General features: G+C 35.4%; 1 protein-coding gene across 1 annotated transcript; it reads left to right on the top strand.

Moving 5' to 3' along the window:
• The first annotated feature begins 45968 nt into the window (after positions 1–45968).
• Positions 45969–50533, top strand: LOC131155614 (UV-B-induced protein At3g17800, chloroplastic). Its single transcript, XM_058108862.1, has 2 exons — positions 45969–46557; positions 49473–50533. The coding sequence occupies exons 1-2, from the start codon at positions 46157–46159 to the stop codon at positions 50272–50274; spliced, it is 1203 nt and encodes a 400-aa protein (XP_057964845.1). The 5' UTR covers positions 45969–46156; the 3' UTR covers positions 50275–50533.
• Positions 50534–72089: the final 21556 nt, after the last annotated feature.

Below are 72089 nucleotides of genomic sequence, written 5' to 3'. Positions count from 1 at the left end.
AAGAAATTCTTCAGGCGACTGAATGTTGAGTTCGGTCTACTGAAGTTACCAAATCTTGGATTTTCCTTTTTAGTTCAAAAAATCTACTTTGCTCTCTTTCTTGGCTCTTTAATAAAACTATTTTCCAAGGTTTTAAAATATTTCTAAGTCCATAAATATTCCCTAATGACGTTCATCAGATGCATGAGTCCTAAGGTCATTTTAGGGTATGTTGAGCCTCAAATTAAATCATATGAATATGTAAGTACATTAGTTCTAAGTACCCATTCCCATGACGTTCTCGAACTTGTCGCTTGCATCTTCATTCTTGTACTCTTTGAGTTCCATGGATTGTGCCAAGATATGTATGCTTTAATCTTCATGGCTTCCATGACTTTTTATCCTTTCGTGCATGCTTAATATAGTTCCTATTCACAATCTCAATGCACAGATCAAATACCAAGTGTTTTGTCATTATCAAAACCGGATTGGACTCATAGAGTCAACAATTTATTTATTTTTTATTTTTTTAAATTAATAATTGAGTTTAGTATAAGAATAATTTTTCTATTCGTTCTTAGAAAATAGTTTATTTATAGCAATATATTTATAAGAAAAATGTTTCGATGATGGAAATTGTTATTTTAATTATTTTTTAAAAAACAAATCCATCAACAAAAGTAACCCCCATTTTTTTCTTTTCATTTTCCCAAACTTCAAACCTTAAGTAGCTAGTACAAGTAGCCTACCCACATCTTTCCTTCCCTCCCCCCCCCCCCCAAGGAACCCCCCTCCCCAGAAGAAAAAAAACAATAGCAAAACAAAATTTAAGAAAATATGGAACCTAGAAGCAACTATTAGCTAGATGATGGACAACTACTGATTGGACGCTGATTGCTAAATGGTTGAATGCTTGAATCGCTAATTTTCTAAACTGCCTTCTACCTAGTGCCTCTACTCCTTGCCAACCCCTATGGGTCATTCTCATGAGATGAGAATGAGAATATGAGAGAGATAAAAAATAAATAAATAAATAAAACCCTAATTCCCAAAAGCCAAAGTACCACTACTAGCCTACCAAAAGTAAATAACTAATGGGTCAGGTGTGTTAAGAAAAAATGGAAATGGAGCATTGATGATTAGATTTGATGAGCCTTGATGAGGGTGAGCTACAGATAAGGATGAGTTGTGAAGGAGCTAGCTTTGTTGCACTAGAATGAGAATGCATCCATCCCATTTAATCCTAATAAATTCCTTCATTTGCTATTCATTCCATGTATCTATATAATGAGAAGTGTGTGCATGAATGAGCAATGAGTGATAGAGTATGAGAGCAATTGTATTAAAGGTGAGAGAAAGGAAGGTGTGATAAAGGTGAAAAGAGTTAAGTTGAGTGGTGTCTCCTCCTCTTATATTTTCTCCCAAGTTATAGTAAATTGGGTTTGCTCCGTGAACGTAGGTCAAATAAGACGGAACCACGTTATATCTGGTGTTCTTATTTTGTGTGTTTATTTTTGCTTATGTGTGATTATTGTTCCTAGATCCCTAACAATTGGTATCAGATCCAGATTGGAGCAAAGTTACCAGATCGGAGCAAAATTGCCAAATTGAAGCCCCTACTTAATATCTCAAAACTGAGTTTTGAGGCCACATCGTGTTCCTATCAACGAGACAAAGCCAACGGTGCAAACCAGAGCTTGAATGGAGGTTTCAGGAACCCGCACATACCCACACATGCTACAAGAAGTGTGCAACACCTTCACGAACCCCCACGCACCGACCGCCCATGGTCATCACACGCCTTCTACAGAACCAACATCAGAATGCGTCAATAAGTTGCATCAGCAGTGTTGAGTCAGCAGCCTCGTCAGTGCTGTGTCAAAGCCACGTTAGCAGACATGTGTTAGTCACCACATCACCATGCCACATCACCATTTGGCTCCATTACCACATCAGCAACAAAGCCCCACCTACCACGTCAACAGCCAATTAACAGTGTTAGTAACAGTGTCAACTAACGGCGTCAGGCATATTCCATTAAAGAGGATAATATTTTGTTAAGTTAGATGGAACCCATACATCTAAATGGACTATTTCAAGTCTCTCTTTCTTTGGGGTACTAGTGTAGGTCTAAAAACTAACCCTCTTCTATTTCCTAAGTATGCAATCCTTGTACATATCAATCTCTACTGACCAAAGATCACTCAACTTTCCCTTTAAGTGCATCACTTTGAGTCCCTTCTCACTTATGTGATAGAGTCATTGATGTCAAATTTTGCTATCATCTTTTCTTGTAGCAACTAAAATAGACATGCAGGCATTAGAAGTCACATAAAGTGTTCTACTTTTCTTACCTCGTGCAATCGCCAGTGCACCCTTAGAAATCTTCCATTCATTATCAATGAATATTGTGGTGTATCCCTCATCTGCCAATTGTCCAACTGAGATCAAGTTCTTTCTCAAGTCTAGAATATATTTAACATCCTTTAGCTTCCATACGGACCCATTCATATTGATCTTCACAATTCCCTTGTCGGCTATGTCGCAAGGTTGATCATTTTCAAGGTATACCTTACCAAAGTCACCTGGTGTATACTCCTCTAGGCAATCTCTATTACAAGTGGCATAAAATGAGCCTCTAGATTCTAAGACCCAAGACTCCTTACTCTCCGAAGAGCATATTAACATATCACCTTTTTTTCTGAAATGACATTTGCTTCTATCTTCCCCTCATATTCTTTTCTTGGATCTTTGCACTAGTTTCTAAAATGACCAATCATTCCATAGTTCTAGCACTTAATGTTCTTTGTGCCCTGGGAACCTCTGGAATTTCTAGATTTAGACCTCTTGGACCTAGATCTTTCGTGATTTTTTGATCGTCCATGCCTGCTTATTTTCCATGAATCTCTCCCTCGGCTTTCCACGTTCAAGGTTGAACTTGAAGTAAAAGCACTGTTTGACTACATCCTAATCTCTTCCGTCAAAATCATGGTGATGACTTTATCATACTTCAACTTTGATTTTCCTGTGGAGCTACTAATTTTAGTAACAATACCTTTCCAACTCTCTGGCAACTGACTAAGAATCAGTAAGGCACAGATTTCACTATCAAACGTGATTTCAACGGAGGCAAGTTGATCCAACGGATCATTGAAATTGTTTATATGTCTACTAAAACTTTCACCTGCGGACATGTTCATGGTAAAAAACTTCTAAATTAAGTGTAATTGGCGCCTGATGGCTGCTCGTTCATGTTGGAGAGTGCATCCATAAGAGACTTGGTGGTTGTCAAGTGCTTAATGTTGAAGGAAACGGACTTTACCAGCGTCATCCTAATAGCTCCGAGATCTTCCTAATCAAGCAATTCCCACTCCTCCTTCTTCATGGAATCTAGCTTTCCCTTCAATGGTAAGTGCAACTCTTTACCAAACAAGTAGTCCTCAATCTACATCTTCCAAAAACTGAAATTGGTATTGTTAAACATCTCAATCTTCGAGCTCTTTTCATTTGACATCTTGATTCACCTATATAGAGATGGAATTAGCTCAAACGAATAGCATGATTGGATTTGGAATGGCCGAAAACCTTAAAAATGGTTCAAGTCATTTAAAAAACTACTTGAAATGCCTCTGAAAATTTTACTTTTTGAAATATAAATCTAATGTCTTTGATGCTTTCAAGATTTGGAAAGCATTGGTTGAAAATTAAATTGGTTTAAAAATCAAGAAGCTAAGAACCAATAACAATGGTGAGTATGAAGACACCAGGTTCAAGAAATTCTACTATGAGCATGCTATCAGGATGGAAAAACTATGACTAGTACACCTCAGCACAATGGCGTAGCCAAGCAAATGAACCAATCATTGAGTGAAAAAGCCAGAAGCATGCGTATGCAGTCAGGCTTACCAAAGCAATTCTAGGCAAAAGCAGTCAACACAACAGCATACTTGATTAACTGGAGTATATCAATATCGTTGGACCACAGTCTACCAGAAGAAGTATGGAACGGAAAAAAGGTGAGACTTTCACATTTGAAAGTTTTTGGTTGTGTAGCATATATGCATGTTAGTGATCATGTTAGAAAAAAACTTGATCCAAAGTCCCGGAAATGCACCTCCATCGGTTACAATGAAGATGAGAATGGGTATCACATTTGGGATGATGAAAACAAGAAGGCAATCAAAAGTAGAGATGTGATCTTTAATGAAAAGGTGGTGTACAAGGAAAAATACACAACGAAATCCACAGAGCCAATTCAGAATGAAACAACTTATGTAGACTTGAATGACGTTCTAGAAGGTGTCGGGACACGACAGTGAAACACCAAGAATCCTTAACTAGAGGAGACACAATAGCAAAACGCCGCAAATCCTCAAATAGAAGAACCTATGGAGCGGGTCGTCGCACCACCTTCTCCTTCTCCAGCTTCAGAGCTTAGGAGATCTTCTTGGCTGCATGTACCAAATAAGAGGTATATGAATTATTTGCTTCTTACAGATGGAGGAGAACCCTAATGCTATAACAAAGCATGTCAGGTAGGAGATTCAAGCAAGTGGTAGCTTGCATCGATGGACGAGATGAAGTCCCTCACCTCCAACAAAACGTGGGAACTAACTAAGTTGCCCAAAGGTAAGAAGACTCTTCACAACAAGTGGGTGTATAGGATCAAAGAGGAGCATGATGGATCCAGAAGGTACAAAGTCTGATTGGTAGTCAAAGGCTTTGATCAAAAGGAAGGAATTGACTACACTGACATCTCCGCATTAGTTGTAAAGTTAACAACCATCAGATCAGTCATGAGCATTGTTGCCTTGGAGGACCTACATCTCGTGCAGTTGAATGTGAAGATGACATTTATTCATGGTGATCTTGATAAGGAGATTTACATACAACAACCAGAAGGTTTCTCAGGAAAAGGTAAAGAGGATCTTGTGTGCAGATTGAAGAAGAGTTTGTATAGTCTCAAACAAGCTCCCAGGCAATGGTACAGAAAATTTGGCAGCTTTATGTGTAGGAAAGATTTTCAGAAGTGCAATGCCGACTACTATTTCTACTTCAATAGGTATCAGTCTTACTATATCATTCTATTGCTATATGTCGATGACATGTTAGTTACAAGACTAGATATAGAAGAGATTAGGAAATTGAAGCAATAAATGTTAGAGGAGTTTGACATAAAGGACTTGGGTTTAGCCAAGCAGATACTTAGAATGCAGATCTCCAGAGATAAGCAACGGGGAAATGTTTTGGCTTCATGGTTTGTTGATAGAGCTCGAAATAAAGCAGGAGGGAAATGTTTTGTACAGCGATAGTCAAAGTCCAATACATCTTGAAAAGAACTCTACATTTCATTTTAGAACCAAACACATTGGACTATGTTATCACTTCATCAAATCTTTGTTAGAGGATGGAGTGTTGACACTTGAAAAACTCCAGGTAGCAGGAATCCAATAGATATGTTAACAAAGGTGATGACTAAAAAAAAGATGAATTTATGCTCAACTTCAGCTGGTCTTCATGCTTGAAGACAAATTTAAGCACATCATTTATCTATATACTAGTTGAGATGGTGTCTCCATCTCCAAGTGGGAGATTGTTAAGCAAAAATGGAAATGGAGAATTGATTATAAGACTTGATGAGCCTTAATAAGGGTGAGCTGCAGATAAGGATGAGTTGCAAAGGAGCCAGCTTTGTTGTGTTGGAATGAGAATGCCGCATCTAATCCATCCCATTTAATCCTAATAAATTCCTTCATGTACTATCCATTCCATGTATCTATATAATGAGAAGTGTGTGCATGAATAAGTAGTGAGTGAGAGAGTGTGTTGAAGGTGAGAGAAAGGAAGGTGTGAGAAAGGTGAAAAGAGTTTAGTTGAGCAGTATCTCCTCCTCTTGTACTTTCTCTCAAGTTATAATAAATTGGGTGTGCTCCATGGACGTAGGTCAGCTTAGAACGAACCACGTTATATCTGGTGTTCTTATTTTGTGTGTTTATTTTTGCTTGTGTGTGATTATTGTTCCTAGATCCCTAACAGGGTACCTGCTATGTGGTGCGGGCTGTGGTTGTCAACTGCCAAAAGGTAAAGAGGAAGGCCCTAACCCATTTATTAAATGGGTCACATTTGAGTTAACCCATTTATAAACTCCTACTAAACCCAAACCCGATTTAAACGGGTGGGCAATAGGTCACCTAATGGGTTTTGACCCATTTTGCCACCCTTAGCATTAGCCTGGGCTACTTATAGGTTAAGATAATACATGTGGTATCTCACAACTCACTTAATTTTTCAGATGGACTCATTGAAGTATGTCTTCAAAAAAATTAACGTTATCAGGAAGAATAGCTTGATGGAGCATTTTGCTATTAGAATACAACTTTTTTTACAAATCTGCTAAGGCAATCAAGGGGTAAAATATAGTTAATCACTTGGCTAATCATACAATAGAAGAAAAAGGAACATCGAACCCAAGTTTCCCAGATGAAGATGTCTCAGTTATGGAAGAAGATGTACTTTGATGAAGGAGCAAATACATATGGATATGTAGTAGGGCAGTGTTGGTATCACCGTCAAGGAGAATAATTTCCTATTGCAACAAAGATAACTTTTCCTTGTACCAACAATGTTCCCAAATATGAGGCTTGCATAGCAGGACTTAATGTTGCATAAGAAATAAGAATTTGAGATTTGCAAGTATATGAATATTTAGATCTTATAATACGTCAAGTTGTGGGGAAATAGAAAACCAAAGACCAGAAGTTGATTACTTATCAGTAATATATGGAGAAGCTTGTACAATTGTTCATATTCACATTCGTTAAACACGTACCCAGATAAAAAAAAAAAATAGGTTTGTTGATGCATACAAATTTGCTTCTATGATAAATATTATAGAGGAAGAAATAATCCAACCATTATGTGTGGATGCATAAAATGATCTTGCTCACTATATGGCTATTGAAGAGATAAATATAAAGCCATTGTACTATAATATTAAGCAATACTCACAGAATCACCAATATCTGACACATGCATCTGAAAACGACAATCAAGCAATTTGAAGGCTATCAATGGGATATGATCTTAGTGGATACCTTTTATGCAATAGAGGGTCAAACATGATATTGTTACGATGTGTGGATGCAAAGGAAGCAAATCATATCATAGAATAAGCTCATGGACGGTTATGTTCAACACACCCACATGGGCACATGCTAGCAAAGAGAATTTTGAAAGCTGGTTATTATTGGACTATAGTGGAAATCGATTGCATAGACTTTGTCAAAAGATCTTATAATTGTCAAGTCTATATAAACAAATTAAAGGAACCACCTATTTCATTACACTCCATGGTAACCCTTTGATCATTCTTAATGTGAGGAATGGATGCAGTCAGACAAATTTCACCCAAAGCTTCAAATGGCCATTGTTTCATCCTTATGGATATTGGTTACTTTACAAAATAGGTTGAATCTGATTCTTATGCAAGCATAAGAAAGGTGGTAGTCAAATTCATAAAGAAAAAAATTGTTGGCTTTTTGAGTTCGATCTCTATTTTGATGCTGACAAAAACACGTGTTACTTATGTGTGTAAATATAGTGTCTGAACAGGTTATAATTCAACACACGCATAAGCTAAGGTGGAATACAGGAGGAACTTCAAGTTTATCATCATTTTGGCGTATTCTATGGAGTCAATGAGCAAAGGAGAAGAAGAAGACATGTTTTGTGTTGTAATTGCATTTGATTTTAATTTGGTTTGTAATAACTACATTCATCCTGCATGATATGAATGTAAACTCAGACATAACCATAGATAGACCTTAGGGCGGTCGACTGACGCCAGGTGTTTTAGGCTAAATTAAAATTCCTAGACCTTCAATTGACCCTAGGTCCCTGCACATAATTTTTCTAAAAATCAGAACAAAATCTTAAGTGTGAAAGGGCTTCGGGCGACCAAACTGTGTGTGTTGAAAATGCCTTGATCAACTGAATGGTTGACTGGTCAACAAGTTTGACATAGTTCAGGCAATCGAAACAAATTGAACTAAGCATCTCGGGCGACCAAACCTTTGAGCGGTCACTTTTCACCATCCCGGGGCGCCCAAACTTCACATTCAAATCCACCTCGAGCAACCGAACATGTAAGTTCGATAAACCAGACTTTAGATCGGGTGACAAAACCACAGTCTTTTGAAATCGACTTTGGTTCAGCTACCCAAACATATTTTTAGGCACCCAAACCTCAAAAACTCGTTTTTTCTCTTGTGTCTATTCGGGCGACCGAACTTTAGGTCAGGGGCCCGAAACTCTCTAGTTGCTCATTTCTAACTGGGGTAATTAAGGTTAAAAATTAATTAAACTTTTTTAATAATTTCCAACGTGTCCCGAACGGTCAAACCCTGAGTCTATATATACCCCTTTCATAACTTAAATTAGTAACTTTGATTAGCCAATTTTCTCTCTAATTTTTATCCTAATCAAAGTTCCCCCAAAACATGTTTTTATTGCAAAATCTTTTATGGGGTAAATTTTATACTCTCCTAACACTCTTTGTTACCTTTTGAAAATCATTTGAAAGAGTGTATTCATTTTGATTGGGCTTTTATTTTATCGAAGTGCATTTGCTCTCACCTAAACTCATAGTTTTAGAAAATCATTTTGAGGGTAAATCGTTGAGTTTCTCCCGTTTATTTGGTTGATAAGTACTTTTGGAGAAAATTTTTTATAGAATTTAAATCTTTATGTGCTTATCATATACATCTTGTTCATAGATTGAAAATATTATTTTGAGTAAAACACCCTTACTCCCTGAGCATTATTTCATATCATTGGAGTGTGAATTTTTTTTCTGAGCTTAATTGTGTACATTTCTGCTTGTATTTGGAAGCATTGTATTACGTAAAAAAAATGGTTTTAATTGTACTGATTGGGTTCATCCTGTTAATTGAATTGGGGAGTCTCAGCCTCGTAAGTGAGACTGGTTCAGTTCAACCCGAAAATTGAACTGGGGAGTCTCAGCCCCATAAGTGAGACTAGTATGGTTCAATCTAGTAATTGAGTTGGGGTTTTCCTCGCCCCATAAGGAGAAGATATAAATGGCTTATGCTCCACCCATTTAAGTGAGCAGGTTTAGTATAATCCTTGGGGGGTATGCCCAAGGCGGGGATGTAGGCTGGTTTGGTTGAAGCACGATAACAAATATCTTGTGTCACTCTCTCCCTATCTCATTTAAATTACTGCACTTTAAATTCAGTATGTGTATGCCTATTTATTTACTTTTATATTTAGTTGCATGCACACATTTACTCTGAATGAGATATGCATGTATGCATAAACCAAATAGCTTAATCTTTTTACATACATGCATTTAACATTGAATGGATATGATATGTGGTGAATCGGCAAAACTTTGAATTAGTCGAAAAAATTTTTAAATCTCCAATTCACCCCCCCCCCCCCTCTTGGGATCATACCAAAGCTAACAATTGGTATCAGAGCCTGGTTGTAATAAGCTTATTAGCTATTTGCATAAAGATTGCAACGACTCATGTTTCGTTGTGTCACTGTATTTAGGGTCAAGTCTTTGCAAATCCTCCCCTGATTTTATTGTGTAGATTTTACGATTTGAAATTTGAAAATGATTTTGTAAATCAATTGATTGGAGGATTTGGAAAGTATTTATCAAAGTTATCATATCTCATTGAAAAATAATTTTAAAAATGCATAATTTCCCAAAATTTGAAAATGAATTAAATTTGCATGACATGTGTTTTAATGCATATCATCTGTGTGTCATGCATACTTTTTCTATGCCTTAGTCACTAATGCTTTTGCAAGTTTATATCTTTCTATATGCTAAGGATTTTGGGAATCATAAGGATTTTGAAAAGTTGAGAGAGAAAAGGACACCACTCTGAGCATAAACTATTATGGAGGAGTAAAACACAAAGGTATATCTTTCCTCCTCCTAATTTATTAATTAGTTCATGTTATGGTTCACTTGATGCATTTGGTGTTAGAATATTATTGTGAATCATATAATATTTCTGTGATTGCATATCATCGTATGAGAAGCTAAATAGAAATATTTTTTTATAAATACTCATAAGATTTTAGAAATTGTTATAAAGGGGTTGTTATGCCTTAAATGCTCAAATAGTGTTTTGTGCTTAAAATTCTAAACCTTAGTATACACTATTGCTATACTAAGAACCCTAAGAAAATCTAGCCAACAAGTGAGTTTTGATGGTCTTATCCAATCTAAGGTTAATATATATACATATAATTATGATTGGTTAATATATGATAATTTTGGCAAGTGCATGCTTATATCATTATCAGTTTTTGAATTAAACCTCATAAGCATGTTTAAATAAATCTCATTCAAATGGACAGTATTCTTTTAATAATACTATATATGTTTTAGTATGAATGTCTTAAATATAGCATATTTTGCCCAACGCACAGAATTGAGTTTTAGGAAATAAATATTACACTATATATCTTGTAATCCTAATCTCATCATTGAGTTTAACGTTAAATCATTTTGAAATGATAAATTTAATTTAAGGAATTCATATGTTCATCCTCATAATTGAAAGTTTTGTTATGCCAAATACTGTTATTGAATATGAAATTCTTTGATTGCATAACTGAGGGGGAGCAAAGAATTTTTGTTTAAATCTGTTGTTTGAGCTAAATGCCACTATCCTGTGCTTGTTAAATGTTTGCATTATTTAATAGATAGTTTATATTTTATTTGATATATTTATTGAACTACCTGATTGCATGCTTAGTCTAGAATGGCTTCTGCATGGCGGATGTAGTTGATGAGAATTGCATGCAAGTAGTGGATATAGGTTCTCGCATACCTTTAACTGAATGGTATTTGCATGATGCAGATTATTTTATATTGCTTGCTTGAATCTATCATGTTTCCAGTACATGAAAATTTGGGAAAATGTTCGATTTACAGACGAAATGCTGCCGAAATTTCGATAGAATTTTTCCCATAAATGAAACCATGGATTAGGATAGATAGTTTAATGCATGCCCAAACATTTTTGAAATGATGAGTGATTCATAATGAAATTATTATTCTCACTCTTTTTTGAAAATGCATGCAAATTAACTATATAGGTAAAGTACATGTCAAATCCAAACCACTATGTAAATCGAAAATATGTACACATTCTATCATCCTAGGAGGGACTAGTTCATGGACTCTGTTTGGTACAATTCTTTGGTTATGCACTTTCACTCAGGACTCAAATGGTAAAGCATCATCCTCTTAATTAAACATACCATATTTTGATGATGTTCCATAAACTTGGACAACTTCATGACTTAGGGGGAGTTTTTCATTTTACGCACTCTCATCGTGTTTTGAGGTGTGTCATCATCTTTGATCCCATATTGCATTATCCTTAAATATAGCCTTGATTGGCTATTGTGCATTTAAATTAAAATGCAATATGTCATGTTGTGTGCTAAATGCTTATTATTTGCCACATACTGAAATTTTTAGAAAGGATGAAATATGAGTATTATTCCTAAAATACTATCATCCTTGAACTTAATGCAAGTATGTATGCATGCAAATATACAAGGGGAGCTTAAGCCCCACTTTTAATAAAAATGAACTTAATGCGTATAAGCTTTTGCATGTTGAGTAATATTTAGAAGGATGAACATGTGATGAATGTACTTGAATGAAATTCATCCTTGAGTGTAAATGCACTTATGCTTGCGTGAGACTATACTGAGGAGTTTAAGCCCCATCCTTGAAAAAGGATTTGAATCACTTGACCCATGGACTCGTATTTTTCATTGCTTCTACTTTTTGAGTCCGAAATTTTTTATTTTTTTTTTTTGTACCATGAACATCATATCCTGTCTCTACTGAATTATTTTTTGATATGGATTGTTCATGGTATGGATGAACACCATGCAAAACCTATTACTTGATATTTAGTGCATGTGTGTTTAAGGACATTTTACTAGTGAGATTCATTTATCTAGTAAAATCTAAAAAATAGTACTTATACTGTTTAAACTCTTAAACTTTCAAAATTTGTTTCAGTATAAGTTGCTAACAGATTCTAAGCTCGTATTCAAAATTCATAGGGGGAGCATATTTTCTTTAAATCTCTATCTTGTTATGCTCACCAAATTTTTTTCTTAGATCTGTGTTAGTTCTTTGTGGCATGTGCTTTACTATAATGTTTTATTGAATATCATAGATGAAAATATTTTGTTTGCCACAGTTCTTTGCTTTTCTATATGATCCTTATTTTTTAAAATTTATTTAATATCTTTGGATCCATATGGTGGTTTTTTTCTGGTACTTTGTGATTTATATTTAAATAATAAGCCAGAAAAATAACTCTTGCTTGAGTTTATATTAAAGTTTCTTTTTCAGCAAGCATGAGCCCTTAGTATTTATCAAAAACTTTAAGGGGATATATATATATATATATATATATATATATATATATATATATATTTGCAAGAAATGAACTTACATAGAACATATCATGTTTTCTTGCTTTTATTCTTGAATGTTTTCACGATTGTGCTTGTATTGTATTGAAATCTTATGTCATGAAATTATGTTGGTTATAAATTTTTTAAGGGTGTTGTATAGCTGGTTCATGGTTCATATATGAAATGCATAAGAACTAGTTAGACAGCTTTTATGCTCAAACCTACATCTGTTATCATATGACGTGTGTGTTGAACTCAAATCTTTTACGGGTCTTATGATATGTTTAAATTACCATGGTTTGTGGATAATCCTGGTCTGATCTTGTTTGTAATGTGCCTTTCAATCTCTTATTGACCAGTTATACTATTGTGTGCTCTATTGCCATATTTTTTCAAGAAAATATAAAAATAATTTTCTATGCCCAATTCTTATGCCAAAAAAAGGGAGAGTTTTTATAAGAAAAATAAAAAATTATTTTCAAAAAGGGGGAGTTCTCTTTGCTAAGTCTGTGTTAAATGATAAAATGTTTTCCACTTAACTTAGCCTTTTTTGCTGATGCCAAAAAGAGGAGAATTTTAATGAGCAAAATGTTTATGACTTAAACAGAAGTTTTTTTTTTAAGCAAAAATCATAAGGGCAAATATCTGAGCATGTGCTTTAATGCAAGAATTTAAATGCATGATCTTGTTGTATCTTCTTTCATGAATATGCTTGAGTTATTATGTTTATTTTTACATTATGCATATTATTAGGGGGAGCATTTCAGCCTATACCCATTTTACTCTGGTGCATTTGTCATCATCAAAAAGGGGGAGATTGTTGGCTTTCTGAGTCCGATCTATATTTTGATGCTGACAAACACACATGTTACTTATGTGTGTAATCTAGTGACTGAATAGGTTATAATTCAACACACATATAAGGGAAAGTGGAGTATAGAAGGAACTTCAAGTTTATCATCATTCTGGCATATTTCATGGAGTCAAAGAGTAAAGGAGAAGAAGAAGACATGTTTTTTTTTTGTAATTGCATTTGATTTTAATTTGGTTTGTAATAACTGCATTCATCCGGCATGATATGAAGGTAAGCTCAGACAGAACCATAGACAGACCTTAGGGCAGTCGACCGACACCAGGTTTTTTAGAGTTAATTAAAATGCCTAGACCTTAGATTGACCCTAGGTCCCCGCACATAATTTTACTAAAAATCAAGACAAAATCTTAAGTGTGAAAAGGCCTAGGGTGATCGAACTGTGTGCGTTGAAAATGCCTGGGACCAAATGGTTGACTGGTCAACAAGTTTGACTTCCTTCGGGCGACCGAACCAAATTCAAACTGAGCGTCCCTAGGCGACCGAACTTTTGAGCAATCACTTTTCACCTTCCCTGGGCAGCTGAACTTCATGTTCAAATCCAACTTGGGCAACCAAACATGTAAGTTCAGTAAACTGGACTTTAAATCTGGCGACCGAACCGTGGTCTTTTGAAATTGCCTTCGGTTCAGCTACCTTAACATATTTTTAGGCACCTAAACCTCAAAAACTCACTTTTTCTCCTGTGTCCATTCGGGCGACCGAACTTCAGGTCAAGTGCCCAGAACTCTCGGGTTGCTCATTTTTAACTGGGGTAATTAAGGTTAAAAATTAATTATAATTTTTTAATAATTCCCAGCATGTCCCCAACGGTCAAAAATTTCCCCGAGTCTATATACCCCTTTCATAACTCAAATTAGCAAATTTGATTAGCCCATTTTCTCTCTAATTTTTATCCTAATCAAAGTTCCCCCAAAACATGTTTTTATTGCAAAATCATTTATGTGGTAAATTTTGTACTCTCCCAACATTATTTGTTACCTTTTGAAAATCATTGGAAAGAGTGTATTCATTTTGATTGGGCTTTTATTTTATCAAAGTGCTTTTTCTCTCACCTAAACTCATATTTTTAGAAAATCATTTTGAGGGTAAATCTTTAAGTTTCTCCTGTTTATTTGGTTGATAAATACTTTTGGAGAAAATGATTTATAGAATTTAAATCTTTTTGTGCTTATCATATACATCTTTTTCATAGATTGAAAATATTATTTTGAGTAAAACACCCTTACTCCCTAAGCATTATTTCATATCATTGGAGTGTGTATTTTTTTCTCAGTTTAATTGTGTACATTTCTACTTGCATTTAGAATCACTGTATTATGTACAAAAATGGCTTTTTATTGTACTAGTTAGGTTCAACCTGTTAATTAAACTGGGGAGTCTCAACCCCGTAAGTGAGACCGATTCAGTTCAGCTCGGATATTGAATTGGGGAGTCTCAACCCCGTAAGTGAGACTAGTTCGGCTCAGCCTAGTAATTGAGCTAGGGTTTTCCTCACCTTGTAAGGAGGGGATGTAAACGGCTTCTACCCCACCCATTTAAGTGAGCAGGTTTAGTGTAATCCTTTTGGGGTATGCCCAAGGCAGGGAAGTAGGTTGGTTTGGCTGAACCTCAATAAAAAATATCTTGTGTCACTCTCTCCCTATCTCATTTAAATTACTGCACTTTAAATTTAGTATGTGTATGCCTATTTATTTACTGTTATATTTAGTTGCATGCACACATTTAATTTGAATGAGATACGCATGTATGCATGAACCAAATAGTTTAATCTTTTTACATACACACGTTAGCATTGAATGTGATATGATATGTGGTGAATCGGAAAAAGTTTTAAATTAGCCCAAAATATTTTTAAATCTCCAATTCACCCCCCCCCCCCCCCACCCCTCTTGGGATCACACTAAGGCTAACTTAAATAATCTATAGGTACCCAAAGATTCATAATGAACTTCGATGGGAGCTTCTCTTGAGTCACCTAGAAAAGCAAATTATCTCATATAATTCCAAGAATTTGAACAACAAGATGATAAAAGAATTATGCAATCAATTCAAGATCTAACATCACAATTCATCTACTTACCATCTTAAGATGAATGGAGTTGTTAAAGTCGCCAATAAGAATGTAACGACGTGTTTATTTTACCATTTTTTCCCTTTTCTTCCATAATAACAAAACCAATATAATAAACCCAGTAGATCATAATCAACCTGAACCCGTGGGTACCAGGAATACATCAGAAACAAAACACAAAAGCCTAAGCAGCAGGAAATATAAAATCATATACAACCCAATGCACCATTTAACACAATACCAGACTTACTGCATTCATCATATACAACCCAAAATATTCAAAACAAGTCCTAGGGTCATTGCCCAAAATCCATCTGACCCTAGCAATTACTTACCCTTTAGAAAGGGCAGACCACCGGCAACTACCAGAGCAGAGCTTTATTTGCTCTCCTATCAGGGGCTCCTGAAATGTTCATATAATTCGGGGTGAGACACCTCTCAGTAAGAGAAAATAAACTAATACCAGTGTGTGGAAACATGATTTTTTCTGTGTTATTCATAAATCCTACATAAACATATTTAGTAAACTATCTATATCATATATGGGAAAACATACATAATCATCACATGATAGAACATACTGGATTTTCACAACATAATTCATCTTATATATTAGTAATATGAAAATACCTTGGAAGGTTAGCTGGCTAGTGTCATGTATTACCCACACATGATTGGGTTGTGTGGCCTGAAGGCAAGACCTGACAATGGTTGGCCGACCACTACCAAGTCAAAAGTACTGTCTGTAAGTACGATGGGTCTGCCAAACCTGGTTCATACACCTGGGGCGCCAACACTTCAATAACCACATTGACTATCCATCCTCACACTCCCCGTACGACAACAATAACACAATATCATAATGATCATGAACACATAGCTGCGGTACTGTACAAGTGCAAGCCTAAACCAAGCCAATCAGGTTGTGATAACATAAAACATATTCCAAATTGTGATACATTGCTATTCAATAATAATAATTGTGAATTCAATATCATCATATCACATTTCATAAACATAACGTGAAAATCATCAGCCCATACGTCGGCATTTAATATTTTACCATTCATGGCCCAAACGCCGTGTTATAAATCAAATAAAATTCTTGGCCCGTACGCCATCATATCATATTCATAGCTCGGCCCGTACGTTGGCATATCACATAAAACCCTCAGCTTGTATGCCGATATATCATTTAAAAATCCATGGCCCGTACGCCATTATATCATTTCAAAATTCTCTGTATCATTTCTGAATTTTCCTAGAAATAGTAATTCATAATAAATACTACTCATGCCACACAAAAAAAAGGTATTACACATATGTAAAACATATCGTCGTTTACACCAGTATTTTCCAAACATAATACTAATACATATTTATTTTCCTGAAATTAAATGCTGCAAGATTATAAATTTATTTTTGTAAAAGCAACTAACTTAGTTTATCCCCTTACCTGATTCCTGAAAAAGCCCCTAAAATAATCACTCCAACACCCGCAAGGTTCCCTGGTCAACACCCTAAAAACAACATCTCCCATAACTAAACTTCAGTATGTCTTCGTATATAACATTTCCTATAACTATGGTAAAGCTAAATTCTAAATAAAAAGCCTTACCTTGAATCTGGGATGAATTTCAAGCTCTTCCCACCGACAATCCGCTCCAGCAGATCACTCCTTACATAGGCTAGAGTCCGCCTCTCTAAGCAATATCCCCTTGCTTAACCAACAATCCAAACAACCCCTGGAATCATCAATCTACAAGAAATAAATCAAATAGATGCGTATAAATAATGCCCACACAAAGAGCTTATTAGTACACTTTAGAAACTAATATACTTCAAATTCAAAATATTAAAAGAATAAAGTAAGAATCTCAATATAAATATCACCGATTTTCTTCTCTTTGATGAGGATCAAGAACTTAAATCAGATAATTCAGAGAAGTTGTAAAAGCTCAGAGATTTCTCAGAAATTTTGCAGCAATTCAGAGCTTTTAAAACAAATAGCAAGAAGCTTTGAGTGAAAGAGATCTTGAAAGAATTTTTTCAATACTTGGTGTATTTTAATTCTCATAAACCATGTATATATAGGCTTCAAAAACACTTTCATTCGTGCTCCCCAAGTTTACTTCGAGTGCCTCCTAAAGTTTCCAAAAATATTAGGGCGCAAGTCAATTAAATTTGAAAAAGAGAAGTTTGGAAAATCTGCTCGTTGCCGTACTTCGGTTGCCTGAGGTGCAACCTCAGTAGCCTGAAGTGGGTTCAGAAGCCTGAAGACACAGGGTCAGGCGCCTGAAGATACACTGCCTATTTGATTTTCTTCAGCAAAAATCTTCGGTTGCTGAGGATTTAACCTCAGTCGCCTGGACAATAAAAATCACTTTTCTTCTTTCTTTTTCAAAGATATTTGGTTTCTTTGCTTTCTTACTTTTGAAAAACATTTTCCGAGGTATTAAAATAAAGTCTCTAAGTCCATATTTATCCCCTAATGAGCTTCATTTGATTCACAATGACATTTTTAACTTTGAAGTACTTACATGAAGATTTCCTAACAATATGAACATTTCTTGTTCTTTGAAACTTCATGATCATCTTGAAGCTTTTGGTTCATTTCATCTTCAGATGTCTTTGTACTTCCCGGTTTGATCACTTCATGGCACAACATACACCTTTAAGCTTGTTGGTGATCTTTCAAAGCTTTGTTGAGTTTGGCTTTTTTAGATTCCTAAAAACATCATTACTTGAACACATAATGTCATTAACCTTTTCTTCATTTGTTATCATCAAAACAAGAGGTGAAAGCCTTGTTAGGCTAACAATCTCCCCCTTTTTGATGATGACAAATAAGGAGCGAAAATTTATAAAAACTTGTAGAACGCTCCCCCTTACAATAAGCATAGATTCAAATAATATTTCCCAATATTTGCATTTGCATAGTTTATTTTTATAGTCAATTTTCATATTGCATTTTTCAACATTTAGCATATCATTTCTTTAAACCGTTTCATATATTCAGTTCAGCATTTTATATAGTCAGTTCAGCATTTTATATAGTCAACATATAATGTTTTCAAAATTTAATTTCGTGCATATTCAATTCAGCTCAATATTCCATTTAGCTCAAATATTCAATTCAGCTCATTATTCCATTCAACTCAAATATTCAATTCATATTTTTGCTCTCTAAACCATCTCTCCTCCTTTGACATCATACAAAAAGGGTACTCAATTTTAATACAAAGAGCAAAGAACCATATAGATATGCATCTAGAGAACCATAAGTAGTACAACTCAAAAACACATCACTAAGATTTGACCTATAGCAGTCCAATGCATCACAAAAAGAAAGGTCAATCATCATGTCCTTCCAATTTTAAAATATAATGCATGATATCTTTTAAGTCATAAGTTCAGAAGGTTCAAAGTTTCAGATTTAGTATTAACATTAGAACTTATAGTACATCAAACTTATAACAAAACATTTCATAGGTTTAGAGTTTCAGAGCTAGAAACAAATACATAGAAAGACTTATAGTCTTTGCTTACATATACTTCCCCTTTTTACATCAACTAAAAAACAAAATACATTCAGAATTTGAGCATGTGTAGCATACAAAGTAGCAAAAACACCATCAAAAGTCTATGTATCAGAGTTAGTGTCACTATCTTCGACAATTCATTTTCCTTTAGATTGCTATGAGCCTTCTTCTTCTTCTTCTTCTTCTTCTTCTTCATCATCTTCCTCTTCCTCATTATTACCAGCTTTCTCTTTTTCTTCATCATCTCCTTCTTTCTCTTCTTTAGATTCTTCAATTGATGAATCATCACTACGGGGTATGGAGCCAGTGTCCATAGGATCACCGTGTGAGGAACTACCCCAAAACTTCTCAATGCGCATAAGATGCTAATCTAAGGAGGAATAGTTATCCTATAGAGTTTTAAGACCCTTGCGCATATCTCGGCTAAAGGAGGTGAATTCATTATAGAACGGTGTGAACCATGAGGGAGCTTCAGAGGCTAAACCTTCTGGCTGATCCTGAGGTGAAGAAGAAAGTGCAGCAACTGCTCTTCATTGTCTACCTCCTTTTAAGAACCACTCCTGATTTCATTTTTCATATCTGGTCCTTTTTATGAAAAAATCTGATGAAGTTGTGATATTCTAATTAGCAAAGATCATATTAAAAGCTCCCCCATATGGAAGAGTGACTCGTTTTGCATCCATCTTTGCCCACATCCATTTCATAATGAGACTAGCCAAATCAAGCTTCTTCCCTTTTAATAGACACCACAACACAAAACAATTGATATACGAGAGATGATCATATGATCCAGCTTATGGCAAAATGTTATTTGTGATGATCTTTTGAAGGATTTGGGCTCTCAAGTTTAGTTGCTTATAGAGTGGCGGATGTCCAAAGTAGATAGGTTCATTCTCCATGATTAGTGGCAAAAAATATTCTGGTGTAAACTCTTGTTGAAGTATCCAAGATTGGGCAAATGCAGGACATTCAAACTCTCCTGGAGTAATTTGAAGAATGGGAGCCAACGATTAAGGAGTGAGAATTATTTTCCTACCCTTGACTTCAATTAATAAGCTATTCTCTCCTCGAACTAAATTAGCATAAAATATTTTGATAAGATTTGGAAAAATTCCTTTAGCTTGGTAAACAATGAAGTTCTTCCATCCTATGGTTTGAAACAAAGGCAGAATACCAGGAAATTCTATGTTGAAGAATTGGACATCAAGAGCCTTACCAAATATAGGATCTATGGACTGAAGACGGGTTCAATAAACATGCTTTGCCTAAGAGGATACCAGCCATCGATTGATATTAGGATCATCTCTACCAAAAGATGAGCCACGATTTGTCGTTTTCTTCATTCGAGGCATTGTGGAGGCTTCTTGGAGCAGCAGATTGCTTCTTTCAAACCCTAGAATGCGTATGATTGAACTGAGAAGCTTGAAATCTAAGATTTTAGCACCAGAGATTGAAGGAGGTTTGGTGTTTGGAACTTCGGGTGAGTGATAGAACTTGGTTTAGGAGCCTAGAGTTTAGAAAAAGTAGGGTTTCGTGCGTTTAAAATGTAAGGACTCCGCGACTTCAAGCACCTAAAGAATAAGTACAGGCACCTAAAGAATTTTCCGGGCTAAAATTCAACAGGCAGTAGCTATTTGGTCGACTGAGGTTTGGAGCTCAGGTGCCTGAGGTACATGTACGAGCCTGAAGTTATCAACTCAGTCAACCGAAGTTCTTCAACTTCTGAAAATTTCCTTATTTCCTTGTTTTGAACCTTTCTAACTTATTTCCCTTATTGAATAATGGTTCAAGTTTCTCTTTTTATTGATGTATACCTATCCTTTAACAGCAGTTATGTTATAAGCTTTTAGAGTTTTTTTTTGTTTCATTTAGACATCCATCTTTTATGTATCCTTCTACTCTCTATTTTATTTTTGTATGAAGTAATTATTTCATTTTTGGTACCCATATCTTCTTGGTTCCTTTTGATTTGTCAAGGGATGTTTCTTTTATTTTCCACACCTATTTAGTCTTCACACCCTTTCTCTTAAATGGACATTCAAACTTGATATGCCCCTTTTTCTTACATTTATAGCATAGTGTATTCGTGTAGGCATTACTAGATGTGGTAGCATAGTTTTTGGATTATTTTGAGAAATATCCCATGTACAGATTCTTTTTCCTTTTATTTTCAACTCCATGGAAACCAATGCCTTCTTTTTTCAATGACATTCTTTGTGAGCCAATCATCTTATATTTCTTTTCCTTTAGTGAAGTTATAAATGATCTTATCTTTATCTTTGATTTGACACTTGAGATCATTTATCTCCATCTCTTTCTTGTTGTCAACTTTCTTTAATGATTTCTCTAACTCTAGAGATAATTTTTTGATTCTATCCTCTAATTCAGAAATATACATATCTTTCTCATATACTGTAGAGGATAGGGATCAAAGGTATTCTATCATTTGTTCATTCTTGTTTTCTAATTTTCTGATTTTCAAGTCATTTTCTTTTTTAGCAAGAGTTTTAGCTTCTATTTCTTTTACTGCAGCGTCATACTTATTTTCTATTTTCTTGATCCTTGAATCCTTTTCTCTTTCAGCATTTCTAAGGGATTCTAACTCTTTCATTAATCCTTCATTCTTATTCTTCAATGAAGCATTTTGTTTATCTACTTTGATAAGCATCTTATGTACTTTGAATAGATCATTTTGAAGTTCTTCATATGATGGTATGCTCTCATCATCGGATTCATCACAACAAGAATTATTTGAAGATTTAGATGAAGAACTTTCCCCATTGTCCCAAGCCATAAAGCATGTATAAGCAATCTCTTGATCACTTGATTCATTTTCTGAACTACTTGTACTCATCATGTCCTAAGTAGTGGCTTTCATGGCCTTTTTCTTTTTCTTCTTAGGCTCTTTCTTTAGTAGTAGTGGACATTCTGGTTTTATATGTCCAACTTTATTGCAATTGTAGCATGTAGGAGTTTTATTCTTTGATTTCTTGCTAACTTCTTCTTCTGATTCATCTGATTCAAATTTTTTATTTCTTCTTTTGAATTTGTTTCTTCTTCTTAGTATTCTTGCTAAATTTTTAGATATGAAGGCTACTTCATCTTTATCCATTTCTTCTTCACTACTTAAGTTGTCTTTTAAGGCTTTGAAGGCTATTGAATCTTGGGTTTTGGCTTTTCCACTCTTTTCATTCATTGTCATTTCATATGTAAGTAAAGAACCTATAAGCTCATTTAAGGAAGTGGTTTTCAGATTTCTTCCTTCAGTTATGGTAGTGGCTTTTGGTTCCTATTTGGTAGCAGCCCTCTAAGAATTTTCCTAATCATCTCATAAGAAGTGTAGGTTTTTCCCAGAGCATTTAGGGAATTTATTATGTGAGTGAACCTAGTGAACATATTAGTTATGGATTCATCCGGATTCATCTTAAAAGCTTCATATTCACTTGTAAGCATATTGATCTTATTATCCCTAACATCGAGGGTGCCTTCATAAGTGACTTCTAGCTTGTCACATATCTCTTTAGCTGATTTGCAAGCCATCACTCTATTAAATTCATTGGCATCTAAAGCACAATATAGAGCATTCATGACACTAAAATTTACTTACAGCATCTTATAGTCTAAGTATGTCATATCAATTTTCTCCTTCGAACTTTCTTTACCATCAACTATCTTAGTGGGAATTTGGTCACCTTCCATGACAACCTCCCATGCTTTCCAATTCATAGTTGAAGATATATTTGCATTCTCTTTTTCCAGAAGGTATAGTTCAAACCACAAAAGATGGGTGGCCGGGTTGAAGATTGTCCCTCTCCCAAGGGAGCTACACCTAAGTTAGCCATTTCGATCTTTTATAGTTACTAATTAAGATTTGCTATAACCCCACTCTAATACCAATTGGAATTAGGAATAGCTTCCCAAAAGGGGAGGTGAATTGGCTTTTTAAAACTTTCTCTTTAGTTCTTTTAAATTCCTTAACTTCTTTTAATATTTAACCAATTCTTTTGACTTGTTTATTTATTTTGTCAATCAAACAAAAACTTGATTTCTTTTGAACAATCAGTCAACAACACAATTAAACACAATTAAACATTCAATCTTCAGTCACACTTTGAAAGTAAAAACAATCAAACAATTAATCACAATTTCCAAACCAACACAACCACAATTTATTTACCAAATATAAGTTCACTGCAGCACTATTAGATTGATGAAATCATTCAAGATTTATGACTCTTGGAATATAAAAAAAATCTTTATACCATCCAATCACAATCAATATAATATATGTAATTTTTAGTTTTTGATGTTTTCAGCCTTGTGGTGAATGTGAGTTTTGAACAAAGCCCTGTATATATGAAATTTCTTCCTCAATATAATTTTCAATATAAAATCCAATTACTCTTTCCAAACTTCAGAATTCAAATAAACTCTTAAGTTATTTTATCTTTGGGATGTTTAGCCAAGTAACGTACTCCTGTTTAGTTTCCGCAAAGAGTAGTTCAACAAACATACTACCTTTCGATTTCCACAACCCAAATCAAAATCAAATTTTAAGGTTTACTTGATTTCCAAATATACGTAGTTTATATTATTTTAAATTTAAACCATCCACATAATTTAAATATGTATTGAAAATAAAGAATAGGGAAAGAGAGAGTGAGACGGAGATTTTTACGAGGTTCGGCTTATACCCAGCCTACGTCCTCGCCTTTGGCAAACCACCAAAGGATTCACTAAACTTGTTCCTTTAACGGGCGGAACAATACCTTTACAACACTCTTTGGGTAAGGCTAGAGCCCGCCTTCTCCAAACGATATCCCCTCGTCCGGTCACTCCTTACATAGGCTAGAGCCCGCCTCTCTAAGCAATATCCCCTTGCTTAGCCAACGATCCAAACAACCCTTGGAATTGTCAATCTACGAGAAATAAATCAAATAGATGTGTATAAATAATGCTCACACAAAGAGCTTATTAGTACACTTTAGAAACTAATATACTTCAAATTCAAAATACCAAAAGAATGAAGTAAGAATCTCAATATAAATATCACCAGTTTACTTCTCTTTGATGAGGATCAAGAACTTAAATCAGATACTTCAAAGAAGTTGTAAAAGCTCAGAGATTTCTCAGAAATTTTGTAGCAATTCAGAGCTTTTAAAACAAATAGCAAGAAGCTTTGAGTGAAAGAGATCTTGAAAGAATTTTTTCAATGCTTGGTGTATTTTAATTCTCATAAACCATGTATATATAGGCTTCAAAAACACTTTCATTCATGCTCCCCAAGTTTACTTGGAGTGCCCCCAAAGTTTCCAAAAATATTAGGGAGCAAGTCAATTAAATTTGAAAAAGAGAAGTTTGAAAAATCTGCCTGTTGTTGTACTTCGGTTGCCTGAGGTGCAACCTCAGTAGCCTGAAGTGGGTTCAGAAGCCTGAAGACGCAGGGTCAAGCACCTGAAGATACATTGCCTATTTGATTTTCTTCAGCAAAAATCTTCAGTTGCCTGAGGATTTAACCTCAGTCGCCTAGAGAGTACAAAATCACTTTTCTTCTTTCTTTTTCAAAGATATTTGGTTTCTTTGCTTTCTTACTTTTGAAAAACATTTTTCGGGGTATTAAAATAAAGTCTCTAAGTCCAACTTTATCCCCTAATGAGCTTCATTTCATTCACAATGACATTTTTAACTTTGAAGTACTTACATGAAGATTTCCTAACAATATGAAAATTTCTTGTTTTTTGAAACTTCTTGGTCATCTTGAAGTTTTAGGTTCATTTCATCTTCAGATGTCTTTGTGCTTCCTAGTTTGATCACTTCATGACACAACATACACCTTTAAGCTTGTTGGTGATCTTTTGAAGCTTTGTTGAGTTTGGCTTTTTCATATTCCTGAAAACATCATTACTTGAACACATAATGTCATTAACATTTTCTTCATTTGTTATCATCAAAATAAGAGGTTAAAGCCTTGTTAGGCTAACAGCCTTTATCAAGCAAATCTTGCAACTAATTCTTCAATTATGCCAACTCCGCTAGCGTCATTCGATAAGGTACTTTAGAAATCGGTGTTGTACTTCGAAGCAGATCAATAGGAAAATCTACCTTACGATCAGGTGGCAAGCCTAATAACTCATCTAGAAAAACATCTATAAACTCATTTACTGCTGGCGTGCTAGTGAGTTTCAATCCATTCTCTGACCTCTTCTTCACAAAAGCCACGAACCCCTGATAACCACTCAACAGTAGTCTCCTCGCCTAAATAGCTAAAACTAACTGGGGCGAAGATTGCACTCGCGACCCTATAAACCTAAATTCTGCTCTTCTTGGAGGTCTAAATATCACTTCTCGTGACTGGCAATCTATACTGGCAAAATTAGCTGCCAGCCAATCCATGTCTAAGATTACGTTGAACCCATGCATGTCTAGCACTATCATATCGATAGATAGAATTTCCCCTTGAATATTAGCTGGGCAACCCTGGAGTACCCTACTACACCTCACTTTGGACCTAGTTGGTGTAGACACTAACAATTCAGTATTTAACAACTATGTTTCTGCCTCACACAATTTAATACACCCCACAGATGCAAACGAATGTGCAGTTCCTAAAGCAAATAGTACAATAACTTTAAAAGAAAACATGCTAACTATACTTGTCACCACGTTGCCGGTTGTCTCAGCATCACCCGACATCAAAGCAAAAATTTTGGCTGGAGCCATATTCCTCTACTGAACCCCACGTGGCGCCTGATAACCTCCTCAGTACGGTCTGGGAGCACGAGCTACATCAGGTGGTGTAGGGCAATCTCATATCAGACGACCCTGTCTACCGTAGCAATAGCAGACAGGTCCAACTACTCGACACTCTCCCCAGTGTCTCCTCCCACAAGTCTGACAGACAAGCGGACTCTGCACCGCCTTAACCTCACGACCCCCAGTCTACTCCTCCGTCCTCTACCATGGTTTCCTCTCCTCCACTGACTCTGTCTAGGACCCTACTGGTAACCCGAAGATGCAGATCTCTTCTTCTATCCTTGATCCTCTGCATCCATATGCTCACCAACCTCTGTCAAGGCTGCTTTGTCGACTAGCTCAGCAAAATCCTGGATCTTTAGCACCACTACCTGCTTGAATATGCTTCACCTCAAACCTCTTTCAAATTGTCTCGCCTTTTTCACCTCATCAGGAACAATATATGGAGCGAAGCGAGAGAGCTCTATAAACTACACCGCATACTGCTGAACTGATAACTGTCCTTACTTCAGACTCAAGAACTCTTCCACTTTAGCCTCCCTGACAGTAGCTAGAAAATATCTATCAAAAAAAAATTCTTTAAACCAATCGCAAGACATGGCTATCGGCACCGACCTCTGCTACTCCAGAAGTCTCACAGCAGTCCACCACCTCTTGGCCTCCCCCGTCAGTTTATAGGTGGCGAAGAGAACCCTCTGTTCTTCTGTATACTACAACACAACTAAGACTTTCTTGACCTCCTACATCCAATTCTTGGCGGCTGCAGGATCAACTCCTCCTGAAAATGCCAAAGGATTCATCTTTATAAACTTCTTTATGGTACACCCATGGCCTGCAGATGGATCACCCTGCTCTCTAGAGCTCCTAGCGATCTTAGCCATAACTTGCTGAGCCATGCTACATAGTACTGCATCAGAGTCAGTCCCGCCTACACCCGAGGGCTCTGCCCCCGCATTACCGCACGCATAGGCACTACCTCCTCCTAGATCCATCCTAAAAGACAACAAACGTAACTTAGAAATCTTATCCTTATAATTTACTCATCTAACCTAACCTCTTATCTTAACATTCTCAGCTTACTCCTAACCCCAGTCCTACATTCTAGGAACACAACAATAGTTTACTATGGTTTTCCGAAAATCTTCACCCCAAGAAAAACACAAAAACTACCACGGAAGTCCTGCCTCTAGACTATAGAACAACACCTCAAATTCTTCTCCTATACTCTGGTATCGTTTTCGCTGCACTATAAAGTCTACAGAACCTAGCAACCTAGGCTTCAATACCAAACTGTAACGACCTGCTTATTTTACCATTTTTTTCCTTTTCTTCCATAATAACCAAACCAATATAATAAACCCAGCAGATCATAATCAACCTGAACCCGTGGGTACCAAGGATACATCAAAAACATAACACAAAAGCCTAAGTAGCAAGAAACATAATACGGGGTAAGACACCTCTCGGTAAGGGAAAATAAACTAATACCAGTGTATGGCAACATGAGTTTTTCTGCATTATACATAAATCATATATAAACATATTTAGTAAACTGTTTGTATCATATCTGGGAAAACATACATAATCATCACATGATAGAACATACTAGATTTCCACAACATAATTCATCTCATATATCAGTAATACAAAAATATCCTGGAAGATTAGCTGGCTGGTGTCATGTATTACCCCCATTTGATTGGGTTGTGTGGCTTGAAGGCGGGACCTGACAATGGTTGGTCAACCACTGCCAAGTCAAAAGTATAGTCTGTAAGTACGATAGGTCTTCCAAACCTGGTCCGTACACCAGGGGCTCCAACACTTCAATAACCACATTGACTATCCATCCTCACGCCGCCCCGTAAGACAGCGATAACATAATATCATGATGATCATGAACACATAGCTACGATACCGTGCAAGTGCAAGCCTAAACCAAGCCAATCAGGTTTTTATAACAAAAAACATATTCCAAGTTGTGATACATTGCTATTCAATAATAATAATTGTCAATTTAATATCATCATATCACATTTCATATACATAACGTGAAAATCATCGGCTTGTACGCCAGCATTTCATATTTTACCATTCACGGCTAGTACGTCGTATTATAAATCAGATAAAATTATTGGCTCATACGCCATCATATCATATTCATAGCTCGGCCCATACACCTACATATCACATAAAACCCTTGGCCCATACGCCGATATATCATATCAAAACTCTCAGCCCACACGCCAATATATCATTTCAAAATCCACGGCCTGTACACCGTTATATCATTTCAAAATTATCTGTATCATTTCAGCATTTTCCCAAAAATAGTAATTCATAATAAATACTACTCATTCCACACAAAAAGGGTATTACACACATTTAAAACATATCGTCGTTTACAGCAGTATTTTCCAAACATAATGCTAATACATATTTATTTTCCAGAAATTAAATGTTATAAGATTATACATATATTTTCGTAAAAGCAACTAGATTAATTATCTTCTTACCTGATTCCTGAAAAAGCCCCTAAAACAATCACTCTAACACCCGCAGGGTTCCCTGGTCAACACCCTGAAAACAACATCTCCCATAACTAAACTTCAGTATTTCTTCTTATATAACATTTCCTACAACTATGGTAAAGCCAAATTTTGAATAAAAAGTCTTACCTTGAATCTGGAATGAATTTCAAGCTCGTCCCACTGACGATCTACTCCAGCAGATATGTAAAGAACTTTCCCAAGAGTGTTGTGGTGGCTTCGGATCGTCGATCCAGCGAAGAATGAACCCAGAAATTAAGAGAGAAGAGTAGGGAACCGAAGAGGAGAGAGAAAAAGGGAGTTGTGTGTGAGTTTTCGGCCAAAAATGAAGATTTGGACTATTTATACACTAGCCTTCATCGACGAGCCACGTCACCTCATCGACGAGGTCAAGAAGGCAGTTCGTAGATAAACTTTCCCTTCGTCAACGAAATTCAGATTTGCCAAAACATCCTCTTGGTATCCTCTCATCGATGAAACGCTCCCTCGTCAACGAGCCCCTCATGTTCTCTCGTCAATGAACCCCCTGTGCTCGTCGATGAGACCCTGATACATTTTCCTTTTTCCCTCTTCTTTTATTATTTAAATACTATAATTTCTATGGGTCACTACAAAGAATGTAAAGAAGATACTAGAAAAGATGACAGTTGCCTATAAATATTGGCATAAGATGTTGTCATTCACCTTACATGCCTATTGCACAGTAGTCAGGACTTCAACAAGGGCAATTCAATACTTATTGGTATATGGGTTAGGTACAGTATTTCAAATAAAAGTGGAAATACACTCTCTTAGAGTACTCATTGAAATCCAAATTCATACAAGCAAAATAGGTACATAATAGACTTGATCAATTGAACTTCATTGATGAAAAAAGATTGAAAGTTATACATCATAGACAACTATACAAGCAAAGGACCAGAAGAGCCTACAATAAGAAAGTTGACCTCGAAGCTTCAAGGAAGGTGATTTAGTGTTGAAGAAGTTCCAAACAACAAAAATGTTTTCAGAGGAAAGTTCACTCTAAACTGCAAAGAACCATTTGATGAAGAAAGCTTTCTCTAAGGTGCAATGATCTTGCCGGATATGGATAATGGAGTTATAGAACAACTATGTAATTCAGATGTGATCATGAAGTTCTATCCTTAACAATTATATTTGTATCCAAGATAATGTACCATTCATTCAATCAATAAAAGTGCAAGTTTTCTCTTTGTCTCAAATCTTTAAATACTTTATGATTTGTGGAAAAAACAAAAAAAAAGATTTCCAATCACATATGAACAATAGATGGACTTGATCCTCAAAAATGAGGTGCATAGGCAACCTATCAAATGCAATGATGGGTTTAGTCCAAAGAGTCATAATTTTGAATTTGAAAAGTGTAAATTGCATGAAAATGAAGGTTTTGGAACAAATAATGCTTAAGGGAGAATTTTTTTGAGGAAAGTTGATCAATCCATATTTGGTTAAGATTTGAAAATCAACATTGGGATACTTTTCAAAGTTTCGAGAGTTTTTTTTAAAAGAAATTTCAAAGGTTAAGACATCTTATTTTCTATAATTAACAAGGCATAAAAGTATTTTCCAAATGCAATCAACAAAGATCTTGTACTCTCTTGAACATCCTTTGCCTATTCTAAAATTTTTTCCAACCTAAAAAACCATTTAACCATCTTTCATCATTTTTTCAAAATGTGTGTCGCCAAATGATGCAAGTTTTGAATAAAGAGTACAATGAACAAAGGTTTTCACAAAAGCACCTAGTATACATGGTTGATTCTGTAACAACCTGCCTTTTTTTTTTGTTATATTTTTTTTTCTTAAATTAAATGTAAAAATTCCTCCTGCTCTACTACCTTTTAATATAAATCAAACCCTCATCACGGCCCAAATAGGACCCATGGAATCTGAGACATAAAAGATAACCTAAGCAGCGAGAAGCTGAATTCATAAAACCATAACCATATATACAATACAATACCAGAGTGTCAGAATATCTCTCAAAATATACATACACAACTATTCCCAAAAATACCCTCAACTGAAATTAGGGCTATACAAAAATAATCTCCCAAAATACTCACCCTACAGATAGGGCAGTACTGTAGTCCCCTCTATCTGCGAGCCTGATTTACTCGCCTAACTAGATCACCTGAAAAATATTAAATCACTGGGATAAGACAACGCTCAGTAAGAAGAAGTATATTATTACTAGTGTGTGGCAGGTGAGTTTTCATATTATAAAACTGATTTGGAAATACCATAAATTATTGAGTCTGTGAAACACATAAAGAAATTTCAATATAACTCATACCTATGCTGCTTAACATAAACAATTTTTTTGAATTTTCTAAACATAATACCTCTAATATTTTTAGGTATATCTATGGTTTTTGTAAACTTGAATATACATATATATAATAACTGAGAAAATTTCCCTGGATGGATAACTAAAAGTCACGATTTAACCCCTCATGACAGGATTGTGCAGCTCGTAGGTGGGACCTATCCTGGCTAGCAAACTTGGGTAAGTCAACTGAACTCCTATAGTCAGATCGGCCCCCTCAACCCTTATCTGAAGGGGATCCTATCCACAACATAGACACGATCGACTTCTGAATACCACATACTATCTGAGTAATGTGGTTGCACTCTGAACTGAATATATCTACGATACCGTGCTCTGCTGACTGAATTTGGTCCATCAGGGTCTGATATTATATACATATGTAACCAAAATATCTATATTACTGTTTTACCATGATTTTATAATAACTAAAACATTGTAAAACTGAACTGTTTAGCTGAATAACTGACTAAACATTCAATGTTTGTATATGTGATTAACTAACTGAAATCATGGTATTCTGAATATTCTGTAAAAATTATATTTGTATATAAATACTGAAAATCATCATTTTATAAAACATATATTTACTCCATGATATTTTCTGCTGAATACACGATAAAACATGGTATTTGTAAACTGTATAAATATTGTATTAATTTGCTATAAACTTATGCCACACAATTTAAATAAATAAGTCCACTTGTTCTAAAATTTGTGTATATATATATATATATATATATATATATATATATATAATAATTTGAATAATAATAATCTGGTAACACATATAATTTCTGCTGACTATTATACTAAAGTTCTTAGCATAGCATATTTCCCTTACCGTATTTCTATAAAGCCCCTACAATATCTAGTCTTACACCTGTAGGGTTCCCCGTTCAACACCCTGAAAACAACATCTCTCAGAACAAAACTTCAGTATTTCTTTGACTACTACATTTTCTATAACTGTAAGTAAGCCAAATACTTAATTAAAAGCCTTACCCTGAATTTGGAATGAAATTCAATATAGCCCCACCAACAATCCACTTCAGTAGATTTGAAGAGAACTTCCCCAAGAGTGTCATGGCGGCTTCGGATCATCGATCCGGCAAAGAATGGGCCCAAAATCTTAGAGAGAAGAAGTGAAAATCGAAGTGGAAAGAGAAAGTGTGATTTTTCTGAATAATCTGCGCTGAAATCTGGATTTAGGGCTATTTATATACTAGCCTTCGTCGACGAGACATGTCACCTCATCGACGAGGTCACAAAAGAAGTTCGTCGATGAATGCTTATTCCTCATTGATGAAATTCAGGGTTGAGAAATAGCCTCTCGGTATTTTCTCATCGACGAAACGTGCCCCTGTCGACGAGCCCAAATAGCCACTTCGTTGACGAAACAATTTCTTTTCTCTCCTCCCTCTGTTATTTAAATACCATAATTCTTTAGGTCATTACATTCTCCCCTCCTTCTAAAATTTCGTTCTCAAAATTTACAATTCATATGATTCACTATTCCTTAAAGAAACGTAGTCTACTTATTTTATTACTTACCCTCACTTGTGGCGGAGGAATACCATGGTTACATAAATAGTTCTGGGAGAATACAATATATTCATAAAAGAAAATTCTCTCAAAACTAAAAACTCTACCTATCATATATTCTACATTACAATTACACTCTACAAAACCAAAATAAATTATCATTACTTTAACTTATAAATCACTACTATACCCCCACTAAATAGGTGTGGGTATTTTTGTCTGATTTCCTCTTCAAGTTCCCAAGAAGCTTCCTCCACCACGTGATTCCTCCATAGGACTTTTACTAATGGTATCTTCTTACTGCGCAATTCTTGTTCTTTCCTATCTAAGATCTGCACTGGAACTTCCTCATATGATAGAGTATCACTAAATTCTAATTCTGCATAACTGATAATATGGGAAGGGTTTGGGATGTATTTCCTTAACATAAAAACATGAAATACGTCATGTATTATGAACAAAACGGGTGGTAAAGCTAGTCGATAGGCAACTGGCCCAACCTTCTCAAGTATCTCAAATGGGTCAATAAATCTAGAGATCAACTTACCCTTCTTCCCAAACCTCATGACTCCTTTTAGTGATGATATTTTCAAAAATACATGGTCATCGACTTTAAATCCCAATACCCGGTGGTGACTATCTGCGTAGCTTTTTTGCCGACTCTGTGCTACACTAATTCTATCTCGAATAAGTCGAACTTTATCATACCCTTGCTGCACTATTTTTGGCCCCAAAACTCGCCTCTCATCTAGCATATTTCAATATAAAGGAGAACGGCACCTCCTACCATAAAGCGCTTCATAAGGTGTCATGCCTATGCTAGCCTAATAGCTGTTGTTGTAGGCAAACTCCACCAGTGGCAAATACTGGGTCCAGCTACCCCCAAAATCTAATACACACGCTCGCAGCATATCCTCAAGTACCTGAATTGTTCTCTCTTTCTGTCCATCTTTCTGAGGATGGAAAGCTGTTGACCTTATAAGCCACACCCGGTTTTGATAATGAAAAATACTCAGGTATTTAATGGTTTCCAAGTTTGTGTGAAGGTTCTTATTGGCAAATACTCATATAGTGGCATGTGGCAACCTGAAGAGAAGTGAAGACCCTGAAGATTTTTTCTTTGTGTAATTTATATTATATGGATTTGTAATAGTAATATAGGAACGGTCTGTAATAATTAATGCATGGCATGCATGTAGGAACTAAAGCTCAAAGACCATAGAGACCTTAGGGAACACCCTTCGGTTGACCGAAGGTCAACCAATGCCAGGTTTTTTTGGAGTACTTAAAAAGGCCTTAAAAAGACCTTAGGTCCCAACACTTAGTGCACAAAGTTCCCAATATCACTTTTCATATCAGGGGAATCAAATCAAGGTTAAAACGAACTGAATGGAAAATGTTGAGAGGGTTCGGGCGACCGAACCCATGCCGTATAAAATGGCTCGGGCAACTGAACTAGTCAACATGTTGACTTTGTGTTCGGGCACCCGAACTCGTTTTGAGCGTATCGTCCTCCGGCACCCGAACCTGTGTTAGGGCACTTTTCAACTACTCGGGCAACCGAACGACACGTTCAAATTGGGCTCGGGCGACCGAACTAATCAGTTCGGTTAACCAAACTATGAGCCAGGCACTCGAACCAATGAACAAATGCTACTGACTTTTGTTCAACCGACTGACTCACAATTTGGGCACACGAACCTCTGGCTGGGCAACCGAACCTCGCCGGTTAAAATATTTTTTACTGAATTTTAAAGCTACTGACTTTTGTTCGGCCGATTGACACACAATTTGGGCACCCAAACCACTAAAAACTAGATTTTTGATTGAGTCTGTTCGGGCACCCGAACCTTTAGCCGGGCAACCGAACCTTGCCAGTTAAAATATTTTTTACTAAATTTTAAATAGGGTAAACTGGGTTAATTTTCTTAATGGCTTTTTAAACAAATTTAATTATTCCCATTGTATCCCCAACAGTCAAAAAATCCTCCTTGCCTATATATACTCATTCATTTGTCTTAATTTGCAAGGGATTAGTAAATTTGATTAGGACAAAACTCTCTTAAAATCCAAAACCCTATTTTAGCCTATACTACTCAAAAACGCCCATACACTTCATTTTGTTAGATTTTTCAAGTGGTTTGAGTATTTCTAAAGTGCTTGTGTCCAATATAGCCTGCTCATACTCTCATTAGATTATATTGTTTGTTTGATTTTATTGAGAGTAGAGGCATCAAGTTCTTCCACTGATTTAACTTGATAAATCTTTTGTGGGAAGACTTGGAAAGTTATGGTTCTTGCATTATCATTGCAAGTAACCTAAGCTTATACTTTTGTGTGCAAAAATCATTTTCAAAGAATAGCTTGTTTGATATACACTCTTGTTCTTGATTAGATAAAGCCATTATTCTGAGTGTTGATTGCACACATAGAGCACCGAGCTTATAGTTCATACATCATTGAGGTGCATTGATTATATTGCGCATATTTGGGTACATATCTGTTTTACATGAAAGTATAATCACTGTACCAGTTTGTTTGTGAAAAAATATTGTTGTATTTCCAAGCATGGCCTGGGGGGGTTTTATCTAGCCCGGAAGGATCAAGTTGAGGTCAGCCTTGTGAATTTGACCTAGGGCCTTCTCCGCCCCGCAAGGAGAGTTTGTAAAGGTTAAGGTCATCCTTTTGCTAATTGACCTAGTTGTATTAGGTTTCGCTCAACCCGTTAAGTGAGCCATTAGTGGAATCCTCTGGCTTGCGAGCCAGAGGCGGGGATGTAGGCATAGTTGGCCGAACCCCGATAACATATCGTGTGTCTCTTTATATTTTCGCACTTTATATTTACCACACGTGTATGTTATAGTGTGAATGATGCGCATGATTTAAATTCCGCCTCTTATACTTATTTGCGCATTTGAGTGGACAAACCCTAGGTTGTGAATATACTGTTGCTAAACTAGTTGAACCTAGGAGGAAAAAGTTTTAAATACCCAATTCACCCCACCTCTCTTGAGAATACACCAAAACTAACAAAAGCGGTGTTGAATGCTAACTGAGACCCCAAAGCCTCCTGCAAGCTCTTCCAGAACCGTGATGTAAAGCATGGATCACGATCTGAGGCTACAGATACCGATATTTCAAGTGGTCGAACAATTTCCTGAATGTATATCTCTACCAATCTGTTCATAGGGTAGTTAACTTTAATAGGTAGAAAATGAGCTGTTTTTGTCAACTGATCAACAACTACCCAGATGGCATTCTGGTCATGTGACGCCAGCGGTAGCCCAGTAATAAAATTCATGGATAGGTGGTCTCACTTCCACTCGGGAATGTAGTGTGGATGCAACTGCCCATCCGGCCTCTGGTGCTCAGTTGGTACATCAAACACTGCAGCACAAATTCTGCAATCTCCCTTTTCATGCCACTCCATCAATAATACTCTCGCAAATCCCTATACATTTTAGTACTGTCAGGATGAACCATGTATAGAGATCTATAAGTCTCCTCTATAATCGTTCTCCTAATATCATAATCCACAGGTACACACAATCTGGTGCGAAACCTTAAAGCCCCGTCATCAAAAATGCAAAATTCTTCTCCTTGACTATCCTGTACTCTAGCTATTACCTCTACTACTTCTAGGTCATTCCCCTGAGCGGCTTTAATCTTTTCATATAGCAAAGGCTGCACAACTAGTTTGGATATAAATATCTAAGGATCATCCTCCACTATCTCCATGCCGAGCCTTTCTAAATCCATCTGAATTGGATGCTAAATTACTACTACTAACTGCGTTGTACCCTCTGATTTACAACTCAGTGCATCAGCCCCCACATTTGCCTTACCTGGGTGATATCTGATAGAGCAATAGTAATCCTTGATGAGTTCTAACCATATCCTTTGCCACATATTCAACTCTTTTTGAGTAAAGAAGTACTTTAAACTTTTATGGTAAGAAAATATTTCACATCTCTCACCGTACAAGTAATGCCTCCAAATCTTTAGCGCGTGTACCATTGCAGCCAATTCTAGATCGTGAGTAGCGTAGTTCTTTTCATACTCTTTCAATTGCCTGGAAGCATACGCTATCACCCTACCATGCTGCATCAATACACAGCCGAGCCCTTTCAAAAACGCATCACTGTAAATTACATAACCATCACCCCCTAATGGAATCATCAGTACAAGTGCAGTTATGAGTTGCTGCTTTAATTTATGAAAACTCTACTTGCATTCATCATCCCATGCAAATCTGGAATTTCTCCTGGTCAAATGCGTGAGAGGCACTTATAAGGCTGAAAACCCCTCAACAAATCGATGGTAATAACCTGCCAGTCCTAAGAAACTTCTGATCTCCTGAACATTCCTCGACCTTTCCTAATTTACTACTGCCTCAATCTTACTAGGATCCAATGAAATTCCATCCCCTGATACAACATGCCCTAGAAACACAACTTTCTCTAACCAAAATTCACATTTGCTAAACTTGGCAAACAATCTCTTTTCCGTGAGTTTTTGAAATACCAGCCGTAAATGTGTCTCATGCTCCTCAAAACTCCTCGAGTAGACCAATATATCATCAATGAAAACTACAATGAACTGGTCTAGGTATTGATGAAACACACGATTCATTAAATCCATAAATACTGCTGGTGTGTTAGTTAACCCAAACAGCATCACCAAAAACTCGTAGTGCCTATATCTGGTTCGAAATGCTGTCTTAGAGATATCTTCTGCTTTAACCTTCACCTGATGATAGCCTGATCTAAGGTCAATCTTAAAATAGACTTGTGTACCCTGAAGCTGATCAAATAAATCATTTATACAGGGTAGAGGATATTTGTTCTTAATAGTTACCTTATTTATCTCCCTGTAATGCACATCCTCATATACCCATCTTTCTTCTTTGCGAATAACACTGGTGCTCCTCAAGGCGATACGTTAGGTCTGATAAACCCTTTATTCAATAGATCATGTAATTGGTCCTTTAATTCTCTCAATTCTGATAGAGCCATATGATATGGAGTCTTAGAGATCGGTGCTGTCCCTGGAGGTAAATCTATAGCAAAATCTACCTCACGATGGGGAGGAAACCCAGGTAGCTCTTATGGAAAAACATCTGGAAATTCTCTCACCACTGGTGTATTGTCAAGCTTTGATTCATGTCCTAACGCCTCTTTCACAAAAGTTATAAACCTCTAACCTCCATCTAGAAGTAGTCTACTTGCTTGCATGGCTGATACCAACTGTGGCGAGGCACGCACACGTGAACCCACAAATATGTATTCTTGCTCACTAGGGGGTCTAAAAATTACTTATTTCTTATGACAATCAATACTAGCGTGATTTGCTGCCAGCCAATCCATACCCAGCTTTACATCAAATCTCTGCATGTTTAGTATCACAAGGTCAACTAGTAATAATTTCCCTTGAATGGCCACTGGAAAATTCCTAAGTATCTTTCCATATCTCATAGTAGATCTAGTCGGCATGGCTACACCCAATTCAACATCTAAGAACTGTGCTTCAATCCCAGCTAACTTAGCATATCCTGTTGAGACAAAAGAATGGGTGGCACCTATATCAAATAAACCAACAACTTGACATGGGAAAGCAGTAAAGATACCTATGACAACCTCTTTAGCTACCTCATTGTCTCCTAGCATCAACGCATATACCCTTTTCGGAGCTATATTCCTCTGCTGGCCTCCACGAGGCACCTGATAACCTCCACGGTAGGGTCTGGAGCTCGAACCTGGATCGGCGGTCTTAGGCATGCTCATGCCATGTGGCCAAGTCTCCTACACTGATAACAGACATCTCTCCCAGCTTAGCACTCTCCCAAATGTCGTTTCCCACATGTCTGACACACAAGGTAGGTATGCACTCCTTGATTCTCACGAGGTCTCGTCATCTGTCTCTGACCTCCCCTATAATGGTCTCCTCTCCATGGGTCCCAACTAGAACCTGCTTGAAAACCCTAAGGTGCGGGCCTCTTCCTCTGACTCTGAGTTGCGATGCCTCTCTAGATGCCACTCTCAATAACCACAACCCTATCTACGACCTCTGTGAATGTCTGAGCCCAGAAATCGATAACTTGCTCAAACAAGTTCTGCCTTAAGCCTTCTTCAAACTTTCTTGTCTTCTTCTCCTCTTCTGGTGCCAAATACGAGGCAAATCAAGAAAACTCAATAAATCGAGCTGCATACTGAGATACTGTCATCTGCCCCTGGACTAAGTGCATAAACTCTACTGCCTTCGCATTCCGAATGATAGCAAGGAAATATCGCTCGAAGAACAATTCCTTTAATCAACTCCATGTCACCAGTAGTGGAACCGACCTCTGCTCCTCAATAAATCTTGCTGATCTCCACTAGCGTTTTGCCTCTTCTGTCAGTTTAAACACTGTAAATACTACCTTCTATTCGTCTATACGTGGAAGCACTGTCAATGTCTCCTCAATATCCTAGACCCAATTTTCAGCTATAATCGAGTCAGCTCTTCTAGAAAAATATAGAGGCTTCATTCGCATAAACTGCTCGATCGTGCAGCTACGCTCCCCTGAGTTCTTGGCCATCTCAACCACCACCTGCTGGGTGGAGTTGCGCAATACTGCGTCAGTATCTCCACCTCCTATACTAGAAGGTCCAGGTTTATCTCCCCCAACGTTCGTACCACTGCTTCCTAGGTCTATCCTAAAAAACGAAGAACACACTTTAAAGACACCATCTCCCGCACAAACCTAATCTATTTCTTCAACTGAAATCTAATATTCACACTTAACTATCCTCCTTATGCCTTTCCTGAAATTGTCACCCTAGGAAAGACATAGAAACCACCACAGAAATCCTATACCCAGACCACAGAACATAACCTCAATCCTTTCCTATACTTTGGTATTGCTTCCGCTGCATTCTAAAGTCTACAGAACCTAGCAACTTAGGCTCTTATACCAAACTATAACGACCTGCCTTGTTTTTTGCTATATTTTTTTCTTAAATTAAATGTGAAAATTCCAACTGCTCTGCTACCTTTTAATATAAATCAAACCCTCATCACAGCCCAAACAGGACCCGTGGAATCTAAGACATAACAGATAACCTAAGCAGCGAGCAGCTGAATTCATAAAACCATAACCATATATACAATACAATACCAGAGTGTCAGAATATCTCTCAAAATATACATAAACAACTATTCCCAAAAATACCCTCAACTGAAATTAGGGCTATACAAAAATAACGTCCCAAAATACTCACCCTACATATAGGGCAGTACTATAGCCCCCTCTATCTGCGAGCCTGATCTACTCGCCTAACTGGATCACCTGAAAAATATTAAATCACTGGGATGAGACAACGCTTAGTAAAACGAAGTATGCTATTACTAGTGTGTGGCAGTTGAGTTTTTATATTATAAAACTGATTTGGAAATACCATAAATAATTAAGTCTGTGAAACACAAAGAAATTTCAATATGACTCACAACTATGCTACTTAACATAAACTATTTTTCTGAATTTTCTAAACATAATACTTCTAATATTCATAGGTATATCTATGGTTTCTATAAACTTGAATATACATGTATATAATAACTGAGAAAATTTCCCTAGATGGATAACTAAAAGTCATGATTTAACCAGACATGATAGGGTTGTGCGGCCCGTAAGCGGGACCTATCCTAGCTGGTCGACCAGGGTAAGTCAACTGAACTCCGACAGTCAAATTGGCCCGTTCAAGCCTTATCTGAAAAGGAGTCTATCCATAACATGGGCACAATCGACTTCTGAATACCACATACTATCTGAGTAATGTGGTTGCACTCTGAACTGAATATAGCTATGGTATCGTGCTCTGCTGACTGAATCTGGTCCATCAGGGTCTGATACTATATATATATGTAACCGATATATCTATATTACTGTTTTACCATGATTTTTTAATAACTAAAACATTGTAAAACTGAACTGCTAATCTGAATAACTGATCGAACATTCAATGTCTGTATATCTAATTAATTGACTAAAATCATGGTATTCTGAATATTCTATAAAAATTCTATCTGTATATAAATACTGAAAATCATCATTTTATAAAACATATATTTACTCCATGATATTTTCTGTCGAATACATGCTAAACATGGTATTTGTAAACTATATAAATACTGTACTAGTTTGCTATAAACTCATGCCACACAATTTAAATAAATAAATCCACTTGTTCTAAAATATGTATTTTCTTCTATACAATATATATATATATATATATGTGTGTGTGTGTGTGTGTGTGTGTGTGTGTGTATTATAATCTAAATAATAATAATTTGGTAACACATATAATTTCTGCTGACTATCATACTAAAGTTCCTAGCATAGCATGTAACGACTTGCTTAACTTATTAAATAATAAGCATATTTAAATATATGATCAATCCAACCCATGGGCAAAAGCGATAGACCAGTCATAAACAGTGGAAACCTAAGCAGCAGTGAGTATAAAATTACAACCATCCAACCATAAAACATAATCCAGAGTCTACTTATACCAAAATAACATACATATATGTTCAACCTCCCATAACATTCCAAATACAATTAGGATCTCACTACAAAATAATCCTGATCCTAGTACAAAATCTTACCCTCCTAGTAGGGTAAATTAACAAACTCAACGGTGGCCACGACCCGCCGATCTCTCAGGGTCTTGTGAAAAATTAATTAAATTCTTGGGTAAGACGCTTCTCAATAAGGGAAAATAAACTAAATACAACTGTGTTGCAACATGAACAATGCAATTATACATATACAATACATTTTATATATCTGTAAACATTCATCATATCATACTGAATAATCATATACTTTCATATTTGCTAATAAATCATATCGCTCATAAAACTTCTATTATAACTGATAATACTGAAAACATACCTAGGATGAATAGCTAGTTGATGTCATGTATTACCCCCTATGACGGATTGTACAACCCGAAGGAGGGACCCGACAATGGCTAGCCGACCACTACCGAGTCAAAAATGTCTGTAAGTACGATGGGCCTGCCACACCCTGGTCCGGACTACCAGGTGGACGTCTACACTCTACACTGAAAGCTATATCGACTATCCATCTCCGACCCCCTCGTGGGGTGGTTAGCACCAATCTGAACATAGATATCTGATCTATAAGCTACGGTACCGAACTCCTGAAAACTAAACTAAACTAACATACGGGTTCTGATAACATATAATACATGATATTATAGCATTTTTCATAATTTCATAAATACGGCCTCGCACCGAAAATCATTTCATAAATACGGCCTTGCGCTGAACATTTCATAAATACGGCCTCGCGCCGAAATCATTTCATTCATATCATTCTGAAAATAATCAATTATCATGTACTTATCAACATCATTTTGTATTGTGATATTTCATATTCTTGAAAACATGCTTCATTCATAACATTGTCATATCATAATACTTTTCACGTAAAGTAATATTCATACCACACATTTGCTGTATAAGACCATACTTCATATTCCAAATTCATAATTTATGGCATCTCATACATATATATACATTTCAACATAATAGCAGTATTTTCCCAAATGTGCATTTCCTTCGTAATATACTGATATAATACATGCTTTCCTGAAAATTAATTTACTGATAAATAATAATAATTTACATGGAAAATAACTGCTTTAGTTTATTCCCTTACCTGGCTATTGAGAAAAGCTCCTATAAACTCTGGTCTCACACCCGTAGGATTTCCTATTCAACACCTTGAAATTGACAACTCGCAAAACTAAACTTCGGTATTTTCATGTGAATACCATTTCCTATAACTACAGTAAGACCAAATTTGGCATAAAAAGCCTTATCTCAACTCAGGGATGATTTTTGAGTAACTTCCACCAATGATCCGCTCCAGCAGATTTGGAGAGAACTTCCCCAGGAGTGTCGTGGTGGCCTCAGATCGTCGATCCGGCGAGCGACGGAGCCGAAATCGAAGAGAGAGGAGAGAGAAATTGAAGGGGGAGAAAGAGTGTGTGAAGGTTTCTTATTTTCTATGTAAATTCGAGTTGTTGCACTATTTATAGGGCCGGATTCGTAGACGAGACACGTCACCTCATCGACGAGTCCTGTAGAAAGTTCATCGACGAACTTGCACTCAATGAGAAGATACCGAGAGAGTGTTTTTGGGGAAGTTTGAAAGTTCATCGACGAACTTGCACCTTCGTCGACGAATTTCAAACCTCCCCAAAAACACTCTCTCGGTATCTTCTTATCGACAAAACTTGTCTTCGTCGACGAATCCCCTGTGTTCATCGATGAGGACCTGATGAATTCCCTCGGTTAAAACTCCTAAAGTGCACGCGTTTGTCCATGAATTCTGCTGCCTCCTTCTGTTACTGTTTCCATTTCCCTTACCGGATTTCTGTAAAGCCCCCTACAATATCTAGTCTTACACCCGTAGGGTTCCCCGTTCAACACCCTGAAAACAACATCTCTTAAAACAAAATTTCAATATTTCTTTGACTACTACATTTTCTATAATTGTAAGTAAGCCAAATACTAAATTAAAAGTCTTGCCTTGAATTTGGAATGAAATTCAATATAACCCCACCAACGATCCACTCTAGTAGATTTGAAGAGAACTTCCTCAGGAGTGTTGTGGCAGCTTCGGATCATCAATCCAGTAAAGAATGGGCCTAGAATCTTAGAGAAAAGAAGCGAAAACCAAATAGGAGAGAGAAAGTGTGATTTTTCTGAATAATCTACGCTGAAATCCGAATTTAGGGTTATTTATACATTGGCCTTCGTCGACGAGACACGTCACCTCGTCGACGAGGTCATGAAGGAAGTTCGTCGACAAATGTTTATTCCTCGTTGATGAAATTCAAGGCTGAGAAATAGTCTCTTGGTATTTTCTTGTCGACAAGCCCAAATAGCCACTTCGTCGACAAACACGCTGCGTTCGTCGACAAGGCCCCTATTGAATTTCATGTACAATTTCTTTTCTCTCATCCCTCTATTATTTAAATTCCATAATTCTTTGAGTCATTACAGATTGTCAACTCAAATAATGATGGGGATCAATGAGGTGAGCTAGAAACAACAATATAATTGTTTGTGGAAAAAGAGTAAAACATGACATCTCTATCTTTTCCTAACATTTTATACCAAAAGTTTTAGTAAAAGTGAGACAATTTTTTAGAGTCATTTTTCACTTCCCAAAAGAAAGGCAAAAAGGCTCTTTCAAATATATGAAAAGTGGAAGCAAATGAAAAAGGAACAAGAAAAATTACTAGGGACGATCAACTAGTCCTTCGAAGCGGTCAACCGGCCTTCCCTATAACTAGCTATTGGTGCCATCTTACAAGCACTCGACTAACCCCTTAAGGCGGTCGAACGATCAGTGCTAAATTTGATATTTGATTTGTTTTATTTTTATTGACTGGGAGTTTTAGGCATGGCACTTGCCCTTCTAATGCCACATATAAATTACTGGGCATGGCAATTGATGGTTGGTAGTTATTGGTGGTTAACTTTTGAATTTGAATTTTCAAAATTTAAATTCAAAAGGAGTCTCGCTCCACTCCAAAAGAGGTATATAAAAGGATCCTCCCAGGGAGAGTTTATGGCATGTCCAAGTGATGGCAAGATGAGAAATTTCTAAAGAAAAGGGGTTCAAAGAAGGGGTTTTGATTGAAAAAAGAAAGAAGGAAACTTCATTCCTTCAAAGTTGAAAAGGGGGTATTTGAGAAGATATCTTTTAAAGAGAGGTCCTTGCTTGATCTATAAAGTGAAGGCGCATTCTATATAATTTTTTTTGGTGGGCAGTCGACCAACAAATCTTGAAAGCTACCATTTTTGCACATTTTTCATACTTTTGTCCAGGATTTGGCCTTGTTTATATACTTACCTTACTTACACTGAATTTGCAAAAGGTTTTTGTGATTTTTTTCATAAAAAATAAGGTTTTCATGAAATCAATCATGACCATTCATGTCCTTTCAAAGCATTCAAAGGTTTTCTCAAAGTTTTTATATAAAATCTTGGAGTCATACACTCATAATGCAACTTTTGGGTGTTTTTCAAGTTTCTAATAAGAATTTTAAGTCAGGTTTATGATTATCCTTCCAAAAATTGACGACATTTTCAAGCTTTTACGAAATCAAATCTTTTTCAAGACAATCACCTATGAAATGATGAATTTCAAATGCATGAAACTTGTTTTTCACTCTCTGTGTTGTTGAGAATACATTGAATGATCCTTATGTCTAATCAAGAATTAAAGGCTTTTTCAATGAAGATTTCAAGATATTCTAAGGAATTCAAGTGTTTTTCAACAATGATTCATTAAAAGTCATTCAAACGGTTTCTTTTCAAAGTTATTTTTGAAAATGGTTTTCAAACTACAGATAACTTGATTCCTTTTTTTAAGAATATGTAGGCAATCTACTTTTTAGATTTAGTCATAGCAAATAAAAACTCAAATCCCCTTTACATTATTTCATTATTGGCATGCATATGTATGTTTATGTGCATTCTTTATATTCTTTGTTTTTTTTTTATTTGACATCAAATTAAGCCTAGACCTCTGCAGAAGTCTCACAAAAGCCTTTTCAAAAGATGCAAACATTGAGTGTTTTCCAAAATGAATCAATTTAAAATGATGTACACTCATGCATACAAGATAAGCACGACAATCATTCAATGGAATGAGTGTTTAGGATGCTTGCTCTTTGAATTCTCAAGAAAGGGAATTTAAAGGTTACCTTCCCTATACATAATTGTACTCCCAAACCTAATATCTTCAAAAGGTTTTCTTCAAAAGGTTTTCTTTTATTTTACCTTTTGAAAAATAAAATAAAGTGGCGACTCTATTTTAAAAAAAAAAAAGAAGAACAAGAACAAGTTAAATCTACCTATGGTTCGTCAGTTTACACTTGTTTGATTTGGAAACGGTCACCAAATTTTGACAACCCAAACGGATCCTTAAAATTCAATGTCAATAGTTGTCATTATAACATTTTCAATTGTTGCATCACAATGACAATTTTAGGGCTTGTTTGGCATTGTTATTGTTTTCTGTTTTTTTGTTTCTACTTCTGGACACTGAAGAAGCATATTATCAACATGTTTATTTATGTTGCACATTTTTTGTTTCCGTCGTCAATTTTTTGTTGTTTGCGAAAAAATTAAAAATTTGATTTTATGATTTTCAATTGTTTTATTAACCTATTACCGCAAATTTTAATATCCATAATTAGTTCTTTTTGATTAAATCATTCATTTTATACACTTTTTAAATTAAAGTTAAAAGAAAACAATCATATGAAATTAAATATAATTGAAATAAAAACATATATACATTTCTAAAAATAATAATAAAGGCAATTTAAAAAATATTTGTACTATTTTTCAATTGTCATTTCGAATAAAAATGTTATAATAAAAAAGTTTTGAAAAATATAACAATTTATTAAAATAATTACAATAAGTTTTTTATTACTGTATTTTTAATGTATATTATTTTAATTATTTTTTTATAGCAATATTTGATTTAAAGAAGAAAATGAGCTTCTTTTTTTTATTTTATTTTTTGTCTTTTTCGCTTATAAAGTTAAAATTAAAAGATAAAATTATCGTTTATTATATTAAAAAATATAAATTGAATGCCAACTCAATGCTATGTTTTGAATTATTAATAGTAGGTTGTTGATTTGTTAGTAAATACTTTTAGAATTTAGTATTCAGAGAGAGAGAGAAAATATATTGCTTGTTATGATCACAAACAGAACCCACCCATAAAGCCAAAACCCCAACTATTTTTCCTTCTCCGCCTTTTGTTCGCATCTCCATGCCACTCTTAAACCCCGTCAATAATTCTCTGAATCTGACCCTATCCACAATTCTATTTATCCTCTCCTCTCTCCCCCACTCTCCCTCACTGATCTTATCCAACTCCTGTAGAATTTCTGCGCCCTGTTGATGGACCATTGTCTCTCCTACGGCACACCCTTCAGTCTCAAACCTTCCCTCTCCTCGGTCAACTGCCGACCCCGATCCCCCCCGTCCTCTTCTGCTCCCACCAAGTCCTTTCCGTGCCGTCGATCCGACGGAGCGGTCGTATGCGCCGCCCGCATCAACCGGAGAACGCCCTCGATTGTTGCGAGTTCGGCGGCGGGCCACTGCGAGTACGGGAGCAGCCTAAACACACCGCACGAGCCGAGGTCGTGGGCCGGGAGGGTCCTCAGTGGCGTACTCCAGAACCAGCGCCAGTTCTTCCATGCCGCGGTTGCGGAGCAGTTGGAGCAGCTCGCTGTTGATAGGGACAGCGCTGTAGCCCGCATGAATCTCAGCTCTGGCTCCCCGGAATCTTGCCTTCACAGGTCTGTTCCTTTTATCTGCTTTTGGTTGTCTTCTAATTTTATCATTTTTTTAGTATGTGATTTTATGGTTGCTGTCTCACTCTCTCACTCTTATCCGACGCCCTCATGTTTTCCTTTTTTTCTTTTTTTTTTTGGGGGGGGGGGGGTGTTTATATCTATTGTTCCTCTGCGAGTTTGTGTCTTCATAGTTCACTTTTTTAAAACTATAAATTGGCAAGTTTTTGTTTAATGTTAATAATAATAATAATAACGTCAGTAGCAGCAGCAGCAGTTGTTGATGATGCCGCCAAAGATGGTGACGACGGTAAGTGGGATTTATTGGTTTCCCATAAGGAAGAAAAAGGATGAAGTTTAATGTTTAAAATATGTTTCTGGATATGGAATTCAAGGTTCTTTTGTTTTTCTGTGGGATTGTTTGAGCTTTTAAAGGGGAATCTTGACATAGTTTGCCTTGTGAATTCGTATTATTGTCAGTTGGATGGTTAAAAAAACTGGAGGAAGAAAGTAGGAAAGCAAAATTTTGAATGACTGAGAATGTAATCTATACTCTATGTTGATTTTGTCAGCAGGGAGAGGAGGCCTTGTCTCAGTTGGGCCATATAGTGGTGCTGGGCTTGGTGCATTGGAAGTGTGTGTTTTCCAGAGTCCATATTATTGCAATTTGTGACCTTCGAAAATTTACTCTAAATTTTAAATTTCAATTGCTATCCTTAGCAACCAAATGAAGCTTTATCTTAATTATTCCATTTTTTTTTTTTTCTGAATTCTCAATGTTTATCAGTTGAAGAATGGTTTATTGCTGGTTTGTCTATGAAAATCTGAGATCAGTTTTTTTCTTCAGTCAATTATGTGGTCTGAGCATAATTGTTTATGTGCAGTTAGGAGATGGACTGTGATATTATGTGAAAAAAAGACTTAAAAGGGATTAGATGTTACTATTCATAACCTTTCTTTTCAGAAGTCTTCCCATAAGAACTACACGGTTAAGTGTGTTTGACTTGGAGTAATTTTAGGATGGGTAACCTTTTGAAAAGTTTTCTTAGGAAGTGTGTGAGTGATGACAAAACGCTGAAAAGAATACGTATTGTTCTGTGGGACCAGTCATTAGTCCGATAAGGTCCACCCCCCTATTGTCTGGTTCAGGTGGAGGAGAAGAGACGCAGTGTTCCCTAACAGACTCAGGTTGAAGCGTTACATAATGGTATCAAAGAAATTACCCAACCTAGAAGTGTAATGAGATTTAAATTGCTTGAGTTTGAAAATGTGGGTTCGCAACAAGGACGTTGCGTTCTATAAGTGGGGAATAATGTGATACCCCGTGGAAGAAAGATTTAAAAAAGATTAGATGTTACTACCCATATCAATAAGGTATACCTTTTTTTTCGGAAGTCTTTTAATAAGAATTCCATGATTAAGCATGCTTAACTTATAGTAATCTGGGGATGGGTGATTTTCTAAGAAGTTTTCTCAGGAAATGTGTGAGTGAGGACAAAACACACTAAAAGGGACACAAGTTGGTCTGTGAGGCCAGTCATTAGTCCAATAAAGCCCGCCTCCCTTGTTGTCTGGTCCAGGTAGAGAAGGAGAGATGCAGTGCTCCTTATCAGACCCAAGTTGGGGCGTTACGTGGACCGTCTTTGAAGATACCTCAGTAAGATTGTGCAGCTTAAAAACCTTGGAGGTTTAGGGTTTTAGGGTTTAAGGGTTAAGGTTTAGGCTACTCAAAGTCCTGCATATTGCAGCTATTGGAGATACTGACTTTAGATTTACTGCCCCTTTAGTCTGTCAGTGATTCTGGACAGTGCAGTTTGAGTTGCAGAGTGTAATAACGATGTACAGAGAACAATGAACCACTTGAATGTTGAATGGGAGGAAATAAATTTTGGGGAGATATGTGGCTAGGATGTTATTCTTTATTGAGGTCCCATCATAGTGGAATCTGGGACTAAGAGCTTTGGTGAATTTTGACTACCATAATGGGAAAAAGAACACCTTAGAAGAATTTGTTTTTGATTTATTTATTTATTTATTTCTCTAACAAGAGATGATTACATCAGTGGGCTACAATTAAGACTACTTAAGAAACTTCTATGAATTTTCATGTTAATTAAAATAAACTGTATTGTAGCATAGCTAATATCTATAACCTAACAAACTAGAACAAATTTTTAAAATATGGAACACAAAATGCATTTTATTCTTGAGAAAAAGTCTTGCTTAATCCCTTTAGTGATAGTTGATGGTGCTTGTGCAGCTTTTATCAATCTTGGATGGAGTGTTTCAGTCCTAAATGGCAGGCAGCAGATTACGTGCTCAGTGTTGCAATTGAATTAAGGAGACTGAAATGCTAAAGCATAATTGACTAGTAGAACTCAAGATCACAAGTGATACTTATTCTATCCAAATTTTTTATCTCTCCACTTTGACTAAAAATAAAAATAAAAACACTCCTAATGTTTTTTTTTTTTTTTTATCTTTTTTTTTTATCGTACTGTTTTGACCCTTTATATTTTGTTGGCTGGATTTTTTTATCTGTTATTAATTTACAGATTTACCATGATGAAATAATTTCTAAGAAACCATGTTGCCATTGAATGGGAAGCTGCTGAATGCACAAATTAGCTAAATAAGTGTTGGTTTAAACTTTATTCATTCTTCTCTAAATTTTTGTTGCAAGACCTTGCCCATTCACATTTTGTTGCAAGATCTTGCCCATCTATGTTTTGTTGCATTTTTCAGGAGATTCTATTCAGGCAGAGTTGTAGCTTGCGTGTTGTCTAAGCAGCACTTTTACTAGTCAAACATGATTAGTCCAACCAAATTTGGAATACCATGATGGCATTGGAACATTTTCATATGTTTGTGCATTGGAATTGAATTTTGTGACCTAATATGACAATATTTCTCAATGGCAGGAGAATTGCAGAACTGAAAGAGCACGAGTGTCAAAATGCCATTGAAGATATCATGTACATGTTAATCATTTACAAATTCTCTGACATCAGAGTCTCTTTAGTTCCAAGACTCTCTAAATGCATTTATAATGGAAGACTAGAGATATGGCCTTCAAAGGATTGGGAGCTTGAGTCCATTTACAACATTGAGGTTTTGGAGATGATTAGGGAACATATCACTGCTGTTGTTGGCCTGAGAGCTAAAGCTAGTGTCTCAGACAATTGGGCAACAACTCAGATCCAACGGCTCCAGCTTGGTCGAATATATGCTGCTTCCATCTTGTATGGTTACTTCCTGAAGTCTGCCTCCTTGAGGCTCCACCTGGAAATGAATCTATCTTTTGCCCACCAAGGCTTTCCTCTTGTTCATTGGACTTCCCTCCCACTCCGTGAGTTACTGCATCATGGGTTTAAATATATTGTTTTAGGTCACATTGGCAACACACAATCCATGTCATTGTGCCAAGGGTCCATTATGCCGGGAAAGAAACATGAGAACTTGAAGGGTTATGTCATGGGGTTTGACTCTGAGACATTGCAGAGATGTGCAAAGCTGAGATCTAAGGAGGCTGAGAATCTGATTGAGAAGCACAGTTTGGCACTCTTTGGGGGCCAAAGGATGGATTTGTTCGAGACAGATGAGATGATCTCAACTTCATTTTCAAGTCTAAAGAGACTAGTTTTGGAGGCTGTTGCTTTTGGTTCCTTCCTTTGGGACACGGAAGAATATGTTGATACTATCTATAAGCTTAAGGATAACTGATTAGAGGAACGAGGATGTTCATATAATAAGCCATGGTGGTAAAGCAAGCTTTTCTGTACATGAGTGGGGTTTTTTGTTGTCAGGTTTCCCATAACCTGGCAATTTTTAACATGTATAGGTTTGATTTTGAGAACAATGTACAGTTCATGTTTGCAAATTTTCTATGTTAATCTTATGGCGTGCTGATTGCTTGATTGCTCGATGTATAAATGTAATAATATTTCCCTAGTAGCTGACAATCAAATGCCCCATTATTCTACTCTTTTGAGTTTATGCAAATGATTGACACTTCAAATAGCTGTAATGCTGCTGCAAACTTTCAGGAGTGGTTCGAATTGTTCAATCTGGGAAACTTGATTTGCCGTTGCTTGAACCGTAACTTGATTTGCTGTTGCTTGAACCATTATCTTAGGACTCAACTGGGAGTTTGCCCAGTGGTGCATCTCTCGGCCACGGGAGGTGGACATCCCTTCTTCAGAAGGATTTAAAGGGTGGTTATATGTGGTTATATGGGCATATATTTTAGGAGTGTTTTGCTGGTGATGAGGGGAAAATGAAGAAAATTAAACAGGAAGGTGGAGGCCCATTCTTCAGAAGGGTTAAAGGGCGACTGGAAGGTGTATATGTTTGGTGTGTTTGGTTCGTGGTGAGGGGAAAATCAAGGGAGTTAAAGCATTGGAGGCAGCATTGACGTTTTGGTGAATAAGCTTGCAAACAAGAAGTAGTAATTGCAGCTCCTATGAATGTTAGGAAACTGGCGTGCCTTAATAATTTATTAGCACCATTAGTGCAAGCAATTGCCCTGAGATGGATTACCTGCCCACAAGAAGAATTTTCCCTGATGCACAGAAAAAATTTCTTCTGAATCAACTTGGAGCACTTTATTTTACATTTTTTTTTTTTTTTTCTTAACTTTTGAGCCTGGCCAATGTCTTTTCTCAAAATAAGGAAGAAAGTGAAAAAAAAAAATTGAGGAAGAAAGAAGATTGCTAGTGTCTCATCATTTTTCTTTCCTTCTTTCTTTCGTTTTGTCTTTGGTTCTTTCTTTTAGGTTTGGTGGGGTGCGGGATGAGTAGAGTACTAAAGAGTGTTGGTGGAAAGTAAGAGGCAATTGAATGAGAACATACTTTAAGACTCAAATTGGCTCGACATTTAAAGACTTGAAAGGAAAAAAGATTGATTTAAATGGGAAATCTATTAACCTATTGTTTGTAGATCATAGGTTTGGTAAAGTTCCCAATACTCAAAAAGCTGAACCCATTTAGCCTTTTTCCATTAAAAATGAAAATTTAAAAGAGATTAAAGCATTATTCTTTGTAATAAATAGTAAAGAATATTAAACCATTGTTTCATGTAATAAATATTTAAACATTAATGTAATTTAATGCGCTGATAGAGATGACATGTAATGTAATTTATTGAATTTCTTATAGTACCATCCACCTTCTCATTTTATATTTTTCTATTTTTTAAAAAAAAATTATCACAAATATCAAATAATGTAAAAAATAGTGACTTAGTTACTGTGGGGACAGTAAAAAAGGTAGAGGTAGACTTTAAATAATTTGAAAAAAAATAATGAGTAACGATTTAATATTTTTGAATCTGTCAAAAGAAATGATTCATTATCGCATTAATTGGCGAAAAAAAATTCATATAATCGACCCCACCTAATGGGGTTCAGGTTTGGTCTTATCGTTTGTTTTGTTATCAAACAATGTGTTCTTACCCATTCTTTTTATTTTCCTAATTTTTTACGTACAAATATATGTATATTTTGATTCTTTTCATACAAATACTAAAAAGTGAAAAATAAAAATATAAGGTGATATTTTATCTTCTATAACTAAAAAGTAGGTAAACGTGCTCAATTTTTTTTATAGCATTTTAGAAGAAGCTCGTAAAATAAAATTGAATTACGTACTAGGTTTTTATGTGTCCGTTTTACGATTCATATGACTAATTTCGCGCCTCTTGAAGTCGACTCTACAATTCTAAAGGGAGGTAAATTTTAGGAATTCAGGGACGGAAAAGGAAAAGTGATTTTGATGCCAACTAATTTACTTGGCAGACATGCCCTGTCCCATCATTATTTCTTTATATTATCTTTCTTTGGAAATCACTGTAAACTACAAGTCACCTTCTACACATTCTATTATCTTTTGTGGCATCTGTCTTTTCCAATTATAAAATGTTCAGTTACTTCTATCTTTTTTTTTCTTTTTCTTTTTTTTGAAAAATTGTAAGTAGTGAACTGAATTGTAATTGTATTAATTAAATTTATCATTTCAACATTGGCACCCAATCACGCATTCTAGAAGGCTGAAATATCCAATAAAAAATGTCACCACACCTCAAAAATTTCTCAATACCATAATCTATTCTTCAAAATTTTAAAAGTGATCAAAGAAAATCTCCCAAACATTCAAGTTTATGTATAAAACCAACTTTTTTTTAATCAATTTCATATGAAAAATAAATAAATTTTATCCTTTTATTTGATTATAATAAGATAATATTGGATAATGACAAATTGTAAGTTAAGTATGATGTTTTGAAAATTGAATTCACAAGTGAATCAAAAACTCAAATAGTTTTTCAGTTGGCCAACTCAACTAGTTTAAACTAAAAGTTCAAAGTTCATAATGCATAAATTAAATTATAAAATTGAATGCTAGTTCTTTTGTGCTTAAAATAATAAATGCATAAAAATTAACTCAAATTTATATTAATTGATTGATCATAGTTTGGGTGGATTTGTCCTAGTAGGTAGATCTGCCAATTCTTATTACTTTAATTATCAGAGTTGTTATGTTATAAAATATAGATTTATCTCAATTGGGAAAGTAGGTCAGTTTCCAATCTAACCAATCAAACTGATCGGTCCAGATTGGTTTACAATAAAACCATGAGATGTATTGTTCATTTTACCTATATTTAATTTACATTTCTAGGAGTTTAAAGTGCATTACCACACTCTAAAATTGTGTAATACCGCTTATTTTATAGTTAATAAATTTCTTAACAATTTCAAATTAGAGTATAAATATGTGAATCAATATCTAATGTTATTAGTAAATAACATAAGCATATAAAAATTATCCATAAAATAGCAATTAAAGCTTCAATATATATATATATATATATAGGTCTAACAAGGCTTACAATTATTATTTTGATGATAACAAATCAAGATAAGTTTGATATGGTATTCAAGTTAAACTATTTCAGGAAGTAGGTAAAAGCTCAAATAATTCAAAATCAAACTCAAAGGTTAATAAAGCTTATGATGGACATATTTTATAAAAGCTTGAAGAATTAAAGTTGATTGAAAGCTCAAAGATAATATATGATCAAGGAAAGATTTCAAAGTAAGGATTTATATGAAAATCAAAAGTTTAGAGTTTTAAGGATGTCTCTATGTAAGTACTTTATGTAAACTTCAATATAAATTGAATTGAAACTTTTACAAATAAAAAGAAACTAAGAAACAAATTTTTGAAAGACTTTAAAATATGTTTTCTAAATCAAAATGATAAAGGTCTCAAGTGAGGAAAGAAGTTTTCAAAGTAAAAGCAAATTTCTGAGAGTCAGGTGACTGCCAATACAGACAGTAGACTTCCAAAATTAAAAGAATTAAAAACTAGGACGCAGTAGGGTCCCAGACAGTGGCGACTGCCTGAGACCTGTCAGGCACCTGGGTAGTCAAGTCAGGCTCCTACCCGTGTCTTGGCAGGCGACTCCCAGCCTTCTGTATGTTGAGTTTCCACTATAGCAGGTGATTACCACTTGAACAGGTTTGTCAAAAAACTCAACGGGAAAATTTTTTAAATGATTTTCTTGGGCTCTACTCTTTTTGGAAACTTGATGTTTACTCCAAGCAAACTTGAGGGGCAAGGAATTATCTTTTAAACATCTATAAATAGTCCCAACTATAATGATTTTGAACACCAAGAAATTTTCTAGCAAACAAGAACTCTCAAAGCTCTAAATCTCTCTTGTGTTCATCTTACTTTCACTACTGAATTGCTACTGATCCTAATTCCAAATTTGAGTCTTCAAAGCCTGAATCTTTCAATACACGGAAGATAAATTCAGTGATACAAATTCAATTGAGCTTCAATCTCTTTATATTGAATTACATTGAAGCATATTTGTGCTGAATATTATACTAACCAACTCTGTTTTAAGAGTGTCTCTTGTACAAAAATTTCTCTCTACTTGTTTCTTGTTTCTAGACGATTCAAGGTTGTTGGATTGTCATGCCAAGCGAGGGGATATCGTTTGGAGAGGCGGGATCTAGCCTAATCGAAGGAGTGTTGTAAACGGTGTTGTTCCACCTGGTAAAGGAACTGACTTAGTGAATCCTTTGGTGGTTTGCCAAAGGCGAGGACGTAGGCTGGGTATTAGCCAAACCTCGTAAAACTCTGTGTTCCTCTCTCTCTCTTCCCTACTCTTTATTTTTCAACATACTTTATAAACTGCGTGGATGCTTTACAATTTCTGAATTCTAAGTGTTTGGGTATTAAATAAACAGGAAGATAATTTGTTTTAGTTTGATCAGCATTGATTGCGGAAACTAAAAGGGATTACGTTGGTTGATCATCCTAAATTCATTAAACTGAAAGTTTATTTAAAAACTAAACCTTGGAAAGAAGTGTGATTGAGAATTTTAGCATAGGACTTACATAAATCAAACAAGCATTACATATTATTATAGGGCTATAGTCACAAGAATCAAGTGTTTGGTTATTCTGTATTGATTGTGACTGATTAGGATTGATTATTTTACAAATACTTTGTGATTGTGTTTAGGTTGTGTTTATTGTTGTAATACAAAAGTTTTAAAAAGAACATAAATTGGTATCAGAGTCTAGTTATAGTAAATCTTAATAAGAAACTATAAAAAAAGATCGAATGACACACATAAGAGTAGCTTTCTTTGGAGAGAGCCAATTTTCAATCCAACCACCAATCTTTTGTGGACATAACTATACTTTTTGGAAAAAAACGAATGCAAATCTATCTTCAACATATGGATTGGAAAGCTTGGGAAGTTGTCATGGATGGAGATCTAATTCCTATCAAAATAGTGGATGGAAAACAAATTCCTAAAGAGAAAAAGGACATAACCGATATAGATTACAAAATGCTACAAATAAATTGAAGTGCCATAAATGTCTTGTATTATGCTCTAGATGCAAATGAATTCAATAGAGTAATGGCTTGCAAAACGGCCAAAGAAATTTGGGACAAGTTAGAAGTAACTTATGAAGGAATGGTAGATGTTAGAGACAATAGGATTGATATGCTAACCAGTGAGTATGAAGCCTTCAAAATGAATCCGAATGAAACAATCACTAGTATGTATACTAGGTTCACTCACATAATAAATTCTCTAAGTGCCTTAGGAAAGACCTACGCCACCTATGAAATATTCAGAAAATACTAAGAGGTATTCCCTCCATAGGGAACCAAAGCCCACTGCAATAACAGAAGGTAGGAACCTTAATACTACCTCAATAGATGAACTTATAGGTTCACTACTCACTTATGAAATGACATTAAAAGAAAAAAAAAAAAAACCCCTGAATCTAAGCATAAGAAGTCAATTGCCTTAAAAGCAGCTAGTGAAAGCTCAAGTAAAGATGAAAGTGAATCAAGTGATCTAGACCAAGATGAATTAGCATTCATCACTAAAAGACTTGACAAGTTCTATAGAAGAAATAAAAAGTTCCCTATAAAATTTAGTAAAAAAAAATCTGAAAAAAGGGAAACAAGTAGGAAAGAAAACAAAGTAAAAATGACCCTTCTACATGTTATCATTGCAAGAAACTAAGACACATCAAGCCGAACTGCCCTTTACTCAAAAAGGATAAAAAAGAAGAAGAATGAAGTCATGAAAGCTACATGGGATGATTCAAGCTCAAGCAAAATGGAGAATGAGTCAAGCGAACAAGAGATAGCTGATATGTGCTTCATGGCAAATGATGAAGAGGTAAATTCTTACTACGTACTCCTCATCAGCGGAATCTAGTAACGAATCTTATGATGAATCTTGCGATAGCATGCCCTCCTATAAAGAATTACAAGCTGAGTTATTTGCCTTACATAAAAGGTTTATCAAAGTCTCCAAAAGAAACATAACCTTGAAAGAAAAAAATGAAAAACTAATGAAACAACTTGAATTTTCTAAATCCATTGAAAATGAGAAAGAATCTCATATTGAAAAATTAGAAGAGAAAATAAAAGATGACTCCAGAAATAGTCAAAATACAAGTAGATGATCAAAATAAGAGGGATTTAGAAATAATTGAACTTAAGAAGTCAATAGAGGATAAAGAGAAAATCATTTATAACTTTACCAAAGGTAAAGAAAATTTTGAAAAGATGATTGAACAACAAAGATTGCATGGAAATAGAGAAGGAATCGGATATAATGGAAAAACAAATAAAAGAAGTAAGAAGTTATTCATGGGATATTTTGTTAAAGAAGCAAAGTACTATAATAGTACTTCCTCAACCAATATGCATGAACATACTACTTGCTACATGTGCAAGAATAAAGGATATGTGATGTTTAACTGCCCGCTCAAAAGGAAATATGTTAAAGTTCAAAATGAATGGAAAGTAAACAATGGAACTAGAAATAATTCAAAGAAAGTAAAGAAAATTTGGGTTCCAAAAACTAACACCATGAATCCTTTATTGTAGGTGTGCTTTAGGACAACACCATTAAGGGAAAACTGCTACTTGGACAGCGGGTGTTCAAGACACATGACCGGAGATAGGACCAAGTTCAAAATGAATGGAAAGTAAACAATGGAACTAGAAATAATTCAAAGAAAGTAAAGAAAATTTGGGTTCCAAAAACTAACACCATGAATCCTTTATTGTAGGTGTGCTTTAGGACAACACCATTAAGGGAAAAGTGGTACTTGGACAGCGGGTGTTCAAGACACATGACCAAAGATAGGACCAAGTTCACCATAATAAAACAAAAAGATGGGGGATATATGACCTTCGGTGACAATGTCAAAGGTAAAATTATTGGTATTGGTAAAATAGGTAAAGAACCCTCTTTTACAATTGATGATGTGTTGTTGGTAGAAGGTTTAAAACATAATCTTTTGAGTATTAGTCAATTAAGTGACAAAGGTTTTGAAATAATTTTTAAAAAATACAAATGCATTATTCAAAATCCTAAGAATGATGAAACCTTATTCACAGCTCATAGGGCAAATAACGTTTATTGTATAAATCTTGATAACCTAGTTAATCAAAATGTGACATGTTTGGCTACCATGAATGAAACTAGTTAGCTTTGGCATAGGAAACTAGGACATGCAAGCATGGCCCTATTATCTAAATTATCCAAGAAAAATTTAGTAAAAGGGTTACCATTTACAAAATTTATAAAAGATAAGATTTGTGATGTATGCCAAAAAAGAAAACAAGTCAAGACAAGTTTCAAATAATTCAAACCAACATATTCAATCTGGTAGTGTAACGACCAGCTTATTTTACCATCTATTTTATTTTTTTTCCTTAAATAATTCAAACCAACATATTCAATTTTGCATATCATAATCAACCTAAACCCGTGGGTACCAGGGATATATCAAAAACACAATACAGAAGCCTAAACAGCAAGAAACATAATATCAAATATATACCTCAACACCGAATCAGTACAATACCAAAGTTTACTACAAATATCATAAAATATACATAACCCAAAAATGTTCAAAAGTAGCATAGGGTCATCACCCACAAATCCGTCAGACCCTAGAAAAAGGCTTACCCTTCAGATAGGGTAAAGTGGTTGAACCCTAATGTTGAGGAGCTTTATCCGCTTTCCTACCTGGGGCTCCTGAAATGTTTGTATAATTTTGGGGTGAGACACCTCTCAGTAGGGGAAATAAACTAATACTAGTGTATGACAACATGAGTTTAATCGTGTTATACACAAGAGCATATATAAGCATATCTAGTAAATATGTCTGTATCATTTCTGGGCAAAACATGTATAATCATAACATGACAGAACATAATGGATTTTCATAGCATAATTCATCTCATATAATAATAATAATATGCAAGAAACCCTGGTAGGTTAGTTGGTTGTTGTCATGTATTACCCTCATATGACTGGGTTGTATGGCCCGAAGGCGGGACCTGACAATGGTTGGCGGACCATTGCCAAGTCAAAAGTACAGTTTGTAAGTTTGATGGGTCTGCCAGACCTAGTCCGCACACTAGGGGCGTCCACACTTTTTAAAACCACATTGACTATCCGTCCTCATGCTACTTCGTACAGCAGCGTTAATACAATATCATGATGATCATGAACACATAACAGCGGTACCGTGCAAGTGCTAGCCTAGACCAAGCCAACTAGGTTCTGATAACATATAGCACATAATCAAACTGTGATACATGAATATTTCATATTAATAATTGCCAAGTTAATATCATCACATCGTATTGCATATATATATATATATATATATACATCGTGAAAAATCATCGGTCCACACGCCGACATTTCATATTTTATCAATCACGGCTCATATGCCGTATCACATATCAATAGCTCGGCCCGTACGCCGGCATAACATATCCATAACTCGGCCCGTACGCCAACAAATCATATCCATAGCTCAGCCCGTACACCGGTAAAACATATCCATTGCTCGGCTCGTACGACGACAAAACATATCTATAGCTCGACCCGTACACCGGTTTTCCATTATAAAAATCCATAATATCATCATGTTCCTAGAAAATGGTAATTCATCATAAAATCTACTCATGCCACACAAAATGGGTATTATATATATCCAAAACATATCATCATTTTCAACAGTTGTTCCCAACATAATACTCATATATATATTTATATACATATAGTTTCATGAAATCAAATGCTATACAATTTTACTCATAATTTTCATAAAACAACTAGCTTAATTTATCCCCTTACCTGATTCCTAAAAAACCCTTAAGAAAACAGTCCTGCACCTGTAGGGTTCCCTATTTAACACCCTGAAAATAACATTTTTCAAAACAAAAATTTAGTATTTCTACGCATACTACATTTCCTACAACCGTATAGAAGGCCAAATACTGAGTAAAAGCCTTACCCTGGATTTGGGATGAATTCCAACTTAACCCCACCAATGATCCAGTCCAGCAGAGTTGAAGAGAACTTTCCCAGGAGTGTCGTGGTGGCCTTGGATTGTCGAACCAGCAAAAGATCGACCTAAAATCCTATAGAGAATGAGGGAAAACCGAAAGGAGAGAGAGAGAGAGAGAGAGAGAGAATTCTTGCGGCCAAAAATGGCTGAAAAATCACGTTTAGGGCTACTTATACTATGGCCTTTGTCGATAAGCCATGTCACCTCATCGACAAACTCTCCCCCTCGTCGACGAAATTCAGAGTCACCCAAATATCCTCTCAATATCTTCTCATCGACAAAGCGCACCCTCGTCGACGAGCCCAAAGTGACACTTTGCGTTCGTCGACGAAATCTGCTGCCGCCTATTTTACTATTTCTATTTTCCTCTCTCTTTATTATTATTTAAATACCATTATTCTTCGGGTCATTACAAGTAGACCCTTGGAACTCTTGCACCTAGACTTATTTGGTCCTACTAGAACACAAAACTTAGGAGGCAAACATTATGCCCTTGTGATTGTAGATTATTATTCAAGATATACTTGGGTATTGTTCTTAGAAAATAAAGATGAAGCTTGTACATTGTTAATAACTCTATGTAAGAAACTACAAAATGAAAAAAGCTATAACATAACTAACTTTAGGAGTGATCAAGGTAGAGAGTTCAAAAACAAGGATGTTGACAAATTTTGTGATGATCATGGTATAAGCCATAACTTCTCAGCACCTAAGACTCCACAATATAATGGAGTTGTTGAGAGGAAAAATAGAACTCTTCAAGAAATGACAAGAACCATGTTAAATGAAAATAATTTACCTAAGTACTTTTGGGCTGAAGCTATAAACACAACTTGTTATGTTATAAAAAAGGTGTCTATTAGATCAAGTCTAGATAAAACACCTTATGCTATGGAAAGGTAGAAGACCCAACATAGCTTACTTCCATGTATTTGGATGTAAATGTTTTTTTCTCAATAATAAAGATGATTTAGGTAAATTTGATGCCGAATCAAATGAAGGCATTTTCTTAGGATATTCTACAAATAGTAAAGCCTATAGGGTTTATAATAAAGAACGCTTACTATCGTTGAATCCATGCATATAACTTTTTATGAATCAAATCACTCTGCAACAGAAATTAAGAATGATGAAAGAGAAGATATCTCACAAAAATAAGAAAATCTTGAAATAAAAGAAGAAAACAATGATGAAACTTCTAAAGAAAACCCCACAGAAAACCATGAACTACCAAAAGAGTGGAAATATGTTAAAAGTCATCTAAAAGATCAAATTCTTGGAGAACCATCAAAAGGAGTAACCACTAGAGCATCATTGAAAAATATATGAAACCATTATGCATTTTTGTCTCACGATGAACCCAAGAACATTGAAGAAACCTTAAATGACAATTCTTGGATTATGGCTATGCAAGAAGAACTAAATCAATTTGAAAGAAGTCAAGTATGGCAACTAGTACCTAAACCCAAAGAACATTCAATCATAGGAACTAAATGGGTCTTTAGAAATAAGAAAGATGAAAATGGGGTAGTTGTCAGAAACAAAGCTAGGCTAGTAGCACAAGGTTATAATCAAAAAGAAAGTATTGACTATGATGAAACCTTTGCTCCTGTAGCAAGAATGGAAGCAATAAGGATGCTCCTAGCCTATGCAGCCCATAAGAATTTTAAACTATATCAAATGGATGTAAAAAGTGCATTCTTAAATGGATATATAAATGAAGAAGTTTATGTTAAACAACCTCTAGGTTTTGAAGACACGAAAAATCCCAATCATGTATTCAAGTTAACAAAAGCTTTGTATGATTTGAAACAAGCTCCTAGAGCTTGGTATGAAAGACTAAGCAAATTTTTACTCAAAAATGATTTTTCAAAAGGAAAGGTAGATAGCACTCTATTCATAAAAACTAAAAACAAAAATATGCTAATAGTACAAATCTATGTTGATGAGATCATATTTGGTGTAACACATGAAGAATTATGTAAAGAATTTGCTACATGTATGCAAAAAGAATTTGAAATGAGTATGATGGGAGAGTTGAATTACTTCCTTAGGGCTACAAATTAAACAAGCTAAGAATGGAACATTCATAAATCAAACTAAACATATTAAGGACATGTTGAAAAAGTTTGATATGGAAGAAAGTAAACCCATAGGAACCCCCATGAGCACCTCAATAAGCCTTGACAAAGATGAAAAAGGAAAACAAGTAGAAACAAAACATTACCAAGGAATGATAGGAAGCCTATTATATCTGACAGCAAGTAGACCTGACATGATGTTTAGTGTATGCATATATGCTAGGTTTCAAATAGCACCTAAGGAATCACATCAAATAGCAGTTAAACGAATACTTAGGTACTTGCTAGGCACACTTAATCTGGGCTTGTGGTATCCAAAGGGAACTAATTTTGAAATGATAAGTTATTCAGATATGGATTATGCTTGGTGTAAAATAGATAGAAAGAGTACTAGTGGGACTTGTCACTTTCTAGGACACTCACTAGTCTCTTAGTTTTCAAAGAAACAAAACTCTGTGGCATTATCCACAGCTGAAGCAGAATACATAGCAGCTGGGAGTTGTTGTGTTCAAACATTATATATGAAACAACAATTAAGAGATTTCAAACTTCAATATCAAACAATTTCAATAAAGTACGACAACACAAGTGCCATAAATATTTCAAAAAATCTAGTATCTCACTCAAGAACAAAACATATAGACATAAGACATCACTTCTTGAGAGATCACATACAAAAAAAGGAAATAATTCTAGAATTTATTAATATAAATGATCAATTAGCGGACATATTCACAAAACCACTCTCTGAGGATCGATTTATATTCATTAGATGAGAATTAGGAATTATGCATGTTTGAGATATTGTTTGAAAATGTTTTTGGAAAAATATGTTTGGCATGCGACTGCCACCTGAGTGTTGGGCGACTGCCATGCTATTGACTTGGTGCCTTTGGGGTTGCCAGGCGCCTGCCTCTTTGTGGCAGGAGACTGCCTCGCGGTGGGTAAGGGTTTAAAACCCTATTCAGCCTCATTTTAACAGCCCTCAGGCCCCTGCTACCTCTCCTTTCACTCTTAATCCTTTCATTCCTACTCTTATTCAAGCTTATTTCTCCTCCAAATCCGTCTAAAATCAGAATTCAAACTCAAAACCTACATCATCATCGCCAATTTCTAGGGTTTCTCAGATTCCAATCTCAACCAAACATGCCACAAACAAAGTCAGTTGCAATTAAGGGTGCTTCCTCCTCCTCACGCATCAACAACAATGAAGTCTAAAAATGGTTAGTTACTCCTCAAGCCAAACATCTTTATCGAAATCAAATTGCTTCATCGGAACCAATTATAGGAAAAGTGATTGATGTTAAAATTTTCAATTCCGACTTTCCTGAAATTTTAGAGCTTTTCAAAGAAATGGGTTGGGAAAGATTTATCACCTATCAGGCCAAAGGGCATTATCCAAACTTGGTAAGGATTTTTTTATGCGAACATGGAGAAACAAGAAGATGGGATAAAAACTGACCTCTTAGGGCAGAGTATTCACCTCACTCCCTTATCTTTTGGAAAAATTCTTCGTGTTAAACCGGGAAATTTTGAAGTTCAAATTGTTGAAAAACAATGGATAATGGCACAAGGGTTTACCCCAGAGGCATTCTTACCTCTTGTCATGAATGATGAACCCACTTATTTTGGAAATCCACGTATCTATAAACAGTTGAATCTTTAAGCCATAATTTTGCATAAACTCATTACTTATATAATATCCTACCTCGATCCGGTTCACATGACTAGGTTTCCTTTCTAGATTGTTTCATCATGTGGTGCATTTTGAAAATGAAAAAGCTGGATCTTCCTAGTCTCATTATCAAATGGATTAATATGAAAGTTGATGCTCCTCGCATTATTCTACCATATGTTGGGATATTGAATATGGTGTTTGCAAATCATAACATCCTCATACTATCTTTCAACTTCATTTGAAAACCTCATTATGACATATTTTTGGAAACAATTCTTAAGCGAATGGGTTATAAGAAAACCACTCAAGGCTGGTTTCATTGAGGTCGGCAACACCTCATATCTAAGCCTCCTCTTCAGCCTTTTATTCCATTTTATACTCACTATCTAAACTTCAGCGATAGGATGCAATCTGGTCTTGGTACACTTCAGGAGAAGGTTACCACTATGGAAACTCACTGCTCCACCCTTGCTCAACATGTTGATAAAATTGAGAAGCATTTGGCCAGCTCTTCTAAAGGTACAACATCGATGGATATCAGCTCAATTCCATCTAGTGACGATAAATTTGCTGAAAATTTTGAGGAACAAGACAACGAAGATGATGGGAGTGCATCCAAGGATGATTCAGAATGACATGCTTATGTATTAGTACTTGATCTTATGTATTAGTACTTCATCTTATGTATTAGTACTTCATATTTCTATGTATTTCACCAACCAACATTTTTTATTGTATCATATTCTGGATGGCTTTAAGTACTTTGTAGTTCAAAATTACATATGACTGATCACCCTCTTCTCCTTTTTTGATTGATGACCAAAGGGGGAGAGTGTTTGAGAGAGCAAAAAGAAAAATATGTTTGATTACCTGATGCTTGATACTTTATGCATATGTTTGACTATCTGATGCTTGAGTACTTTATGCTTAAGAATGCTTGAGAAATTTATTTTATGCTTGAAAACTCTATGCTTACTAAATTTTTCACATGCTTATTGAAAGGGGGAGCTATGACTATTGTAAAAGGAGAGTACTTTAAAGAGTATTTTCTCATTTTTGCGCAAGATTTGTCATCATCAAAAAGGGGGAGATTGTTGGCCTAACAAGGCTCACAATTCTTATTTTGATGATAACAAATCAAGATAAGTTTGATATGGTTTTCAAGTTAAACCGTTTCAGAAAGCAGGCAAGAGCTCAAGTATTTCAAAGCCAAACTCAAAGGTTAATAAAACTCATAATGGACATACTTTATAAAAGCTTGAAGAATGAAAGTTGATTGAAAGCTCAAAGATGATATATGATCAAGGAAAGATTTAAAAGCAAGGATTTACGTGAAGATCAAAAGTTTAGAGTTTTAAGGATGTCTCTATGTAAGTACTTCACGTAAATTTTAATATAAATTGAAATGAAGCTCTTAAAAATAAAAAGGAACTAAGAAACAAATTTTTGAAATACCTTAAAATATGTTTTCTAAATCAAAATGATAAAGGTCTCAAGTGAGGAAAGAAGTCTTCAAAGTAAAAGCAAATCTCTGAGAGCCAGACGACTGCCAATATAGGCAATAGACTGCCAAAATTAAAAGAATTAAAAACTGGGAGGCAGTAGGGTCCTAGGCGACTGCCTGAGACCTGTCAGGCGCTTGGGCGGTCAAATCAAGCTCCTGCCTATGTCTTGGCAGGCAACTGCCAGCCTTCTATATGTTTAGTTTTCATTATGGCAGGCGACTGCCACTCAAACAAATTTTTAAAAAAGCTCAACGAGAAAATTTTTTTGAATGCTTTTCTTGGGCTCTACTCTTTTTGGAAACTCAATGTCTACTCCAAGCAAACTTGGGAGGCAAGAAATTATCTTTTAAACATCTATAAATAGCCCCAACTATAATGATTTTGAACACTAAGAAATTTTCTAGCAATCAAGAACTCTCAAAGTTCTAAATCTCTCTTATGCTCATCTTGCTTTCACTACTGAATTGATGTTAATCCTAACTCTGAATATAAGTCTTCAAAATCTGAATATTTCAATACACAGAGGATAAATTCGGTGATCTAAATTCAATTGAGCTTCAATCTCTTTATATTAAATTACATTGAAATATATTTGTGCTGAATATTGTACTAACCAGCTCTGTTTTGAGAGTGTCCCTTGTACAAAAATTTCTCTCTACTTGTTTTTTGTTTCTAGACGATTCAAGGTTGTTGGATTGTCATGCCAAGCGAGGGGATATCATTTGCAGAGGCGGGCTCTAGCCTAATCGAAGGAGTGTTGTAAACGGTGTTGTTCCGCCCAACAAAGGAACTAACTTAGTGAATCCTTAGGTGGTTTGCCAAAGACGAGGACGCAAGCTGGGTATAAGCCAAACCTCGTAAAACTTTGTGTTCCTCTCTCTCTTCCCTACTCTTTATTTTTTAGCATACTTTATAAACTGCGTGGATGCTTTACAATTTCTGAATTCTAAGTGTTTTAGTATTAAATAAACAAGAAGATAATTTGTTTTGGTTTGATTAGCATTGATTGCGGAAACCAAAAGACCCTTGTGCCCCCAAGAAGTGAAAAGAGAACAAACCTTTGGCATACAATTGAGGATCTTGCACATGTAGCACAACTTGGGAGAACTTTGAACACACTGCTGAAATTTTTGCTTGGGATTTCAAAGTCTATACGTTAAATCTGAGCTAAGGCTATCTTGATCTTCAAAAAGCAATCTAGCAATCATTGTGCTTTCATTTTGGTATTGAAGTTTGGTAAATCGATCAGCTTGTTAATATTTATTCTCATTGAGTTTTTTTTTTTTTATCTAAACTGATTTGCTTGTTATTATTTATTCTCAAAGAGTTTTTCATCTCAAAATCCATTATTGAATATTAGTTAAGAGATTGATCTTGAGTGTGCTTATATTAAATTGTTTTACCAAGATCACTACTTGAGAAAAGTTTTCGTCATTGGTTAAACGGTTTTGATTAAAATGTGTACTCGGTTAAAGACTCGATATTTTCGATATTACAAAACCATTTGATTAAATATCCATGGAGTGCATAACTATATATATACTTGAAGGATATTTTCTGAAAACTATTATATTAGGTTTTTGATCTTTGGAAATCATATCATATATATATATATATATATATATATATATATTTGCATATTACAAAGATCATATTATGGTAGAATATTTGGAAGAAAACTTATTGATTTTGATCGTTATAATATTCAAGACAAATCTTTTGATGAGATTACATTTGGTATTCGTGTATCAAATAAGTTGAATTAGAATCATAATTTCTCCAAAGTTTTACTTATATCATTATTTTGGGAGATTTGATAAAAAGGGAAATTGTGTGTTGAAACATATCATTCATATAACGATTATATCATTATATACATACTGAGCTTCAAGTTTCATCATATGGATATGTGTTAGGATTTCAATTGTACTCACTAATTTTGTTAGAAGCAAATCTTGAGTTGTTTTGCAAATTTAAAATTCTATATTGTAATCACGGTTCGGGTTGTGAGCCGGGTGAGGAGGAAGTTGTGCCTCTTGTAAGCAGCAGATGTAAGGGAAGCTTCGTTCTGGTTAAAGGAGTGGGGATTTAATGGAATCCTTGAGTGGGTTGCTCAAGGCGAGGACATAAGTCGGGTTGGCTGAACCTTGTAAAAATTGTGTTTGCCTTTTCTCTTCCTTTACTCCTTTTTTCCTGCAACGCATTTCAATATCTATCTTGCATGTGTATGTTGAATAATCCCACACGCACTTGACAATTAATTGGGTGAAAAGAATTCATTGGTATAATAATTTAAATCAGTCTTAAACCCCTACAATTAATTTGTTAAATATAGAAATAAGGATTAAGTGGTAAGTAATATTAAAGGTTTTTAAAAATACCCAATTCACCCCCCTCTCTTGCAATTACACCTAAATTAACATTTGGTATTAGATCAGGTTTACATAGACTTAATTGTTCATTTGTAAAAAGATCACATGACACACATCAGTGTAATTCCATTTGGTGAGGGGCACTCGTCCACTATACCACCTATTTTCTACGGTGTAAATTACACCTACTGGAAAAAAAGGATGAGTATATATCTGTTAAATGTAGATTGGAAAGTGTGAAAATTTGTTTTCAAAGGAAATCATGTCCCTATGAAAGTAGTTGATAAGGTTAATGTACCCAAAATTGAAGATAAGTATACTGAAGAGGACTGGAAATCAGTGCAAATAAATGCTACTTCAATGAATCTATTATTCTGTGTCCTAGATGTAAATGAGTTTAATAGGGTAATGGCATGTAACTCTGCTAAAGAGATTTGTAAAAAATTAGAAGTTACATATGAAGGTACTAAGGAAGTAAAAGATAGTAGGATAGACATGTTCACTAGTGAGTATGAAGCATTTAAAATGACTGCTGATGAATCTATTCAATCCGTGTACACTAGATTCACACACATCACAAATTCTTTAAATGCTCTTGGTAAATATTACCCTACTTATGAGTTGATCAGGAAAATACTCAGGGGACTACCTCCAGTTTGAGAAGTTAAAGCTACTGCAATAGCAGAAGGGAGAAATCTCAAGGAGATGTCGGTTGACGAACTAATTGGATTGCTCATCACCTATGAGCTTGCAATAAATGAGAAGAAGAATGAGCAAATTAAAGCAAAGAAAACTACAACACTTAAGGCATTATCTCATTGCTCCAGTGAGGGAAGTAATTTAGAATCGGATGACAACATGACACTCATTACTAAGAAATTTGGAGAATTCATGAGAAAGAACAAGAAATACACCAGAATATTCAAGGGCTCAAAAGCAGACAAGGGAGAGTCAAGCAGAAGGAAGCAAAAAGATGAACCCCTCGATGTGTTATAACTATAGAGAATTTGGACACATTAAGCCGGATTGTTCCCAGCTAAAAAAAGTGTCTAAGAAAAAGAAGAAGAAGACTCAAAAAGTGGTCTGGGACACACACAGTACCAATAGTTCAGAATAAGAATCCAGCGATGACGAGATTGTAAATCTATGTCTAATGGCTCACAATGACTGCAAGATGTGCTTAAGATCGTCCTCCTCGAAGGACAAGTGGTATATGGATAACGGATGCTCACGACACATGACAGGAGATAAAACTAAACTTCGCAACTATCATATCCAAAGATGAAGGATTAGTTACATTTGAGTATAACTCTAAAGGTAAAATAATTGGAGTTGGTAAAGTAGGTAAAGAACCTTCAACTGTCATTGATAATGTGTTGTTAGATGATGGATTGAAACATAACTTATTGAGTATAAGTCAACTATGTGATAAAGGTTATAAAGTCTCATTTTAACATGACAAATGCACTATAGAGAACAAATCTAAAAACAAAATATTGTTTAATGTTGATCGTCATGAAAATGTATACACCACTAGCCATGATAACCTTACTTCTCAACAGGTTACGTGTTTCTCTGCTATAAATGAGATTAGTTGGATTTGGCATAGGAGACTAGGACATGCAAACATGGATTTAATATCTAAACTTGTTAAGAAAGAATTAGTTAAAGGATTGCCTAAGACTAAATTCGTGAAATACAAAATTTGTGATGTATGCCAACTAGGAAAACAAGAAAAAACAAGCTTTAAGAAGAAGAAAGTAATCTCTACTACTAGGCCACTTCAAATGCTACACTTAGATTTATTTGGTCTAAACCCAATTCAGAGTTTAGGAGGAAAATCATACACATTCGTTATAGTTGACGATTATTCAAGATATACATGGGTTCTATTTCTAGGTTACAAAGATAAAGCGTGTGAACAATTCATAAATCTGTGTAAGAAAATTCAAAATGAAAATGGTTATACTGTCACTAAAATCCGAAGTGATAGGGATAGAGAATTTAAAAATCAAAACAAGGAAGACTACTATAATTCATTAGGAATTGTTCATAATTTTTTGGCTCCTAGAACACCATAGCAGAATGGTGTAGTTGAAAGGAAGAGTAGGTTTATACAAGAAATGGCCAGAACTATGCTTAACGAACATAAACTACCTAAGTACTTCTGGGCTAAGGCAGTAAATACCGCCTGCTATGTTCTAAATAGAGTTTTGATTAGACCATCTCTTAATAAGACTTCATACGAATTATGGAATGACCATAAACCAAACATATCATATTTTCATGTCTTTAGCTGTATATGTTTTGTGCTTAGAGACAATGAACATTTAGGAAAGTTTGATGTGAAATTAGATGAAGGTATCGTCCTAGGGTATGCCTTAGATAGTAAAGCCTACAGAGTATACAATAAACGAACATTAACCATTATAGAATCCATTCATGTAGTGTTGGATGAGTCAAATCCCTTCTCTAAGAGGACTGATGAAGCTGAAATTAAGATAAATAAGGAATTTGAAAAACTTTATATTAAAGATGACTTAGGAAAGAAAAATGAAATTAAGGGACCATCCGCTGAAACAAATAAAATTGAAAATGAGGTTAATGAACTACCTAGAGAATGGAAGTACATAAAGAATCATCCCATTGATCAAATAATAAGTGAACCATTACGTGGAGTAGCCACTCGATCCTCACTTAGGAATATGATTAGTCATTTTGCCTTTCTATCTCAAGAAGAACTTAGGAATGTGAGTGAAGCAATTGAGGATAAATCATGAGTGATGTCCATGCAAGAAGAGTTAAACCAGTTTGAGAGAAAGAAAGTATGGACATTAGTTCCTAGACCTGAAGATAAGACAATTATTGGAACAAAATGGATATATAAGAACAAGAAAGATGAATATGGGATAGTTGTTAGAAATAAGGCAAGACTAGTAGCATAGGGATATAACCAGGAAGAATGAATATATTTTGAAGAAACCTTTGCACCTATAGCTAGAATGCCATTCGAATGCTTTTAGCATATGTTGCTTTTAAGGATTTCAAGCTGTGACGACCTCGAAATTTAAATCATTATATATATATATATATATATATATTAACTATTCTAATACCCCCTGCTATGGAACTCGAGCCTCGAAAGGCACCGAGGTAAATCTGAATATAAAATCATACCTATGTAGTAGAAACGTAATCCATACATCCACACATATCATACAATACCAGATATCTGTGTTTCTCAACCATAACTATATAAAATACATCTCTCTCCACAATATCTGTCCCAAAATACAAAACTCTACACAAACTTACCCTTTAAACCAGGGTAACCAATATACTCTCTATTCACAAGCCTGATCTGCTCGCCTAGCAGGCTTACCTGAAAAATATTAAAGTCATAGGGTGAGTTGACGCTTAGTAAGTGGAAATATGTTATTACTAGTGTGTTGCAACTAAGTTAGGAATACTGTTTAAATAACAACTAAACTATAATACAATAGTAAATCTATAAAGCATATCTTTCTTTTCCCAATTTAAAATATAACTGTATCATCTATATTTTCTACTTTTCATACTGCTAATATCATACTATACTCATCATATACTGTAAAACTGTATACATATACATAACTATGCTTTATCCCTGGAACTTTGTATGTCATGATTTGACCCCTCATGACAGGGTTATGTGGCCCATAGGCGAGACTTAATCTGGTCAGCCCTCCAGATAAGTCAATATACTCTACACTACCTCAACCTGGCCAAACTACATACTCTTCTAGGCACGGGACTGGCTGCTACCTCATCAAACCGGCCCCCTCCACCTAGCAAACTAGGGAGATACATACTCTCCAAGCACGATCGACGGTACCCACACACTATCTGAGATATGTGGTTGCACTTTATCTGTATCTAGCAACGGTACTGTACTCTGTATTCTTTATCTGTATTGTATCTGTCTGTAATCTTCCTCAGGGATCTGATACTATATATATAAATATATACTCTTTTACAGTTTTCATCATGTTTCCAAAATTACCATAACACTATCTTTCTGTACTGTAAACTCTGTAATCTCTATATTCTGTATCAATAGCATCTTGATGTTATGTCTATATATCTGTCTGTATACTCTGTCTATATATTCTGTTTGTATACTCTGTATGTTATGGTAATAGGAAACATGGTAAACTATAAATACTGTATTGAATAAAATTGTAATATATTGAACTGAGTAAAACTGTAATATACTATTCTAGATAAATATCCGTGATATATTGATATGTATAAAAATATAACATACTAATCTGAGTAAAACTGTAATATACTACTCTGGATAAATATTTATAATATAATGTCTATAACTGTGTAATCAGTATAGTATGATGTATTGTAAAAACTATATAAGTTCTTCATCACATAAATATCTACTCAAGCCACGCAAGCATTTAAAACTCATATTCTGTAAAACTGGGTAATAAGCTGGTATAAACATATGTATAAAATCTCTGATAACATTATTAAAATTCCTAGCATAGCATATTTCTCTTACCTTATCTCTGAAAAGCCCCTACTGTACTCTAGCCCTATACCCGCTGGGCTCTCTACTCAACACCTTGAAAACAACATCCCCCAAAACAAAACATCAGTATTTCTTCATGTATTGTATTTCTTATAACTGAGGGAAAAATAAATACCGAATAAAATGCCTTACGCTAAGATTGAGACGAAATCCAAACCAACTTCACCAACGATCAGCTCCAACAGATTTGTAGAGAACTTCGCTAAGAGCGTCGTGGTGGCTTCAGATCATCGATTTGGCGTAAAACGGACTCGGAATCGAAGAGAGAAGGAGAGAGGGACATAGAGAGAGAAAGAAAGGAGAGAGTTTCCTGTGCTGAGATTTCATCAAAAATTCAGGTTTTCACTATTTATAGAGCCGGATTCGTTGACAAGTCCTTTAATAATTTCGTTGA

The sequence above is a fragment of the Malania oleifera genome, chromosome 5 (assembly GCF_029873635.1).
Source record: "Malania oleifera isolate guangnan ecotype guangnan chromosome 5, ASM2987363v1, whole genome shotgun sequence".
In the NCBI taxonomy this organism is placed as follows: Eukaryota; Viridiplantae; Streptophyta; class Magnoliopsida; order Santalales; family Ximeniaceae; genus Malania; species Malania oleifera.
The sequence above is the reverse complement of the archived record's forward strand: the minus strand, read 5'-3'. Positions and strand labels throughout refer to the sequence as shown.

Excerpts from the sequence above, each read along its gene's own strand:
- LOC131155614 (XM_058108862.1), top strand. The coding sequence starts at position 46,157 with ATGGACCATTGTCTCTCCTACGGCACACCCTTCAGTCTCAAACCTTCC. Across the intron at positions 46,558-49,472 it reads CCGGAATCTTGCCTTCACAG|GAGAATTGCAGAACTGAAAG; the intron begins GTCTGTTCCTTT and ends TCTCAATGGCAG.